This window comes from Homo sapiens, chromosome 14, assembly GCF_000001405.40.
Source record: "Homo sapiens chromosome 14, GRCh38.p14 Primary Assembly".
Classification (NCBI taxonomy): domain Eukaryota; kingdom Metazoa; phylum Chordata; class Mammalia; order Primates; family Hominidae; genus Homo; species Homo sapiens.
The window spans coordinates 82,380,027-82,452,115 of record NC_000014.9 but is presented as its reverse complement, the minus strand read 5'-3'; the positions used below and the strand labels follow the sequence as shown (position 1 = coordinate 82,452,115).

The following is a 72,089-nucleotide window of genomic DNA, read 5'->3' as shown; positions in this document are numbered from 1 at the left end:
GCTTAACTTTTTGCTCCTTATCACCAATTTTATGTAAATAATTTACTAAGAATCCCAATGTTAAATTCAATAAACAGGAAGTCATTGGCCTGAGGCTGTCTCCTTACTTTGTGTTCCTACCTAAGGAATTGCAATGTAAATTAATATGTAAACAAATTGAAAATCTAACCTAGAAGTGTAACAAACAGTGTAGCAGACAGCTCAGCCAATGACAAGTAGCCAAGTTTCAGCCAATCACTTGCTGCCAACTGATCAGACCATGTTTCAAGAAAGGAAATGCTGAGCTGTAACCAATCAAGCTAGAGTGGCCACCCCCATTAGCCTCAAAGGATACAATCTAAGATTCCCAGTAGATGCCTGAAACTTTGCATACTACTGAACCCTCATTTGGAACATGTTTCTGTTCATGTCTTGTGCTCAAAAATGTAATGCCTTTTCCATCTCACCTAAGCACTTTTAACATACCATGGTTGTAATTTTTATACTTTGAGGTGTGACAGCAAAACTAACACAGATTTCTTTTTCCTTCTTCACAATTTCATGGATGGAAAATCCATTCTTATCGTCGATCTTCGTAACCTCAGCATATAATTTTTTTCCTTCCTTATTAAGTCAAGAACTTTCATCTTTTCATTTAAAGTAGGCACTTCACCACTTCTTTGGCATATCTGAATTGCCCCATTATTGCACTTTGGGCCAATATAAAGTAAAATAAGGATGACTTGAACCCAAGCATTGCAATATCTGACACTGAAAAGGCTAATAGTGACTAGCCGGCAAGTAGTGTAGACAGCGTGGATATACTGGGCAGAGGGATGATTCACGTTCAGGTGAGATGGAGCAGTATAGCACAGGAGTTTGTCACACTACTCAGAATAATGGGAAATTTAAAAAATATGAGTTATTTATTTTTGTAGTAGTCTATTTAATATTTTCAAAAGTTGATTGACTGTGGATACATGAAACACTGGAAAGCAAAACTGCAGACAAGGGGACACTACTGTATTTTTGCAGTTGACTTCCATTTTCTGTCTATAAATACTTCCTGCCTGCATTGTGGCAGGGAGCTCACTGATACTCTCCTGTTTCTGAGTGCTGCCTAATTTGTGAATCATTCTTTGCTCAAATAAACTCTGCTAAATTTAAATAGTCAGATTTTTTCTTTTAACACCGGCATAAATCTCCTTTTCCAGTAGGAGAACAATAGTGATTTTTTAGCCACATAATTGATTATTTATTTACATTTATGTGATGCATTTCAGAACTTCTTATTGCTGGTCACATTGGAGCAATAATGTGGTGGGAGGGAATGGAATATAGAATGAAAGATTATGATACCAGCTGATGTGAATGCTATATACATTATGTCTTGATAAATTGAGTTTGAATCAAAAGGCAATTAAATATTTTTGGTACCTTTAGAAATTTTTGAAAAGGGGATTCTGCAATAAATTGGCTGCATTTACTCCAAACAAAAAGTATGACTACAACAACAAGAAAAATAGCAAAAATGAGAGATAACTTCCTCTTTAGCTTGCAGAACTGGAGCATGAGCAGTTTTAGTGATATTAGTGTTAGGCAAGCCTAGGTACGCTGGTATGTTTCTCTCCATGAATTAAATCCAGAAAATAAAATCAGTCCCTTTTCTCTATGTTAAAATTTGGTTTTACTTTACAATAGTGATTCATTCAAGCATTTGTGAGTTGGATCATCCAAAAATGATCACGCATCTCAGAAAAGCAAAGCAAAGGGGAGGGTGGGAGGTTTCCCTGTGCCAGAGCCCCTGCTATCCATCACTACCAGGGACAGAGAGGAGATGGCCCTTTAATAGAAACTGGCTAATTTCTTGAGAAATATCTCATTAAGCCCGCCCTTCCTGAGTGGCTTCTCCATTAAAATTTGATAAATGAATTCTGCCATTGCCAATTCCAGCCTGTCCTTCTTTCCCTTAATGAAATGAAGACGCGTCATGCTGGCAAGCACTCCAGACACAGATAATTATTCATGGAATGCTAGAAGTGCTGTAGTCACCCAGCCCATCACTGCTCCACAGACACTGGAGATGGGACCTTCAGAAGCCTGAATGATTTTTGAATAGAGATTTATTTATATTTTACTCAGGGGGAAACAAATCACATGGGTTTACATACTCTTCCTTTTAGCTTTTCGCCCATATTGTTTTTCCACCTCAGATCACAGTGTATGTGTGGGAGTGAGTATGCATATGATATATGTTTGGCACTTTTACTTACTGATTTAAAATATAACTCAGTTTGATTAAAATTAATATTATTTTCAAGTTGGAATTGTTTTTAATAATATGCCTTTAGGAGAGGCTATATTTCATGATGCTATTTTCTTTTCAAACATTAGTTTTAAGACCTATGTAGGCAAACTATGTAGTACCAAACTATATAATTTATTTCTTCAAAGCCTCTGTTACTGCTGGCTAGCCTTAACTATCTTTTAACTAGTGTTTTTCCATTGATTTGAACTTATGTTTTCTGTTACTGGGCATATCCTTGCTATTAGCCAAAGTTAAAAGGTTTGCTCTCATGTTTTAAAGTCTGTAGTCTTTTATGTCTTCTCTTTTCTCAAATTATGCATAACTGAACCTGCTATCATAAAAGGATCTGAAATTCACTCATACTAATATATAAATGGATATCATCTCAAAATACTACCTCTATAAAAGGTATTTGCTACTTGCCAAAAAGCCAGCCTTTATTTTAATTTCTTAGGGTAAAATTATACACACACACACAAACACACACATATATACACACACACAAACACACACACACACTTAAAGAAGGAACACCTATCTTGTTTGTTTATTTTAGTCTCTTTGCAGGGCTGCAGGCAGCCATCTTCTCTTTTTAAAACATACCTCTCACCAGTCTCACATGGTGCTTTTAGCCCATGTGTAACAGCATTAAAGTTTATAGATTCCAGAATAGCACTGGGAGAAATCAAACCTCCAATTTTTAAAAAAACTTATCACCAAGAGAAAGAAAATATTTACAAAACAATATTTGATTGCCTGTTATATGCAGTTATATGCTAATGGGATTACCATATTTGTAGATATTTTATGTGTTTTTATTCCTGAGAGTAAGATAAATCATTATTTATTTTTGATAAGAGAACTAACTAATTTTGAACTATGAAAATTTCAGATCCATTGTCATTTTGCATCTTTATACCAAATCTCAGGGGTACGCAGGGATTGTTATTTCTAAAATAAATATTCAGAAACTCAGGAACTGAGTGGCCAATTTCTCACACTGCTGAAAAGTGGCAGAGCGAGATGAGACTCCAAACCATGCTCTCAACTTCTTCAGAATTAGCAAGAAGCATATTGCCAGAATGCAGGGCTTAATATCTCTGTACTTTATTTAAAAATCTAAAATAACTTAATAGTGCTGAAGACAAACCAAGTTTGGATGGGAGATTAAGAGGCCAGATGAGGGTTGATAGCACTAGTAAGTAAACAAACCTTTTTACGAATGATATCTGGTACTTTATTTAGAAAATTAAATACATACTCAAAAATTTTTCCATATAGATTATTCATACACTGCGTGATGATCTCAAGCCAGCATTTTTCTTGTCACTTGGTACTTTAATAGCAGTAGTCATAAATAATATTTAGGACAATGTCAGAAAACTAAAATTTTTGAGCAATTATTATTGATCTGTCACTATACTAACAATTTTATGTGATGCATTTCAGAACTCTTATTGCTGGTCACATTGGAGAAATAATGCAGTGGGAGGGAATGGAATATAGCATGAAAGATTATGTTACCAGCTGATACAAATGCTATACACATTATGTCTTGATAAATTGAGTTTGACTCAAAAGGCAATTAAATATTTTTGGCATTATCTGCTTTCATTCTTGTAACACTATGAAGTAACTTGCCCAAATTTACACACAGCTCAACTCTGGAAAAGCCAGGTTCCTGGATCAGATCTCTCTGCCTTCTGCAACTGAGCTCTGAACCAGTTGACTGTATGTGCACCTGGAGTTTTTCTTCTGACTGATCATGCAGTGTTTCATTTATATTTCATCTGTTAACCTCCTGCCTGAGGATCCTGTGTTTCTCCAGTGACCCTCTAATAAACTAAGAAGATTGACTCTAAATATTTCTCAGCAATAGAGTGCCATATGAGTCAAAATATATCTGAGAATTTGAAAGACTCTTCTGGTAGCACTTTGCTCTTTAAAACCTCGAGTGTCAATGAGTGCATTTGCCATCCTCCCCAGCTGGCTTAGCTGGGAACTGATGATAACTCAAGCTACAGGACACCTCTGCTCAGTTTTGTGCAAGAGGGGAGCATCTGCTGGCTGATGAGCATGTCTGCACAAAAGAAAAAAAAAGAAAAAGAAAAATGCCTTTTAAAAAAAGATCAGTAACCTAGACAAAAGACAAATGAAAAGGCCCAAGAACAGAGGGCAGCTATCAAGATTAGAATGTGTACGGCCGACTGAAAAATTCCCATATATTGTGTGAAAAGTGCTTTGCATGGAAATAGTTATAATCCAGGCTCTTTGGAAAATGAGCACCATTGATTGCAGGCTAAGTGTTTGAGATTTAGTAGCAGCAAAGGAGCAGTGAATCAGGTCCACATGACTGTGTGTCCCTGTGATGCCCATATCTTTCGCATAATATAGAAAAGACATTTTTGTCTATGCCTAAAATGTTGGGGCCTACAGATTTCTGGCATTCTCCAATGAATCTGGTCCAATTAAAGGCAAAAGGGAACCTTCCGATCTGAAATCTTTTCTCTTTCCCTCTTGCCTCAGGTATCTTTGTGACAGGCCTGGGCCTTTCTGACCTTTAACCTAGCAAAGGTCTTTATTCTATTATTATTATTATTATTATTATTATTATTATCATCCCTGGCTAACTCTTTCTTTCAGTTGCTGTGTATATGTTGACTTGTTTGAGGTCTGTCTTCCCCACAAGAATGTACAGCTGTGACATTTTCAGTATTTTATTTTCCCGAGTGTTTCCAGCCCTGAGCATATTGCCTGGCACATGCCAAGCTCAGTAAATACCTGTAGAATCAGGCTTTAAATTATGTCTTCATTGACAATAAGTCAAAGACTCTATCCTTTCTGACCTGCACCTTCTTTATTGTAAAATGAGAATATTAGATCATAGGTTTTTGTGAGGAATAAGTATATGTTGGAAATTTTGCTTATCCCACAGCATAAAATAAACACTTGGTAAATAGTAGTTGTAAGAGCATTATTTTGGAAATAATTCTTAAACTTCCCTATACTGATCCTTGCCATTCTAGACTCTGGCTACTGGAAGGAACATTCTCAATATGGCACACAAAAGGAGGAAAAACTAGTATTAGATAACGATTAGATAACGATCAACATTTACAATCATTATATTATTTATTCTTTACAACTATGCTGTAAGGTAAATAGCTTCATATATGTTTAAAGACTTGAGATGAGGAAAACTGAAGTTCAGGGAAGTTATCTGACTTGTGGTAGATCACACAAATAAAAAACAGCAGATCTGGGTCTTAACTCGAGTTTAGACTCTGAGCCTCTGAAGTACCCATCCTCTCTGCTGCACTTTATTGCCTGTACTGGATCAGAGAAACAGATTTCTTTATTTATAAGCTATCAGAGATATTTTGGGGTGATACTCTGTCAGCTTGCAGGGGAGTGTTTCCTCCTACACTCGGGGCTAATTTATGCGCTGGCATTTGTGACCATATTGTTCTTGAGTAGGAATGGAAATTGGCTCAATCCATCAGCCAGAAGCAGGTCTCCCTTTAACAGCTGATTCCATGACTTGTCACATTTTCAAATTCCTCTGGGTGTCATGAAGGGGGTGGATGAGCATTTTATTTAAAAATATGAAGAAGAGGGCTGTTATTCCTGCAGCCTTACAAGATTATAGTTTACTGGAGGGTAATATTTACTTCTCCTAATTTTGTGCCAAACAGAATTGACTAAATTTATACATTTAGAGGAATGAAATATCTAAGACTGACACTTAAAAGGAATAATTTGGCATGTGAGTAGGAATGGCAGTGAATCATTTTGGACACACATTGCAGCTATTAGCCTCATGAGAAATGACTGTCACCACAATCACAAACACATTTACGCCATTAGTATGAGGGGGGAAATGGGACATTTTTCTTCACTAATGCTTTTAACTCTGATTCATAATGCCCATCCTTTTTCTTCTTCCAGATCACTCTCCAAAGAATGGCTGACTACACTGAATTTCCACTTCTAGCAAGTAACTTCGTTGTTGAAATTTATTTTTTTAGGGTTTGATTTATCTAAGAAAGTAAAATAAATGGCACTGAATTGTGTTAATATTTATCAGTGAAAAATAATATTGAACTTCTCCAAAGACAAAATAAAATTAAATAATAAAACACAACTTAGTTTCAGGTATTGAGTGGGAAGATAAAAATGGGAACCATGAAATAAACTCTTTGTTCTCTCAAATATCATGTACCTTAAAATATAAAAGTTACACAATAGTTTAGGATTAGTAATACATCCAGAAGTGAAGATTCTGTTTCTTCTTGAAGCCAGAAGACAATCTTAAATAACTTTAAGTTCTAAGACCAACTAATAATTCAGAAGACACAGCTCATTTGTTCCACTATAAGAATTTATAGAAATGATGTGGGAATTTCGTGTTATTTCTTATTTTTAAAAGAGCAGACTTTCTACCTCAGTGGTTTCAAGGTGACATGAATTAGCACACTGAACACTTGAATTCAAATCTTACTTCAATCTCTAAAACTTATGACTTTGGACAAATCATGTAATGTCTTGAAGAAGCAAAATGATCAAAGTCCCCTTCTATCCATCAAATGGTAAATTATTTTAAAGTCATTAATATAAATTTACTTTGTAGTCATTGAAGAGATGGAGAATTCATTTTAACAAATACATTGAATACTTTGCCAAGGTGTTTAATGTGTCTATCTTTTGGGAAAAGTGCAGAGATACAACAAGAAATATTTTTATATCATTAGCAATTTCCCATCCTGGTTCCCAAGCTAAGACCTTTCATTGTGGTATCTTAAACCCAAGATGTGGGAATATATAGGAAAAGTTTCTTTCATCATAATATTAATATTAGCTATTAAAGCTACCATGAAACCTATAGCTGAACACATTGATACTTTATTTTTTACTCTAAATTTTACTATATGTTCAGTTTTACTCATTTTATGTTATGAATTTATTGACGGTGGGAAGGGTTTTATATAAATACACTCAGGTTTTAGAAGACTTCTATAAATGAGAGAAAAGACTATTTCCTGGGATTCAGGATAACAAGCAAGTTGCAATGATACTGTTCCTACAAAAGGAATTGGGTATCTGTCATTATTCACCTAAACTGAATTTCCTTGAAAAATTCAAATACTTTTAAAAGGGAGAAAACATACTAACTGCCAATCTTCTGGATTTGCATTCATCAAATCAAATTACCTCATTTGAGATAACATCATAATAAAATATTATCAAAAGATTCATTTCTCTTGCTTGGAAAACAAATGGTTCCCTTGTGAGGTAGCAACAGGAAACATTCCCTGATGAAGCTCCAGTCCACTGACATTATATCTGGGGGTGAACTTGCTGGAGATTAATATGGGTCTTCATCATGTTAAGTTTTCTCTGGGATTGCTATAGGGAGTTTAGGTGTGTAATCTGCAATGTGCAGTGCCGAATCCCAAAGCACATGCAAATGACTTGCCCAAAACATTATACATATAGGATGAAGTATACATGGTCATAAAAATCCCATCCAAACCACAAACTCAGTCTATTGATAATAAAGGGAAGAATGAGATGTGTTGAGCTGTCTGCCAGGCCTTGGATACAATTCTTATGGAGGCAGTTGTATCTCTCCTACAAGAAATCAGATTTAACCCTATCACACAATACTTTTAGTTTTACTGAGAACTTCTATTGAATATTTCCTTTCCACTTGTCCCTAGGCTGAGACACAGCAACATGAGAAAATGTACGTTCTTCCCAGGTTTGAAAAATGCAGTTCATGTTTCAGCTCCTGTGCTTCCTAGGTTAGTGACATTTGACAGAGTCCCTTTACCAACCTTGAGATTGAGTTTCTTTATCTGTAAAATGGGGATAATCAGATAATCATGCCTTATCTACTTTACTTGTTTGTTAAAGAATAAACTAGTTATGAATGTGAAAGCTCTTTGTAAGTTGTAAAGCAATATTTAGACATTCATTGGTAAAAGGAAACAATCTCATTAAAAAGAATAAGCTTGGTGTAGTGGTGCACCTATAGTCTGAGCTATGTGAGAGCAGAGAATTCCTTGAGCCTGGAAGTTCAAATCCAGCCTGGGCAACATAGCGAGATCTCCATCTCAAAGAAGAAGAAGAAGAAGAAGGAGAAGGAGAAGGGGAAGGGGAAGGGGAAGGGGAAGGGGGAGAAGGAGAAGGAGAAGATGGAGAAGGGGAAGGGCAAGGTTTAAAAAGGTCAAGCAGAATACCTACTATGTAATCAATGCTTTCTCAATTAATAAATTTGTAGATGGCATCCAAAGATCAGAACTTGGGTATGGGAGTTGGAAATAGAAATATTTGAGTATCTGGATGATGCTAAATAGCCAGGTCAAAAAATACTAAAATTATGTTTCAATGTTTTCTATGTATCTAGATCATTGAACTTTGGGTGAATAGGCTCAATTGGAAAACTTGGGTTAAGGTGTTCCAAGATAGGAATGGAAGTTGAAGATTCTGTAGAGTTTGAGGGGCTTTATAAAATAGAGGATGACTATAAAGTAAGTGGAGATTTGAGAGATATAGGAGGCAGTGCTAGTACCTTCAAGTCTCTAGGTTGGAAATAAAAAATAAACAAATAAAAGAGTTATCTTGTTGGCTCTAGGTTGAGGAGAGTCAAGAACTCCAGATTCTATACCCAAAATAGTGGTAAAGCACAACTAAGCAGATGTGATGGAGCCTCTAATCTTTCACCAATCTCATATGTGGATCAATACTGAAGCAATTTTGCAAGGGGATTCTACAAAACCCACAGCATGGATGTGGATATCAATTTGCAAAAGACCTCACCCCCAACTCTGCTATGTGCATCTGGCTCTTATGAAAAACAGCCCACCTGAGATTCAACCTTAGCAGCAATGACAGTGACCAGAGTGAGGGAAACTCAGGACGGTGTTGGAGCTGGGCACAGCCTGAGACACTTTGGGTTAAGCGATATGATGGTAGCACAGGCTTCATTGTCTGAGGAAAGTTGAAATGTGTATTGGCATGCAGACATGGTAAGAATGAGAACATTTTGGAAAGTCTGAGTTTCCTATAATCAAGGTGATTGTAACTTGGTTATATGGCTATCTTTGAAGAACAGAGGCAGTTGCATAGTAGATATCTAAACATCTATGTGTACCATCTTCACACATTCTTCACTCTGATGAAAAAAAAGTGCTAGATTCCTAAAGCTTGCATCTAACTCAGTATATGCAGAACATAACTCATCATTTTCTTTTCTTCAAGTGCAATCAGGACCATTTTGCTTCACTCTTTCAGCCCCTCTGTCATATAGTAATCCAAGCTCCTTAGAAGGTGTTCTGTCTATCGCTATCCTTTATCAACATCAAGTTGTTTCTAATCTCTAATATACAACCCATTGGCCAATTTTCTCAGCATTGTTTCCACTACTGCAAATGCCCTCATTAGCCCTAACCTTCATTTAGTTACCCTATTCATCTCCATTTTACCACTTACTGATTTTATGACCATCAGAAAGTTACTTAACCTTCATAAGCCTCAGTTTTCCCATATTTAAATTGAAGATTCACTCTTGTATTTTTAATGAATATAAAATATTTATTGTGCTTATACAGCAGTGAGCAAAACAGATGAATAGCCCTGCCCTCATGAAGTTTTCATTTTAGTGGAAGATATGAACAATTAGCAACACAAAAAAATACAAAAAAAATAGGTCACATAGTGATAAGCACTTCAAAATAAAATTATTCAATACAGATGGCTAGGAGTATCAGGACGGAGAATCAAAGATCTTCACTTATACATTTGAATAAAGATCTGAAAGAGATGAGGGGTTGAGTGACATATCTAATATCTTGGAGTGAACATTTCTGGCTTGAACATGAACAGGTCTGCGAGCTCTGAAGGAGAAAATGAGTGTTTTAGGAGCAGAATGAGTAAGGCAGGAAAGGAATAGAAGGTCAAGGGAGTCAGTTTATGTAGAGCCTTATAGATCACAATGAGGACTTGAATTTTACTTTGAGTGAGGTGAGATTGTATTGAAAGGCTTTGATCCAACTTACATCTCAAAGGATCTTGACGACTGCTAAACTGAAGGAGCTTAAGGGGGGAAGGAGGATGACCACTTATGAGGACCATGCAACGATCAGGAGTGTGGTGATGGTGACTTAGACCAGGAACGTAGTAATTAAGGTGAAAGAAAATGGTCATTCAAATTGTGGCTACATATGGAAAGCCAAAATGGCCAGACTTATTAAAGGAGTAGATTTGGATATGAGAGAAAAGAAGAGTTGAGGACAACAACTTTGGTTCCGAGAAATGACAATAATGAAAGACAATTAAATGAGATAAAGAATATTGCAAGAACAGCACTTTTAGAAGGAGATATTTGGATTCCTATTAGGCGTCTAATTAATACATCAAGCAGTAGTTCCAATACATGAGTCTAAAGTTCATAGGAGAGGTCAGGGCTGCAGATATAATTTGGAGGATCATCAGTATTTTTAAAGCCATGAGATTGCAAGTGACCATTAAGAGAACAAGTATAGATCAAAAACTGAAAAGATGCAATGATTTATCTAAGGCCCCTCCAACATTTAGAAACAAGAAATTGTAACTTAGGTAAAAATCAAATATATGACAACAATAGAAAAAAGGGCAAAACCAGGGTTAAATGACATTACACTATGGTAAGACTTCTTTTTATTGGGCAAATTTCATTGAATTGATTCGAAGTAGGCCATGGTGAGCTAAGAATGCATATTATATTTTTAGAGCAAGCACAAACATAAAAATAATACAAAGATACATAGCTAAAAAAGCAATAGATTAGATAAAATTAAATACTAAACAGTACTCAATTCATTCAAACATATACAGAAAAGGAGAAAAAAAGAAACAAACAGATGGGATACTTAAACACACAGTGAAACGGTCACCTTAAAATGCCAACTAAATCACAAATAACCCTAAGTGTAAGTTGACTAAGTCTTCCAATTAAAAGACAATACCAGACTAGATAAAAATAAAGGGATAAAAATAAAATGCTGTTTATAGGAAACAAATTCTAAATGTGAGGACATAGAGAGCTTGATAGTAAAATAAAATAAAAGAAAGTTTGTATGACTATATTAATATCAGATAGAACAGACTTCATAACAAGGAACAATACCTTTCAAATTTGCTTGTTGGAGTTAACGTGGTACAACCATTTTGAAAAACTGGCAACTTTTTATGAAGTTAAACATACAACTATCCAATAGCCCAGAAAATCTACCCCTAGATATTTTATCTAAGAGAAATGAAAACAAATGTCCATATAAAAACTTCCACAAGAATACTTAGAGCTGCTGCAGTCATCGGAGTCAAAAGCAGAAAACAACTCAAAAGCCAGTGTATAAAGAACATATAACGTTCAATGAAATATTAAACAGTAAGAAAAAAATGACTCCTGTTACATGCACCAATGTAGATAGATCATAAATACATTATGTTGAGCAAAAGAAATCAGACATAAAAAATATACATCATATTTATATGAAGGTGAAAAACAGGCAAAACTATGTATAGTTACAGAAATCAGTATAGTTGTTATTTCAGTAGCATATGGGAAATAACCAGGGTGAAGGAAATAATATGTCTCTATTGGGTGAAGATTAAATAGAATATACATTTGTTGAAATTTATTCAGTTACATAATTATTTTTGTGTATAAAAGTTATATATTAATAAAGTAGAGTTATAGTTTAAAAAGTTACAAAAAAAGAAGAATTAGAAAAAAGACCTAGAGGAAGTAGTCAATGAGGTAGGATTAAAATCATATCCTGATGGCCTCTGAGCCAAGTGAATGAGGAAAGTGTTTCAAGTTAGTCAGTATTCAGTAGATGACACCATCTTCAGAATTGACCTACTATGACAAATGTTAGTGACTTTAAGCTAACCATTGAATGTCGTACAGTAGAAATTATTGATGACTGATAAGAACAATTTAGGTAGAGTGGGATGCCCCCAATCTTTAGCAGAAGTTCAAAAGAAGAATTGGCAAACAAGATAGATTCAGTAGTTGTTATAGAGCAAAACAGAGCCTTGAGTCAGTTACTAGAGAATAACGTTTGCCCAAAAAGAGATTTCTCTTCCAAGATGGGAAGAATAATAGCACGTAGCTCTGCTGATGGAAGTAATCTAATCAATAGGTAGAGAAAAACTGATAATAGAACATAGACTAAAGAGGCTTGCCATGTCTTTGAGTAAGTAAGTGGGGGTTAAATCTAGTACAACAATCAAAGGCTAATAATATTTAACTCTAAAGAATGTCTCTCTGTGTGTATGCATGTGAATGCCTGTATTAGTCCATTTCACACTGCTATAAAGAAATACCCAAGACCGGGTAATTTATAAAGGAAAGAGGTTTAATTGACTCACAGTTCCATGTTGTTTGGGAGGCCTCAGGAAACTTACAATTACAGCAGAAGGTGAAGGGGAAGAAAGGACCTTCTTCACATGGGCGGCAGAGAAGCACAAAGGAGGAACTTCCAAACACTTATAAGACCATCAGATCTTGTGAGAACTCACTACCATGAGAACGGCATTGGAGAACTGCCTTCATGATATCTTTAACTCCCTCTCTAGACACAGGGGGATTACACGTCCTCCCTTAACACTTTGGAATTACAATTTGAGATGAGATTTGGGTGGGGACACAGAGCCAAACTATATCAGGGTTAAATTAAATAAGACAATGAATTGTGCTTAGTATAGCATCTAAACACATATTTCTCTAAGCATTAGCTACTTTACTGACAGTTAATAATCAACTCATGGGCCATTCCTCCCTTGATATTTTGGGTAACTCCAACTTTGTCTTTGTAGACCATGATGTGCTCACTTCTAGCTATAAATATTTTATTTATATATTATATATGTAAATCATAATATAATTTCACATTATATTTTGTTGTTTGTGTTCCTTTTTCTCTGATTGGGATAATGACTTGTTATTTTATAACTATGATGTCCGACATAGAGCTTGGTCACATAAAGTCCCTAGCAAATGTTTGGAAAATGAATAAGCCACTGCCATTTCCCCAGGGATGTTTGTATTTACAACCTTACCTCTCATCATGCCCTGGAAGGCTCTAAATCCCACTAGAGTCATGCTAGTAGTCATCATGAAATATCTGGAGCAGTTTCAATACCCAAGTAGTTCTCAAAGTGTGGTTCCCAGAACAGCAACAGCAGCATCTCTTGGGAAATTGTTAGAACTATAAATTCCTGGCCTTGCCCCAAGCCCACTGAATCAGAAATTATAGTTGTGCAGCCCAGCAAGCTGTAACTTAACAATCCTTCCATGTCATGATGATGTACACTAAGGTTCAAGATCTACTTACGTAACATATTCTTGGTTTTTCATTCTTAGGACTGGAAAGATGTGAGGAAACATCTGATTATACTTTGATTACTAACCAGATATTTCAATAACCCTGATCGTACAGTTTTTCCATTAACACATTTTTTTCTATTATTAGAAACATAACATCATAATTTCTTTCTCTTGTGTTCTTTAAATGTGTTTTTCATTCAAAGACAAATGTGCATTAAAATGTTAGAAGTCTTTTGTTACTCTTGGGAGGTGGGAAGCAGGAAGTGATTTCTCTGCTTCCAAAGGCATAGAAGCATCTATTCTAAATAATCCCGAACTGCTTGACTTTGGGAAGACAAAACGAGTGATGCGGACACTAATGGCTTTATAAAAGCAACCCTTAGATGTACTCAATTCTAGGAAATCACCATTGCCTGGGAATTCAGAATGTGACACACTGACTCTAGAGTATCTGAGATACTTGGGAAAGACCAGTAATATGAAAGCATAATTTGAAAGAAACTCTCACCCTTAAAATTTGTTCTACTCCTATTGTTACAGTATAACATTGTGCAGGTTACTTAGCCTTCCTGGATTGGTTTTCATATCTGGAAAATAAAGAGCTTTGATTGTTTAGTGTTTATCCAAAGAGGACATGAATTATAAAATGTTATTTAAAATGCAAACATATCCTCTCACCTAATTCTTCCTAAGGTATAGATGTTCCATTTTAAGGGTTGTTCTCCTTTTCACCTAGACTGAGAAACCCTGAATCCTGCATCTTTAAGGTCCCTCCATCTCTAGGATCATATAGCTATTGCATAGCTGAGGAAACCTAGTAACAAAGGATGTAATGATGATTATGCTGATTGTATTAGCCTGCTATCACGATGCTAATAAAGACATACCTGAGACCGGGTAATTTGGAAAGGAAAGACATTTAATTGACTCACAGTTCCGCATGGCTGGGGAGGCCTCAGGAAACTTACAATCACGGCAGAAAGGGAAGCAAACAAGTCTTTCTTCACATGGTGGCAACAAAAAGAAATGACAAGCAAAAGGGGGAAAAGCCTCTTATAAAACCATCGGAACTCATAAGAACTCATTCACTATCATGAGAACAGCAACATGGGGGTAACTGCCTCCATGATTCAATTACCTCCCACTGGGTCCCTCCCACCCACAATACATGGGGATTCTGGGAACTATAGTTCAAGATGAGATTTGGGTTGTGAAAACAGCCAACCATATCACTGATATTTAATAATAATTTCAATATCAGCACGTTTTTCAATGCCCACCATGTCTATTAGTACAAACAAATACAGACATGGTCTTTGCAGAAAATAATTGTTTTATTTAAAAAAAAAAAACAGTTTTCTGGATAAGTGAAAAAAGAAAAGTTATTTGTAATCAAAACTAAATAGAACACAATTAAATTGCAAAACTTCATCAACAAGAAAATTATAGAATATGTAAGATCTTTCAACAGCTAAAGACCTGGTTCTGTGCATTGCAATATGAAGTGGCAAACATTTCTATGTGTGAAAGGGAAATTAGATTGCTATGTGTATTAATATAATAAATTGTCACAAATTTGGCAGCATAAAACAACATTCCATTTGTTGTCTCACAGTTCTGTAGGTCATGAGTCCAGGTGGGCTCAAGGGAATTCCCCGCTTAGGGCTTCACAGCCTGAAACCAAAGGGTTGACTAGACTCAAATCGTATCTGAAGGATTTTGGGAAGAATCTTCTTACAAGTTCAAGTTATTGGCAGAATTAAGTTTCTTGTAGTTACAGGAATGAGGACCCCATTTTCTTGCTGGTAGTCACTCCTGAGCCACTGTCTGCTTCAAGAGGACACCAGCATTTTTTTGGCATGTGACCCTCTCCATCTTGAAATCCAGCAAGGGTATATTAGATTCTTCTTCTACTTTGAATCTCTTCCTTCACCTTTTATCACAAGCTGGGGAAAACTCTCTGCTTCTAATGGGCTCCTGTGATTAGATTCATCTCACCCAGATAATTACCCTTTTATCATATAAGGTGATATAATCACGGGAATGGTATATCATCCTATTTGCAGGTTTCACCTACATTCAAATAGAAGCATCACTGGGGGTCATTCTTAGAATGCTGCCCATCACACCACCATTTTTGAGTGAAGAACAAGCCCAACTTTGAAGCCCTACTCCAAAACCCTACTCACTGTAAAAGACAGTTTGAGGAGAGGTGATGCGATGATCAAAGAACAAAGGGAAGAAGAAAAGTGAGAGAGAGATGAGCATGAACAGGGGTAGCTCTTAGAAGAAGTGTATACTAGCAGTTTTGTCTTTAGTGCAACAGCTTTCCCCTTTTATTCTATCAGACAGCCGGGGTCCTAATGTGCTTTCACTCTGATCCTATCGCAGATTACAGGGACAGATATATTACAATTACGTACGTTCAAGCATGAATGTAAGCTAAGGCACTACTTGTCTAGGGTTATTTACAACCTAATCATTAATCATGAAGAATTTTTCCATGTTGAATTTCTGGGATTTGGGAATAAACCAGAGGAGTTTTGGGGGGACAGGATGCTTTCAAGTGACACTGAAAGTCACCAGTCTGCTTAGATATAAGGCTGGTTCTAAATATGAGCAAGTATCAAAAGTCTTTCCAAACCAAGCAAACTACCTGGGCTTTCTGTTTCTGGTGAAATATATTAAGTTGGAACATTTGGATAAGTATTCACGTATATTCTTAATTGCTGCTAGGAGCTTTCAACCAATCAGACACGAATGTCAGGTTGTACTTGGAAAGGCACAGAGCTAAAGCCACAGGGCTGAAGTTTAGAAAAAATGGACTTCTTGCAGCTCCCAGACTCACTATTCTGGGCTATGAGCTCATTCCATTATTAGTGAGTCCTAGAATTCACCACCCTCCAAATGCTAAAATAAAATCGGGGAAATGTCATCAAGTTGTTAACCATTATTATCATCTATTAAAGTAGCCCTACCAAAGATGGGGAAATCACCTAATAAAGCCAATCTTTCTTTTTTATATCACCTAGAACTGTCAGGACTACAATAAATTATAATGGACCCAACTTAAAGCCAGCGACCTGCATATTAGACACTGAAAATCTCTCTTATCTCAGCAAGTAACCAACACCAGACTTGTCAATTAAGATTGGAGAATGTCAAGGTTAAATGTTTCTCAAAGCTTCTGATGTATACCTTTCAAGTTTGAACCACTTGAGGTGTTTGTTTATTGACTCTTGGCAAATGTGCTTTCCTGTTTCTTAAAAAAGATGAATTTTACAAAGAGTTCTTACAAAGAGCACAGCTATGCAATGATTTTAGGCTAAATGATTTATAAAGAAAAGCATTTTGGGGAAAAATAAATAACACCTTTAGAGAATCTCCAAAGTGGCCCCATTATAAACAGTGAAATCTCTGGCAAGCTTTCTCTCCAAGTCCCATTTTCTACACCTAAAAATATAGATAATAACAACTCTTACAAATGACTACATTAAAAATCAAATTAAAATGAGATGGTATATTTAAAGTACCTGAACATGATAAATGGTGAATAAATCAATATTACTGTGTGTATTACTTTACCAAATGTTCCTTTATTTATTCAACAAATATTTAATAAGCATCTATTTTATATAGGCATTTTATAATGCCTATATAAAATAAGGTAGACAACAGGTATTTCATAATAAATAGGACGAACATAATATCTACTTGCACGAAATTTGCTGTCCAGTGGTGGATAGAGACAGTTAAGCAATTGTAATACAGACTTATTTGATAGGAGAAATATGAAGTTTTATGGACGCATAAAGCAGAGACACCTGATATTTAATGGTCTGGACGGTCTGGAAATTCAGGAAAAGTTACCCAAAGAAAATAACATCAAAATTCCATCCTCAATAGTAAGAAGACATATTAGGCTAAGTAGTAGTGGAAAATACTCAAGGCAGAAGGCAGCAGGTATGCAAAATCTTGGAGAAGAGAAAGCACGGTGCATGCCGATGTGTGAGAACAATTTGTAGTGTATAGAACAAAGATTCAGTGACAATAGCCTTTCCTGCTCCTATCTCAATATATTCCTGGAAAGAATTGGTATGGCACAGTGAGGAGAAGCAGATCAAAATTCCAGCTTCTTTCATGTTCACATTATCTCCAGAAGATGGTAAGTCAGGGACAGCAAACATTTGTGGAAGCAGTGTGATGATGTCTTTGGCGATTTGGAACACGCAGGGGAACTAGGACAGTCTAACAAGTGATTAAAGAGAAAAGAAGAGCTTGTACTAAATAAAGAGTTAAAATATGGGCGATGAATAGTAGACACAAAATTGTACTAAGAATTTCAAACAGAAGACCCATCTGTAGTCTTTGCTCGTGCTCAGATATCTGTCCCTGTCTTCCTTCTGGTAGACTCCCACTAATATTTGAACACCTGACTTAACTGACTCCTCCTCTACTGAGCTTTCTTCAGCTCCACCCGGAAGAATGAATCCCTCTTTCAGTACAATCCTTCGCATAACAAACTGTATTTATCTTCACTGAGGTACTTTCCTTCTATTATTTTATCATTGTGTAATGACATTCATTTCTTCCCTGCAAAATGAACTCTCTGAGGGATGAGCTAAAATCCTTGTTCACATATATATCTCTGTTATGGTTACAAAACTAGTTTGGGGTAATATTTAACTAAAGAATACGTCCTTTCAACTTCCAAACTGTTTAAGTTTAGTGTACATACATGACACAGGTATGTGTATCATCAACGTAAGGACTGCAGAATTCTTATAAGCAGTCTACAGTCAATAATGAGGCTAAATTCCAAAAGGTGTTAGATAAGTTATTGCTTGATATTTGAAGCATTTACCCATGGAAATAATTGTATAAGGGACATTAGCTTACCACAAAGAGTTTATATGAGCCTCTATAATCCTATGTAAACAAAAGCAATTTCATTATGATTTCTGTAGCAAAATATAGCCCAGGTTCCAACAGGGGATGTCAGGAACAACTCTCATAAACCCTTATCTCCTGTTGTTAGCACTAACAAGAAAAGCTAAAATCTTTCCACTACAGAATATGAATATATTTCTCTCCTCATCCATGTTGACAGGATTCTAGAAATGGAGTAAACAGAGTTTCTGAATAAAAAATTAGGATACATGGCATTCCCCATGGCAGGATAAATAGAATATTTGAAATTCTATGGTTTCTATTTACAATGGAGCTTTAGAGGAGTTATGAAGTGATGCATTATATTAAGAAAAATAATAGCACTGTATCAGTGAGGTCTGGAGCAGTAGGGACTACTTGTTATGAAATGAGAAGGATTGGTTAGTGAGGCCGAAGCTCCTAACAAGTCTTAGGAGAATTTGGTGATGGTTGGTACCTAGTATGGAAATGATGGTTGTGGCTCCTGGCAGAAGAAGCAACATAGTAAGTATTGGTACCCAGGCTCAAAGTCATTGGCTTCCTTGGGCAGGCAACTTCACTTTAGTAGCTCTCTATGTCCCTTGGGGTAATACCAAAGGCTCCACTGAAGGACAGCTGGGGCCTTCTGTGTGAGCCATAGAAAATGACAGCAGTGGTTTGCTTATACAAGTTGAAAGCTCACAGATCAGGCACTATTAAAAGAGTGTCTAGCATTTCTTTTTATATCTTCCTAATTATTTTCTCTCTTAAATTTGCCTATTCCATTTTTTCTCTAATTGCCTAGAAAGTGCTTAATTAAGAGAATATTTTGGTGGAAAATTCATGTTACGGGCTTTGTAACAGTAAACTTTTGTTAAAGTGTTAATCTGCATGTAAAAGAAAACCACCACTGGCCAGTTTATGCTGGGTCTACTTAAAGGGACAAAAATAGACTGAAAAGAAATGCAAATAATGAGCATTTAGACCGGGGATAAATTTCCCAACTTTTACATTTCAGCTTTGATGAAAACCCAAAAGCCTAACACAATGAACATTAAATAGCCTAACATTGCTCTCCTTAGCTTGCACTGCCAAAGATTCCTGCGATGCACACTTGGTTGGCTAAGTGATTGCTACAATTGAATGAAAGATGAATGCAAATGCTATGCAAGCTTCACACAAACTTTTCTTTGAAAACAGAATTTATAGCCAAATAAAGCAGCTGTTCTAATTATAAAGGCAACACCTAGGCAGCTACTCCTAAGCACAGCTTAATAGGAGCCACTGTGAATAAATCAATTAATCAATTATTTCTTCCATGTAGTAGGCTTTATCTTACTAGGTATAGAGGCAGAAAGGTGTGATATCTTTCTTCACCCATCATGAAGGCTACAGCCTACCCTCCTATTGATGTGGACAGGAGACAGGGAAATACTGGGTAGAAGAGGGCGGTTCCCTGGCGAAGGCCCCACCCTCAAGCCTGGAGACCCACGATCCTAAATGGGGACAGGAATTCCTGTTCTTGTGCCCAAAAAGTTCTCTTTTGACCTGTCACACTCCCTATTCCGTACCCTATAAACCCCAAACCTCAGGGTCCAGAAGCAGACAAAAAGAGGAGAGACAAAGAGGCAAGCAGAGAAATTGCAGAACAGTGCAGCAGAGAAAGGAAGAGGAGAAGAGGCAACTGAAGGCCAAGAGGAGTTCAGCTGGGGGTGGCTGGAGAGGAGTTCAGCCACTGCATGACCAAATTCCAGGGAAAAATCACCTTTCCATTCCATCCCCCTTCTGCCTTCCCATCCATCCTGCTGAGATACACCTCCACTACTCAATAAAACCCCCACATTCATCCTTCAAGTCTGTGTGTGACCCAATTCTTCTGGGACGCTGGGCAAGAGCTCAGGATACAGAAAGCTGTCACACTGGCCCTCTGTTCTTGCAGAAAGGCAGAGGGGACACTAACCTGGTTAACACTTAAGCCATCTGTGGACAGCAAGGCTAAAAGAGCATTGTAACACTGGCATCACAGGCACCCACCCCTAGACACTACTGCGGGGCTGGAGCCCATAGCACTTGCCCTGGCTCCTGCACCTGCCCATCTGTGTGTTCTCTCTCCTGCAAGGGGTTTGAGCTCACAGCAGTCTAACAGAGAGCCACACCCCTGTCACACACACTGTGAGGGGGGCCAGGAAACTCTCTTGTCTCACTATAACAAAAGACATATTGGTTAATGAGAGAAAAGTATAATAAACATATTTGTTTTACATGACAAGAGATACTTCAGGGATAAAGACCCAAAGACTCAGGGAAGAGTGTCCATTTTTATGCTAGTATTTGATAAAGAATGGACAGCAGTGTAAAAATGCAATTAGACAAAGGGTGTATAATCTAATAGTAATAGACAGAAGAGGGAAAGCTAATAAGGCAAGGCCTGTCTGTTCAGATTCTTCTTATTCAACCTGTAGCATTCCTTCCTCCTGGGTATGGGCCAAGACTCTGCTGGAATGAGGGCCTTGAAGGGAAAAAGTAGAGAGACCTTTCTAGGTTTTATGGCTTGTTTTGAGAGACGGGTTCTAGTTTCTATGACCCATCTAGGGGAAGTGGAATTCTGATTTCTATGAACTGTTTCAGAGGAGAAAGAGGGATAGGAGACAGGAGGATTGGAGAACATGAGAGAGACCTTGCTCCTGAGGCTTTCCCATCTCCTTTAGTTCAAAGTACTCAACATGCCTAAGTGCCATACTTTGGAGTATCATGTTCTGAGCCCCAACACAGGCAGATGATCTATAGACTGCTTTAACCACTGTACTTTTTAACTCACCTGTGTCATCTGCTGCTCTATTTTTCCCACATTCACTTACCTACTAACAGTGAGGCTCTATCACTCTAGATATTTTTCAGAAATTATTGTTTCTGAATTTTTAGAAAGACACAGAATTCAGGAAAGCTTCTCAAGCTTCAGCCTCTTCTGTGGTGTGAGTATAGTCTTCTAAAATAGGGTGGCTTTTCTAACTGAGATGTCCTAAATCTGTTCTCCACCCTTATTGTGGTCTAAGACTTCACCTTCCTTAGTCTCTGATGGAGACTATACTGTTGGATTTTGATTTCGCTCCTACAGCAGTTTCTCCTCTGTATGAGACCCTGGCCTAGAAAGGAGCTCTAGAAAGGCAACTCAAAGACATTAGAATATTCTAGACTCTTCAGTCCTTAACACATGCCCTTGCACTCACCCAGCAGTGGAGAAGACAAACCCTTTCTTTCAGAGCTGCTGGTCTAAAATTCCCCCCATCTCATTACTTCCCTCTACTCCCTTAGCCCACACCTACCACTAGCATACCTGTTAATTATCTCCACTTTCTTCTTTTAGTTTCTTATTTATTTGTGTTTTTAAAGAGTCAGTACCTCACCGTGTTGTCCAGGATGGAGTGCACTGGCTATTCACCGGTGCAGTCCCTGTACTAATCAGCATGGTGGTTCTGACCTGCTCTGTTTTCTATGTAGGCCAATTCCCCACTCTTCAGGCAACCTGGGGCATCCTCACTCCCAGGAAGTCACCATATTGATGGCAATCTTAGTGGAGACACTTGATCTGCAGAGTGCACTACAGCCCAGATCTGTAAAGCTCAAGCCATCCTTCTGCCTCAGTCTTCTGAGCAGCTGTGACTACAGGGAAGTGGGGAGGGAGGGGACAGGGGGCCCCTCACCCAATTCCACTTTCTTGAATTTGTGAATTATCAGGGATGCTAACAAAAATTCTTTGCTTGACCAAACTTTAATCAGGCTCCTTGGCCCATCTGTGAACTCCCTTGTTGAATCCAGTTTTGTAGAATCCAGTTTTAAAGAATCCCATTAGGTGTGTTTAGCTAGAATCCTCCTAGCGAGTACTCCCCACCCTGGATATCCGATCAGGTTCCTCATGTTCCACCATCCCCCAGCTGATGTCTGATCACACAGGCCTGTCTTGTAACAGAAAGAATTCTGTTAGGTAGGCTTAGCTAAAATCCTCCTTCCTCGTGATGTTTCGTCTTCGTAATTTTTTTATCTGCTGATTCCCACTCCATTAATTGACTATAAATTCTCACTTGTCCATGCTGTATTTGGAACTGAACCCAGTCTGTCTTCACTACTGCAAAATTCATTTGTGGTGGTCCTTATGTCTATCATAGGGGTCCTGAATTAAGTCTGCCTTGCCATGCTTTAGCAAATATCATTGAATATTTTTTTCTCATAAGTAACTCATCACCATATTTTGTTCTAAATATTGTTGTTTTGACATCTATAGCTGTTCTGTTGGTTTTTATGTGGCAGCTCTTAAGTGACTGAAGAAACAGTTCTGGGACTGTTGTCATTGTCAAGGCTAAGGGACAACTTCTCATTTGCTCACTGAAAGTTCACTGAAAATCACTGACAAAGAGGCAGATTAACAGGAGAAAGCATATGTAAATGTGTGATCATAGTTTTATGTGACATGGGAGCCTTCAGAATGAATACTCCAAAATATAGGGAAAATTGTCCATTTTTACACTTAGGCCTAACAAACTATTGACAACAATATAGAAATACAACTGAACAAAAAGGGTATGATCTAATGCCAATAGACTGAGTGGGGAAATCCAGCAAGGCCCATTTGTATAGATGCTTTTTTAGCATCTCTGAGCCTGCATTTGTTCCTTCTGGGTATGGGACAGGATCCTCTCTGGAATGGGGGCTTATGACTCCCATTCAAACAAGGTAGGTCAGATAACTTCTTTATGGCCAGTTGTTTACACAGAAAGGTGAGGGGAAAATTAGAGTAACATTTTTAGTTTTCATGGCTGGCTTTGGGGAAAAGGAACTCAGTTTCTATGGCTAGCCTTGGAGGAGAATTGAACTGAGAGACGAGTGCAGGAAAAGATCAGAGAAAAACTATTGCTTCTGAGGCTTTTATTTTGGGGTGTTGTTTTCTGAGTCCTAACATCATCTTCCCAGAATCTTTGCCTTCCTTTCATTCTTTGTCTCTTGTCATTCATTCTTCTCAGAACAGCCAGTGTGATGTCTTAACAAATAAATAAAATAAGGTTTATGTTATTTTCTTGCTTAGCTTTTCCAGTAGTTTCTTCGCACTTTAGACCAAAATAAATAAATGAGCATATTTTTCAAAAACCCAATCATCATTCCATAAGCTATAAAACCATCCTTGATCTAGCCCTTATCTACTTTTCAAACCTCACTTATTTTACTTCTTTCTGTTTAAACATGCTAAGTTTGCTCCTGGCTCGGAAACTATGCAGTTATTTCTTTGGGCAAATGTTTTCCTGCTTTGAGAGAGGAAAAAAAAATTCTCTACCATCTTAGGTTTTGAAATTGTAGTCATGGATTAAATCGACAGAAGACAAATTAAGAGAAAAGTCATACACATTTAATTGCTTTTATTTTACACACATGGGGACTACACAGAAAGAAAGACAAAACCCAAAGAAGCAGTTGGACTGGGAGCTTATATACCATTCTAACAAAGGGATATAAATTGTGAACAAGTGACTAGACAAAGAAGGATGGGAACTGGACATCCAGGGATGGTAAACTGTGGGCAGATGACCAGGAAATATATGATAGAAAAAAGTTGCTTAATAAAGCTTATTATGCAGACTCACTTTGGTGTCATATCCTGTGATAAGAGTCCTCTTCAGTGATTAAGAATATCCTTCTCACAGCACTGGAGAGGGGAATACCTTTGCAAATGGAAATTTGTCACCTTTACAAAGGTAAATGTACGCTCTTTTAGACAGAAAGTGAGAGGGCAGAGCATTTTGTGCCCACTCTTTCTCAATTGCCCTTCACACAAAATAATCCTTATGCCAAAGTAGCATATTTTGGGGTGGCATATTCTGCTCCCCTTCAACTACCCCAGCATTTGCAGGTCTGACTCCTTTTTATTCAAAACTCATTTTAAATGTTGTCTCCTGATCCTCTGAAGGAGCATCCCGTGCCCCCCTCTTCATCATAGTAGACTCTGTTACTCTTTTTACAGTAATTTTCACTATCAGTAATTGTCTTACTTGTATTAAGTTGGTGCAAAAGTAACTGTGGGTTTTGCCATTGTTTCAAAGGAAAAACCACAATTACTTTTGCACTAACCTAATATTTTGGTTTCATTCTTTATTGTCTAGCTGCTCTGTGCAAGCAAGGAAATTGTGTGCATGATTTATAACCTCAACTTCAACGCCTAGAAAAATATATGGCACATAATAGGGGCTCAAAAATATCATTTAATTAATAACAAATATTGCTATAACAACACTGATTGCTTAATTATCCTGATCTCTCATTGAAATGCTTAGGGCCAAACACTGCTCTTCTTGCATTATAATAAAAAGTAATTCCTATTCTCATCCCTAGTCCTCCTTTTAGTTTTTTAAATCAACTTTTCTTAGACTATCACAAGGCTATAACAAAGAACAAAAGGAAGGCCAAAAGACACAATCTATGATGACTTTAGCTCCATAGGGGTAAAAATAAAAATGGGCTGTCTTCAGAATTGCTGAACAGATGTCAAACCCATTTGCTACTTCACAAATCATTGTAAAGGATAATTAGATTCCATTGCTCCTCCAACAAGGTGACACAAAGAAAGATGATACTAGTTTCCAAAGAGGGGGCTTTTTCATAACCAAATAACTGAGAATTGCTACTTGAGAGGTCACTATCAGATTAAGGATCATAATATCAAGGCTGAGTCTAGAAGATAATTTGGGACATCTCCATGGCCTGGCCAGAACAAAAAGGAATAGTGGGAAAAAGAAAATATGTATATATATAAATAAAACTATCTGCATCTGCTGAGTATTTTTTATCATACATATAAAGAAAATAAAAGCAGCTCTCCACTTTCTTACAAAACATGTACCTGAAAATGTACCTGAAAGTGGAATATCTGAAAGGCTAAATAGAAACGTAATTTTATAAGAAAATAGATGATGGAAATGGAGGCTTTTTTGCGAGATTGCCTAGCAGTGTGACAAAATACTTATTTACTCCTTTTAATGGTCCTTTCTAGCTCCTTGTTTTCTAGCAACTCCCAGCATAGAGAGAAGAAACTTTGCAAAGGCCAGGGGCCACACCCAGGTAAACATCTACATGCTCCCAAAGAGATAGTCATTCTGACAGCTGAGAGCATCCATCCAACCACAAACAGCTGCTACTTCAATGAAGACTTAACTTATGCAATTGTGAAATATCTCATAATCATCATTACTCTGCTAATGTATATATATATACACACACATATGTTATTATGTGAAAGGAATTTTAATTGTGAAAACGAATAAAGGGAAAAACATAAACCATGCAAAAGTTGAACACTTACAGTAAAACAAGTTAGTAAATCAGTAAACTGTAATAATTGTTCGTGTAAATAAAAAACATGTTGCACATATATATCAAAGAAGAATACAATGTTATTTCTGGAAAAAATATGATATCACCAGTGGGTCCTGCAAACTAAGCATGAGCCCTACCATGTTTTTTCTGTTAACTTTGGGAAGCCAGTTTCCTAGAAGCATTAATCACATGCTTTATTATGTTCAAGAAGTCACCATTTATAGAATAAATGCAACTATACCTGTTTCCTCATCTGGAAGCAATGTCTACAGCCATTTTAGCTTTTAGTTGTGGGTAGGAGGGTTCTAGCATCTAGTGGGTATTGGCCAGGGATACTGCTACATTGTATAGGACAGTACCACAACAAAGAATTTTCTTTTCCAAAAGGCTGAGCCCAAGTTAACAAACTTTGCTCGACACTTAAGAGAGATAGATGATAACAGATTGATTGATAGATTATATTCTTCTGTTAAATAATGAAAACAAAAACTCTCTTTAAAGCCTCAAACAGAATGCCAAGTAATATATTATTAGAATATTAACACTGTCAATTTGAAAAAAAAAGACCCAGAAATGCACAACTTGGCATTATTTTACTCTGGGGAAGTTCTCCACATTCATATGCCAAAAGCAATTACCATATTCCTGATTGCTAATTAGACTGGCACAGGTTTCAACTTATCTACAGATGGCAACTTAAATAATAGCTAATTTTTAAGCTACGTTTTGAATTTTGTAGGTTTCAATTTAAATATTTAAAGCTATGAGATCATCTGTTAATGTATTCACTATAACAATGAGCACAATTCTGTCATATACCAGGCTTGGACATATGGAAGAACAAGACTGGTTTCCCAAGCCACATGAAAAAATCATTCACATTTCTGGAAAGCCTACCCTACACTGAGACTCACATTGAGTTGAGAGAAGTATGCATCTGAGAAATATTTCACTCACCCACCCCCCAGAGAACCCCTGCCACATACGTGTTCCAGTAATAAGAACAAGAACCCCAGACTAGAAGTCAGATATCTTTCATTTTGGCCTTCTACTTTTTATTAGTTGGGTGATAATGATCAGTCCCAGAGTCACTGATGCCTCAGTTTATCCATCTGTAGAATGAATGGTTTAAAACCGTTTTGTACCTTTATTCACCAGGGCCCCCTCTGAGAATGTTATCAAAGCTTGTACTCGCCTCCCCCAAAATGAACATATTCATTGCATACATTTTCAAGATATTTCTTAAAGCCTGTTTATGAACTCACTAGGAATCAACTGATCACTAGTTAACAGCCTCAGTATTAGACTAGGTTCTTATGCTGTTAGCAATTTTGAAAAAAGTTTTAGCTAGAAAATATAGAGAAGTAGAAAGAAAGAGCCTTCTTACCTGTGGGCATCCTGGCTATGGATCATTGTTCTACACAAAGCCACATGGGAGTGTCAGCAAAGGATACTGTAAAAAGAATGGAGATAGGCTATCTCTACTTCAAATTTCAAAGAGCAATTAACAAAAACAACCTTTACAATTCTACTGTTTAAAACCTTTCTCATTAGAATTGAAAGCTTGTCCCTAGTCTCAGAATAAAGCATTTGGGAACTTTAGGGATTTGTATGTGATTTTTTAAAATACTACATTGGAAAGAATACAAAATGAAATAGATATCATAGATGAATATCTTCTAATTGTTTTAACAGGGTACATATACCTTTATTAGAGTAACAAGGGAAAAGTTACACCGGGCAGTTTTGTGTTATAATTATGAAAGAGTTACTCTTGAGTAATATAAGAAAGAGATAACAAAAAGATCTGATTCAATAAGAATTATTCTGATGTTAAGAATACAAAGCAGACTTCTCATGTGGCCGCAGTTGCAACAGAAAGTCAACTCAACAGGCTTCAATTTCTATGATTTCATTTCTCTCTACAGTCTGAGCTAAAAAAAAAAAAAAAAAGAAAGAAAAAAGAAAAGAAAAGCCTATTTCACAGACAATGTAGAGACAGGTAGAAACTTCCTTGATGTATCAAATTTTTAAACTTAAGCACAGGTGCGATCGCCAGGTGCATGCTCCAGGTGCACATACATCTTTGTTAATATCCACAGAATGTCAAGCCTTTCTTTCAGTCTGATTGGGCAAATTTAGAACACATGTTTTCTCTTCACTATGAATGGTTTATGGGTTCAGACTAATCATCTATAGCATATAGATATTGGGAGATCATTCACAATGTGTACTGAAAAACTGTTAGCCACATATGTGCAGAGGCTATGATTTGGTTATTATTAAATTAAAAGCAACTTAACAAAATTCTGTGCCAGTTCTGCTCCAAATACACTGCTTGCTTTTTTCTTCAGAATAATAAACAACATATTAACAATTAAAGGAATGGTGTGACAGTCATTCCTAAAACCTGCTTTCAATAATCTTAATAATCACTATGTTCTCCATGCATCTCATTAGCAAAATAGACTTCAGTTAAGAATCCCAAAACTTGGTGCATTACAAAGGAAGAAGTGTTTAATCCATGGATTAGCAAAATTTTTTGTAAAGGACCAGAGAGTGAATGTTTCACTTCACAGGCCACATCGTCTCTGTTTTATATTCATTTTATTTAAAATCAACTCATTAATAATGTAAAAAAACTTCTTAGGTCATAGGCTGTACTAAAACAGGTCTAAGGCTAAATGTGATTGATGGGCTATTGTTTATCTATCTGGTAGGAAACACAAGATTAAGTTCAATTGAAAGACTGAATGCAGCAAAGTATGATGTAACATTCATTTCATATTCCTCAGCTGATGAATCTGAAGTAGGGTGATCAACCATCTAGGCTTGTCCAGGACTGGGGTTTTTCCAGAATGTTGGCTTCTAGTAATAAATCCAAGAAAGTCCCTGACCGATCTGGATGATTGGTCATTGATATGGTTTGGCTGTTTACCCACCAAAATCTCATCTTGAATTGTAATCTCCATAATCTCCACGTGTTGTGGGAGGGAGTTGGTGGGAGGTAATTGAATCATGGGGGCAGTTTCCCCCATGCTGTTCTTGTGATAGTGAGCGAGTCTCAGGGGATCTGATGGTTTCCTAAGCATCTGGCATTTCCCCTGCTGGAACTCATTCTCTCTACTGCTGCCCTGTGAAGAGGTGACTTCCTCCATGACTGTAAGTTTCCTGAGGCCTTCTCAGCCATGAAGAATGTGAGTCAATTAAGCCTCTTTTCTTTATAAATTACCCAGTCTAGGTATCTCTTCATAGCAATGTGGGAACAGACTAATACAGTCATCCTAATAAATTATGCAAATGAGGGAAGTGAAATTCTTAAACAAGGAGGCCAAAAGAAAGCAGTCACTTCATGGCTTGACCATCTAACTGAAAAGTAGGAAGAAGACTGAGATGGGTGGGGTTAGAAGGCTAGTGAATTGAATCCTTATAACCAAATAAAGGTGAAATTAAACTCAACCGCTTGTTAACAACTCCCTAGTTGTTAACTTTTAACAACTCCCTGGTTGTTAAAAATCATTCATTTTTCTATGTTTAGCAAAACCTGGGAAAATAAGGGGTACAGAAGTCATACAAAGTAGTGAGAGTCAAAAGAAACCAAACAGGCCATGTTAAGACTGGAAAACAACAACACAAACATTTACTCAGAAGAGCAGCTTGAAATTTCCATTTAAACTAGTCAACAAACAAGAAAGGTTGTGCAATCCCATCAACACTATCCCCAGGTGCTGCTTATTCCATTTTGCTCTACAGTCTCTTTTGTTATTTTTTTTCTTCCTATTGAATGTCACTGGCAAGAAGTCAAAGAGTCCATTCCAGGTTTCGGTTGCTGAAGCAGTGAAGCAGATGGTGTCAGAAACCAATACAGGAGGGAAATACAGATCACACACAGCTTAGTTTATTTGAGACTTACAAAAGATCTCATTAGGTCTAAAGTGGTTAGAGCAGGGTGATAGAGAAGGAGTTGTTAGAAACCCCATGTCTTATTCTGAGGAGACCATTTCAAGACTTAGTTATGATAATTTCTTTTTTTTTTTTTCTTTTTGAGATGGAGTTTTGCTCTTGTCACCCAGGCTGGAGTGCAATGGCCTGATCTCAGCTCACTGCAACCTCTGCCGCCTGGGTTCAAGCAATTCTTCCTCACCCTCCTGAGTAGCTGGAATTACTTACAGGCATGCATCACCACACTTGGCTAAGTTTTGTACTATTAGTAGAGACAGGGTTTCACCATGTTGGCTAGGCTGGTCTTGAACTCCTGACCTCAGGTGATCCGCTCACCCCAGTCTCCCAAAGTGCTTGGATTGTAGGCATGAGCCACCACGTCTGGCCAGTTATGATAATTTCAGTACAATACTGAAACAAGGTCAATAGATTTGAAAAGATCAATGTTCAAAGCAACACTAAGTGGCAGAACAGTAATCTCAACTTGCATGAGAGCAGCAAATGGCTTAACATAGGAGTGGTCAAGAGAGGCAGCAAGATGCATTGGAATATCCAAGTAGAGAAGAAACTACGAGGGAAAAAAGAACTTTGCATAAATCTCGAAATGGCATTTTTGTATTTCCATGTATGCAATATATTATTCATGAAGTATAAAACATCTCACATGGTCTTACTTATTTGCACAATTTCCTCAAGAGGCCTTTTGGAAAGAAATCTTGACACCCATTTCACAGACAGCAGGATTTAATTATTTCCCCAAAGTCACATCTTGAAAAAGTGCTGACATTGGGACATAATCTGTTTCCCTGAACTCCAAAACAATCCTGGGAAATATATTAATAGACCCGACGTTAAACATTGGAATTATTATAGCTAACAGAATGAGAAAGAAAAAGATGCCAGGTGTCACTTAAGATAGAACTCTAAGGGTAGGATTAAAATGTGAATGTAGCTAAGTAAAATTCCTTAAGGAATTATAGTAGAGAAGCCACCAATCCAATAGCACATTGTTTAAAAACCTCCATCCAACTAGGGCACGAGGTGCATGCTGTCCAATACACCTAATATACGAAAATGCGTGAAAACCGTTCTGAGTTGAGGAAACAGCATCAGCAGGATAGTTATGCACCTTGTAGGCTTCTGGCCTACATTTAGCATGTGTGCTGCCAACTCGGTTCCCCAGATGTCAGCAGGGAGTGCTGAGCATGAAGCAGCAGGCAGTGTCCTAGGAAATCAGCCAGAGACCAGTCCAAGAGGGTCAACCCCTCTGGAAAAACTTTAAAGGGCCTACCTTCTCTTGGGAACTCTTAAAGAAACTGGTGCCTCAGTGCAAAGCAGAAAGTGTCTTTCCTTTCCACAAATTTATTTATCTATCTAGGCTAAACTCATGGCATCAAGCAGCACAAAAAAAGCATTATTTAAGAAGTATTTAGGGAGCAACCAATCCCTAACTACTGCTAAATAGTGGTTACTCCCTAAACACTACCTTAATATGGGTTACTTAATTTAAGTTACTTAATATAACCTAAATAGTGGTCACTCTCTAAATACTCCCTAAATACTGCTTTTTTGTGTGCTGCTTGATGTCATGATAAGTATTACAAGTGCTAAAGGAAAGAAGGAGAGACCCTTCCTGATGCTTAGAGTCTAATGATATGCTGGTAAAAGCTTAACTGCCTACCTGGAGGACAAGCTGTGAATTGTACCATTTGTTGATTAGCCATCTGTAAATAATCCTACCATGACCAATTTCAACCTGTCAACGTGATGCAAAACACCTTTAAAAATTTGTGAAACTATAGTAATTATGCACTAGTAGGAGCAGTATTCAGTGCACTACTGCTTAAAATTTATGCCTAAAGAGGTAAAAATGTAGGAAAAGTAGTTCTGATTCTCATGTATGTGTAAATGCAGGCATATATGGGTACGAGAGCCTGAGTGTGTGTGGGTGGGTGGGGGTAGCATACAACTACAAACTGGATAATCAAATTGAGCAATCCCACTCTAGCCTGTGCATAGATAGTGGTGGAAAAGCGCCCTTTTTGCTCTACACTCAGGCAGATCTCCAGGCATTCAAAGCACTTGCTTATCTGGTCCAGCAGCCTGAACTGCCCCACTCTTCCTGAGCAGAGATTGTGATGCAACAGAGCCCTCTCTGCTCCATGCCCAGGCAGATCTCCAGGCATTTAAAGCACTATTCTCCTAGATTAGCAGCCTTTGCCACCCTACCCTTCCTATGCAGATTGTGGTACAGTGGGCCCTCTGTAGTTCATCCCTATGTAGATCTCCAGGCATCTGGAGCACCCACCCCACTGAATTAGGAGTTTAGGCCACCCACTTCCCCCATGCAGAGAATTTGCAGTCAAGGAAGTTTCGCAGTTCCATGCCTAGGCACACCTCTGGACAACTGATTTCCCACTGGATTCTCCCTTAGTGGCTAGGGCTTTTGCCTGCCATCAAGGGACCTATAGGTTAGTCTCCTCAGGCTGGTCCTGTATAACTTTCCCTCTGACCCTCCCACCTGTCAGGGATGAGCAGGGAGCTCAGACCACTGTGCACTCCATGGTTCAGCCCATTACCTGAGACAATAAAGAGCTTCTCCCAGTAAACAAGGATCAAAGGTATACCCGGCCACATTGGCCACAGTCAGACCTTACCCATAAGTGTTATCTACTGGCTTGTAGGTCAAACTGCATAACCCAGCAGGTAGGTCAAACCAGCTAAAACATATCCACAGGGCTACAGAAACAAAGCTGAAAGACTCTATGCAACATTCCCCACATTCACACCCCCTGGGAATGGGGAGAAAGGGGAAGGGAAAGGAAAAAAACACACACAATGGTATTACAGAGAAAAAGAAAAAAAATTCTACCCACATTAAAATAATTACAAAAGTTAGTGTTGGCACCTTCATGTAAGAAGGAACTAGCACAAGAATTCCGGCATCATGAAAAATCTGAATGTAGTGACACCGCCAAAGGACTATACTCAATCTCCAGCAATGGTCTCTAACCAAAATCAAAACTCAGAAATGACAGACAAAATAATTCAAGGCATGGAATACAAGGAAGCTCAATGAGATCCAAGATAAGGCTAAAAATCAACACAAAGAAGCTTCTCAATCAATCGAGGAAATAAAGGAAAACATAAACATTCTAGAAACATATCAATCAGAGATTCTGAAATTGAAAAACTCACATAAGAAATTTCAAAATACAGTTGAAAGTTTTATCAATAGAATGGACCAAACAGAAGAAAAACATTCAGTGCTTGAAGCCAGTCTTTCAAACTAATCCAGTCAGACAAAAATAAAGAAAAACAATTTTTCAAAATGAACAAGGTCCTTGAGAAATAAAGGATTATGTAAAGCAACCAAATTTATAAATTATTGATACTCATGAGAGGGAAGGAAAAAAAGTAAGCAACCTGGAAAACATATTCAAAGAAATAAATCAAGAAAACTTCCTTAATCTTGCTAGAGAGGTAGACATCCAGATACAGGAAACCTAGAGGACACCTATGAGATACAAAACGAACATCATCAAGGTATATAGTCACCAGATGGTTCAAGGTCAATGCCAAAGAAAAAAGTCTTAAAGGCAGCTAGAAGAAAATATCAGATTACATACAAAGGAAACCCCATCAGGCTAACAACAGATTTCTCATCAGATACTTTATAAGCCAGAAGAGATTGGGGGTCTATTTTGAGCATTTTTAAAGAAAAGACATTCCAACCAAGAAATTTCATAGCCCACCAAACTAAGATTCGTAAGTGAAAAAGAAATAAATATTTTCTAGTCAAGCAAGTGCTAAGGGAATTTGTTACCACTAGATCAGCCTTACAAGAGATTCTTAAAGGAATTCTAAACATGAAAATGAAAGAACATATCAATATTAACGTAATATAACAGGTCTAAATTCCTCATCTAAAAGACATAGAATTGCAAGATGGATTTAAAAACTCCATCTGCTGTATTCAAGAGACCAATCTCGCACATAAGCCACGTAGGCTCAAAGAAAGGGGCTGAAGAAATATCTACCACCCATATGGAAAACAAAAAAGAGTAGGGGTCACTAGTCTTATATCATTAAAAAACACTTAAATCAACAACAATGAAAAAGGACAAAGAAAAGCATTCCATAATGATGAAGAATTTGATTTAACAAGAAAACTTAAGTCACCTACAAATAAATGCACCCAACATTGGAGCCCCCAGATTTGCAACATAACTACATCTAGACCTACAAAAAGAATTAATGACACAGTAATAGCTGAGGGCTTCAATACCTCACTGATAGTGTTAGACAGGTCATTGAGGCAGACAAGTAACAGACAAATTCTGGACTTAAATGTCACATTTGACCAATTGGATCTAATAGATATTTACAGGATACTGCACGCAACAAGCACAGAATATACCTTCTTCTTATCTGCACATGGAACATACTGTAATAATAACCACATACGCAACCATAAAGCAACTCTCAATGATTTTTTTAAAGAGCAAAATTATACCAACCATACTTTTAGAATAAAATAGAATAAAAGCAGAAATCAACACCAAGAATCTCTCCCAAAACCACACAATTACATGGAAATTAAACAACATGCTTCTAACTGACTTTTGGGTAAACAATAAAATTAAGGCAGAAATCAAAAATATCTGTGAAATAAATGAAAACAAAGACACAACATACCACAATCTCTGGGATGCAGCAAAAGCAGCATTAAGAGAAAAGCTTATGCATGAAATGGAGATGTCAAAAAGTTAGAAAAATCTCAAATTAATGATCTATCATAATACCTAGAAGAACGAGAAAAAAAAAAAAAAGAATGAACTAACTCCAAAGCTAGCAGAAGAAAATAAATAACAAAACTTAGAGCAGAACTGAGTGAAATTGAGACCCCAAAATTCATACAAAGAATAATGAAACCTGAAGTCAGTTTTTGGAAAAAATAAACAAGATCAGTAGCTAGATACCCAGATTAACAAAGAAAGAAAGAGAGAAGATCCAAATAACCACAATTAGAAACAACAAAGGTAACAATACTATCAATCCCACAGAAATGCAAAAGATCCTAAGAGAGGATTATGAAAACCTCTATGCACACAAACTGGAAAATCTAGAGAAAATGGATTAATTCCTGGAAATACACGACATCCCAAGAATGAATCAGAAAGAAATCAAAACTTTAAACAAACCAGTACCAAGTTCCGAAAATTGAATCAGTAATAAAAATCCTACCAACCAAAAAAAGCCCCAGTGGAGATTGATTCACAGCCAAATTTTACCAGACAAAAAAGAACTGGTACCAATTCTACTAAAATTATTCCAAAAAATTGAGGAGAACGGTTTCCTCCCAAACCCATTCTATGAAAGCAGCATTATCTTGACACCAAAACCTGGCAAAGATACATCTAAACAACAACAAAAACAAAAACTACAGGCCAATAACCTGATGAAAATGATGAAAATATCCTCAAAAAAGTATTAGCAAACTGAATCCAGCAGCACATCAAAATGTAATTCACCATGATAAAGTAGTCTCCAATCCTGTGATGCAGGTTTGGTCCAACATATGCAAATCAATAATGTGATTCACCACATAAACAGAATTAAAACCAACAATTATGTAATTATATCAATAGATGTGAAAAAATCCTGTGATAAAATTAACTATCCGTTCATGATAAAAACCATTTAGAAGCTAGGCATCAAAGGAAAATATGTAAAAATAAGAGCAACTACGACAAACCAAAGCCAACACCATAATGAATGGGCAAAAGCTGGAAGTATTTCCTTTTGAGAACTGGAACAAGACAGGGATGCCCACTCTTACCACTCCTATTCAACACAGTACTGGAAGTTCTAGCCAGAGCAATCAGGTAAGAGAAATAAATTAAAGGTATCCAAAACAGGTATAGAAGAAATAAGACTATCTCTCTTCACTGATCATTTGACGCTACACCTAAGACACCCTAAAGACTGCCAAAAAGCTCCTAGAACTGATAAGTGACTTCAGTAAACTTCCAGAATACAAAATCAACATACAAAACTTCGTAGCATTTCTATACACCAATAATGTTCAACGTGAAAACCAAATCAAGAAAACAGTCCCATTTACAATAGCCACACCCCCAAAAAATACCTAGGAATACATCTAACAAAGGAGATGAAAGATATCTACCAGGAGAATACAAAACACTGCTAAAAGAAATCATAGATGAGACAAACAAGTGGAAAAATATCCCATGTTCATAGACTGGAAGAATCAGTATTGTTAAGCTTGCCACACTGCCCAAAGCTATCTACAGAGTCAACGCAATTTCTATCAAACAATCAATATCATTGTTCACAAATTAGAAAAAAATAGACTAAAATTCACACAGAACTGAAAAATAACAAAAAAGAGCTTGAATCGCCAAAGCAGTCCTAAGTGGAAAAATAAAAATAAAAAGCTGGAGGCATCACCATCACATTACCTGACTTTAAACTATATCATAAGTCTACAATAACCCAAAACAGCATGGTACTAATACAAAAACAGACACATAGACCAATGAAACAGAACAGAGAACCCAGAAATAATGCTGCACACCTACAGCCATCTGATCTTTGGCAAAGTCAACATAAATAAGCAATGGGGAAATGACTCCCTGTTCAATAAATTGTGCTGCGTTAGCTGGCTAGCCAAATGCAGAAGAATAAAACTTGACCCCTTCCTTACACCATATACAAAATCAACTCAAGAGGGATTAAAGATTTAAATGTAAAACCTAAAATTATAAAAACCTTGGTAGATAACCCAGGAAAACCATTGTGGACATAGGCCTTGGGAAAGAATGTATGACTAAGTACTCAAAAGCAATTGAAACGAAAGCTAAAACAGATAAATTTAACCTAAGCTTCTGGACAGCAAAGGAAACTAACAACAGAGTAAGCAGGCAACCTACAGGAAGAGAGAAAATATTTGTAAACTATGCATCTGATAGAGGTCTACTATCCAGAACCTGTGAAGCACTTAAACAATTTAACAAGCAAAAAACAACCCTGTTAAAAGTGGGCAAAAACATGAAAAGACAATTCTCAAAAGAAAACATACAAGCTACCAACAAACACATGAAAAAAAATGCTCAAAATTACTAATCATCAGAGAAATGCAAATTAAAACCACAATGAGATAACCATCTCACAGCTGTCAGAATGGCTATTACTAAAAAGTAAAAAAAAAAAAAAGGACAGATGCTAGTGAGGCTGCAGAGTAAAAGGAATGCTTATACACTCTTGGTTGGACTGTAAATTAGTTCAGCCACTATGAAAAGCACTTTTGAGATTTCTCAGAGAACTTAAAACAGCCACCATTTGACCCAATAATCTCAACCTTGGGTATACACCCAAAATAAAATAAATCTTCTACCAAAAAAAAATATACTTATATGTTCATCCCAGCACTATTCACGGTAGCAAAGACAGGAAATCAACCTAGATGCCTATCAACAGTGGGTTGGATAAAGAAAATGTGGTACGTATACACCATGGAACACTACATAGCCATGAAAAAATAATAAAATCAAGTCCTTTGCAGCAATATGGATGCAGCTGGAGGCCAAGATCCTAAGCAAATTAAAGCAGAAACAGAAAACCAAATACTACATGTTCTCCCTTGTAACTAGGAGCTAAACATCTGGACATATTGTTCGCAACAATAGACACTGGAGACTATTAGAGAAGAGAGGAAGGGAGGCAGAAAAAGGTTGAAAAACTTACTTGAATATTATACTCACTACCTGGGTGAGGGGATCATTTGTTTCCCAAAGCTCAGCATGACACAACATATCCATCTAACAAACCTACACGTGTCCCCTGAATCTAAACTAAAAATTGAAATTAAAAAAAACCCCAAAGCATTATATTAATTTTATAGTGTCCACATTCTCACATTCACTTCTCCTTTTCCAGTGGCCATAAGTTCATAAAGATTCATAGGCACCTCCAGGGCTATAAATTTTCCTGGTCTAGAAACCCCATAAAACTTCACTTCTAAAGCTCAGGTTCTATGTCTGGTACACAGTAGGAACTCTATGCACATTTGCTTACTGATTGATTAATGATTGACTGATTCTACTTTCCTTTCTCCTTTTCAACATCCTTCAAGGTTCCTGGCAAACATAGTTAGGGTTCGATTAACAAACATAGTTAGGGTTTGGATCCTGTTTATTTCTCTGCAAACTAAGGTAGGGATGGCTGATGTGAATTCTTTTTTTCTTTTCTTTTTTTTTTTTTTTTTTTTTTTGTGGGCAAGCTACTATGTGGCAGTGACTTCACTTCCATGGTCTAAACAAAGGTTCCCTGATGTTGGATACTGTGCTTATTTTAAACTCAAATAGCCATATGAGAATGTGGAGGAAACATATGATTTTAGGGAATGAAGAAACTTCAAAGATCTTTGAGTATGAGGCCACTTAGCCAAATGCCTTAATTTTGTACTGCTAAAACAGAATTTCAGATACTTGGTAATTTATAAAGAAAATAATATATTTTTCACAGTTGTGGAGGCTGGGAGGTCTGATATCAAGGTGCAAGCATCTGGCACAAGTTTTCTATGTCTGTCATCCCATTTCAGAAGGTGAGAGAGAGAATGAGGGGAAATAGAAGGGGATAGGACTTGCCCTATGTTGCACACCCACTCTGGGGATAACAGCATTAATCTATTCATTTTCTCTGCTCTCATAGCTGAATCGCTTCCCATTAGGCCTCACCTCCCAACACTGTTGCATTGGGGATTAATTTTCTAACACATGCTTGAAGACACATGATCAAACCATAGTACCAAGTAAATCAAGAAAGCAAGTGGTTTACTCTCTGCATAAATGTTACACACACACACACACACACACACACACACTCTCCCTCTCTCTCTCTCTCTCTCCATTTCTCTCTCTCTCACACACACACACACACACAATCTCTCTCTCTCTCACACACACACACACACACACACACTCACTCAAAAGATATCCTCAGCTCACCATCCTGTCTATCTTCATGGAAAGTAGCACTAGACAAAATCACCTAGATATTTATTTATTTATTTATTTATTTATGTTTCATACTACTGAAACATAAGATTCAGGCAAATAGTAACTTCTCTGTCTTATTTACTTTTTCATCCCCAGCCCTTATCCACATGCCTGGCAAAACTAGGTTCTTGATAAATATAAATTGAGTAAGTGAATAAGTACAATGGTATAGTCATTCATAATCTCTTAATATACTGGTGTTTATTGGACTGTCTCTGGTGTTATTATCCCTACCTCTACTTTCTTCCCAATTGGACTGAAAATCAAGTTAACAAAAATTGACAACGGAAACTAAGAAATACAAGAATACCAATTTTTAAAGCAACACATTTATATGTAGAAAGATATTTCTCCTCTGATACATTAGTTGCCCAATTCAGACAAAGAAAGTTTGTTTTATGAAAATCAGAGTGACCACAGACTACTCTTACTTCCTCTTTATTTCCATAAGTGCTGAGAGTTTGTCACCAAGAGGTCATTAACAACATATTTTCTCTAAAATAATATAGAAATATAAACTGGACTTAAAAGCACTTTAGGGTTTTCATCAAGCTAAATAAGTAAAGCAGATTATTTCTACCAAATAAAAACATCTAACTACTGAACTTATTTATTGTGAATCTTATTCAGGATATCTTGGAGAAGGAAAACTTAGGTTTCATTTTAACTATAACCAATCAAGGTTTTACCTCATTTTTTGGTAAAATAGTCTTTCCAAATAGTCCAAACATGCTTAGATAATTAGAGGCATTGCTTATTGAGGTTCAAAAATTTTGTGGAAGTGAATTTTCTGATTTTGTTTGGTAATGATGTACACATCCTATTCTAGGTTTTTTTTTTTTTTTTTCCTATCAAGTAACTTAGAGTATGTCCAGCAGCTTTTTCTAGATCATTTTAGCAGTTTACTGGCTTCATCATGTTTATGGGCAGAAATTTTCAAAAGGATCAAATAACTGAATTCCTCTTCTGGTGACAAGAATTGTAAATTGTTTGTATTTAAATGTAATTTTCCGTAAGATTAAGTTTTGTTAAATAATTTGGCCTTTTTAAAAATAGATGTTACAGTGGCATTATTTAGAATTAATATGAACTCAAGTATAGTTTGTATAGATGTAGTATCTATACAGAGAAGAGGGTAACATAATTTTGCTTCTTTTAGCTTCCTAGATAATTTCAAAATTCTATTTTTTTTTTTTTTTACTTATTAAAGGAGCTATCAGGGTCTTTGAGAATAAATTTTTGGTAGTTTTTGCTTATAGAAACAGGGGATGAGAAATCCCAGGAGTCATTTAGGAAAGAGTGAATAGGCGCTACTTTATTTTTATACACAGAGAGCCTGGGCAGCTAATAGGCTTCAGGTGTGAAACCCTGAAGTAAGAAGATCTTTGCTAATTAATAAGATCCTTAGCCTAGTTACAGAAAGGCATTAGAATAACACAGATCCTGAGCTAAGTTGTTTTTAGTTTTATGTTTGAGAATCACCAAAGCCAAGCCAGAGGTGGGGAAGAGCTTAATGTTATCCAAACCACACTGTAATTCCCAGCAGTCCAATACACTCCCTCAGAGATACATTCATTTGTAAATGAAAGAGAAGTCCAGCAGTCTCTGGAAACTGGAAAGGGGGTTTGGCAGAAGAAGCCAGGGATCCAGAGAGAAACACTTATGACTTTGACAAATTAAACAAATTTTCTGACTCTCACATATGCAAAAATGTGGTGACAAGACTTGCCTACAGAGTTATTGTAAGAATTAAATAAGATGCAGGAAAACTCTGACACATAGCTGAAAGCCCATAGAGGACAGTCTCATCCCCCTTTCCTTTGCACAAGGTCTAACTTGGGAGAAAGCAGCAGTTTAGGGATGCAAAGCTTGTACCTCTTCCTCTGGTGCAAAGTCCAGGGCCACCCTAGGAAGCGTCTAGTCACAAGGCCAGCCTTCAGGGCAACAGTGCTTGATTTAATGCTCTACTGTCCCTATATTGAAATCTTTCATACGTTTGAACAAGGAATCCCTCATTTTCATTTTTCACTGGACTCCGCAAATTATGTAGCTGGTCCTGCTTCTCCAGTGCTGGAAGATAAGTGGCTACTGCTTCCTCTCCTGGTTGGGCAGTCCCCAGGCCCCACACACTGCTTTGGAGAGGGACCTTGAGCTGAGAGCTCAAAAATCAACTAGAATTTACCAGTCTTTTCCTGGTAAAACAGACATTATTATCTGAAAATGTTCACTGGTGTGAAACTTTAAGGAAGTAAGTAATAAAGGCAGTAAATGAAGAGTTAGATCTTTCCAGAAACATGACTCTGAAATCTTCAGAAGATTGGTGAATACACTCCTCTACTTAATTTTTTAAATCTTGGTCTGAAGGGTTGAGATAAGTTAGAGACAAATAACTTTTAGTAGAACACCGGTTTTTCAGGGGCTGAAGAATAAATACCCTATAGCAATTACTGTACCATATGCTTAAAATTTACTAAGAAAGTAGATCTTATGTTAAGTGTTCTTACCTTCAAAAATAAGAATATAAATAAAGGGGCTGGGAGGAAACTTTGGAAGATGATGAATATGTTTACGGCTTTGATGGTGGTGATGGTTTCACAGGCATGTACTTATCAAATTGTATACATTAAATAGGTACAGCTTTTTATATGTTAGTCATCTCAACAAAGTGGTTTTAAAAATAAATACTAAAATCAAATGAACAAATTCTCATATTACAATATTTACAGTTTAATGTCATTTATTTATTGGAAACCTAGCAATCTTGCAACCTCACTTATTCAAAATACAATCAGTAGCATAAAAATGGAGTAAAAAGGCCCCTTAACAAATAAAGTCAGTGTGGGAAAACAAAAGCATTAGAGTTTATTGACTTTACTTAAAGGACTTAGCCTCAAGTCAATACTGCTAAAGGACTTTCTGGTTTCCAAACTTTCCGTTGATTAAATATAATAAATTACACCAGGAGAGGCTACTTAAATGGTGCTAGAATCCAGAAGAAGGATAGTTACTAACAGCAAGTGTGGAAATATATACACTAACATGTACATAAACACATATTTACATACACACAGACATGTACATACACACAGACATGTACACACTCACACACATGTCCACTAACATGCCAGTTAAAGTTGCAAAATACTGTTAACATTTACTGCAAGGAAGAACAGTTTCATGCCTCGGTAGTTTTCAAATGTAACATCATTTTCATAGCTGGCATTTGCTATCATCGACACTGGGCCTGCTGTGATTTTATGCCTTTCCCCTGTATGATTTCTAATCCCTGCGTCAGTTGCTTGTAGTAATATTATTGTCTCCATTTTACAGAAAAGAAAATTGAGATTCAAACAAAGGTTAAGTCGTTTGTCCAATATTCCAAGGTAACTAGATGTAAAAGTGCCCAGTGCTGGCTATCTCCCCAAAAGGTCTATTTCTAACCATATTAAAATAAGAGAAACACATTTATCTTCATAATGATAACCCAAGTCATTAAGAGGATGAAAGTATATGCCCCTTATACTCCTTTTTTATTTTAATTTTAATTTTTTAATTATTATTATACTTTAAGTTTTAGGGTACATGTGCACAACGTGCAGGTTTGTTACATATGTATACATGTGCCATGTTGGTGTGCTGCACCCATTAACTCGTCATTTAGCATTAAGTATATCTCCTAAGGCTATCCCTCCCCCCTCCCCCCACCCCTTTAAAGAAAAGATGTTCCTATGGTTTGAATGTGCCCCCTTCCAAATTCAGGTGTTGAAACTCGTAGGCACATCTATGCAAACCTGCCCCCAAAATCCAGGGGGAGCTGAGAGGTCAAAGAAAGAGGCTGGTATATCCAGTTTCTGAGAAATAAGCATTTAACAGGGACATACAAACAAAACATACATTTATGTCTTGAGTGGCAGAGAGACAAGATAGTGGATTCCCATGCCATTATACCTGGGAATCACGTACACCCTTTCCCTGTGGTATAGAAGCCCAGCCGACCTACGGCTTCTATACCACAGGGAAGGGGTATAAGTGATTCAGAAGGGATAAGTAGGACAATTGCTTAAGGGCAAGACTTAGGGTAACATCAAGATCATTTGACCTGAGGACAGGATTTCTCATAAGTAAGTGCACTTACACAAGGAACAATAGATACACTGGAAGTCTTAGAGGCATTCCCAGAACAAGCGTTAATCAGAAGTTAACATAGCAGATTAGCATCAAAGATGGAGTTGCTTTAGCCTTCACAAAACTTAATGACCAATGTGATAGAGATGGGGGTCTTTAAGAATTGATTTGGTCATGAGGGCTCCTCCCCCATGAATGGGATTAAGGTCGTTATAAAAGGCTTCACACAACACTGGGCCCACTTAATCTTCTGCTCTTCTGCCATGTGAGGATACAGCATTCCTGCCCTCCAGAGAATGCAGCAACAAGGTACCACCTTGGAAGCAGAGAGCAGCCCTCAGCAGGCATTGAGTTTGCTAGCACTTTGATCTTGGACTTCCCAGCCTTCAGAACTGTGAGACAGTAAATTTCTGGTCTTTAGAAATTATGCAGTGTCAGATATTTTGTTAAACAGCACAAAATAAACTAAGAGATGAATAACAAATTTTAGAAAGATGATATACCAAATAAATTATCATTTTTTCCTTAATGATACTTGGAATTTTAGCTATTTGAATTAAATTCATAGAATTCACATCTAAAGAGTTTCAGATAAATAACTAATCTGTCATCCTTCTTTGCAGTCCTGTGGCAGAGATAAACCAATAAAAATAAATATGGAGCTAGGTAATATTATGGCACTCAAAATCATCATAAAAATATCCTAATAGTTCTTTCATAGGGAAATTTCTATTTACTTTTTTCTTAATTGTTAATATGAAATATGGGCCGAGATTTATGCACAAAACATTTATTTCAGTGTGATTTAAAATGTAAAAAAAATTTTTTTGAGACGGAGTCTCAATCTGTCACCCAGGCTGGAGTACAGTGGCATGATCTCGGCTCACTGTAACCTCCACCTCCCAGGTTCAAGCAATTCTCCTGTCTCAGCCTCCCAAGTAGCTGGGATTACAGGTGCATACCATCACGCCTGGCTAATTTTTTGTATTTTTAGTAGAGACAGGGTTTCACCATGTTAGCTCAATCTCCTGACCTTGTGATCTGCCCACCTCAGCCTCCCAAAGTGCTGAGATTACAGGCGTGAGCCACTGTGCCCGGCCTGAAGTGAAAAAATTTTTTAGCAAACAAATGCTAGGGAAATAATTGTTATATATATATATATATATATCCATATGACATGTGATATTACATTACATATATTATATGATACTGTGTTGCCATTGGAAAGGTATTGGAAAATGTTTAATATCTTCAAAAACTTACAGAAAATTAAGTATTTATATCCCAAAGTGTACATGCAGTAGAGTAGCTCTTCATGCTGTTTTCCAGGTATTATCAGTTGGCCCACTTTCCACAAAAATTATAGGATCGGTATTATTGGTCTCCTCGTGGTTGAGTTGAGCCATGCTATAGTTCTGGCATTTAACTGCCAATTAAAACTCCTCTAGAACTCTCTTTTTCTCACATAGTACAGCAACTGCCAAATTTGTAATGGTGGTTGCACTGTCAGCTCAGGTCTAAGAATAATTTTTATTAGTAGAATCTACTAAACACATTGTCTTAGTCAGTTCGGGTTTCTATAATGAAACACCATAGACTGAATGGCTTATGAACAACAGAAATGTATTTCTCACAGTACTGGAATTAGGAAATCTGAGATCACAGTGCAGAAGTTCTGGTAAACCTTCTCTTCTAGGTTGCAGAGGGCCAACTTTTTGTGCCCTCACATATTGAACAGAGCAACAGAGCTCTCTGGAGTCTGTTTTATAGGGACAGTAATCCATTCATGAGGGCTGTACCCTCATGATGCAATTGTCTACCAAAAGCCCCACCCCCTACCATTACATTGTGGGTTAGGACTTCAGCATATGAATTTTAGGGGAACAAAAACACTCGATCCATAACACACCTTTGAAATCCTTAATAGAGTTTTGTCTATTCATTAAAAAAAATTAAACAATTGCAATGCACAAAGCATTAAACAAATAGCAGTATATGGCAGTAATTAAATAGATTCCCAGGAAGCTTACATTCTAGTGAAGGAAAACAAAAAATAAATAAATAAATGTATAATATGTCGGATGACTATTAAAGGGTGGAGATGATACTTTCTACTGAAACAGATTGGTTATAATGAATTTACAAGTTATTTATCCTTCTAAATAGATATTATATGCCTAAATACCTGGGTCAATGTTCAATGTTCAACCGAGCCCATAATTGTATGGGCACTACATATCAAATCAAAATGGTGTTTTCATTAATGGAAGGTATCACTCTTATTTTATAATCCAATCTCCATATAGTTCATATGGTGTCAGGACTCAATATCCACTTGTATTTGGGTGCACTCAATTTTATATGCACTTTGCAAGTGTTTACAGCTGACCTGATTAAAATATTGAGAATGTGTATAATCTGTAGGTGATTCCTTTTATACTTGTTGCTGAATTATGTTTCAAAATGTGTGAAAAATTAGTTCTTTAAATTTAGATAACGTTTATATTGGTAGCTAGACATTAATGCTAAACTCTCAAGATAAATATTTTTGTATTACAAGTCTCCATGCCACAATGTGACCCAGTAGGTTAGCCACAAGGGATGCATGCTCCAGCAGCATCCAGGACACTTAACCAACCTCAGAATCATGGCTGCTGCTTCACATCCACATTTTCAATATCACACAAGATTCTCTTGTGGCCAAGCCTAACCTGAAACCATATAGGAAATAAAATTTTAGAAAATGTAGTTCCAACTTAGCTTGTTGATACAGTACTAATATACCACAGACTATTTAAAGCAAAAACAATAACTATGTCATATGATGGTCATACTATGAATAGAGAAAAATATATGATAATAACATGTATCATAAGAGACAGGTAAATAGTAATTACATGTTGCACTGAGAGTAATATAGCACTAATTTGATGTAGAATTTAATACATTTAGGTTGCATATTATAGTGTTTAGAGCAACCAAAAAGGCATACTGAAAAAAAAACCCTATGGTATAACTAAAACAAAAGCAGTAAAATAGACTGTAAACATATTTGATAATTTAACAGAAGGCAGTAAAGGATAGATAAATAAGGACAAGATGAGGTAAACCAAGTCTATCTGTCACTGTATTAAACAGAAATAGACTAAATAGTCTAGCTAAAAGAAAATATTGTCAGATTGTTAAAAAGAAAAAAAACAAGCCCACTTCTATAATTTTAAAAAAGATTCATTGTAAACAGAAAGACGCAGGTAGAAAGTAAACAACAGAAACATGCTAATCAAAAGAAAACCACCGTGGCTTTCTTAATATCAGGCAAAGAAGACACAAAGGGAAGAAATCTGATTAAAGATAGAGATGTTTCATTTTAGAAAGGAATAAATTAAAAAGGAAGACTACAATGTTGAAAATATGTATTGACTAATAATATTTCTTTAAAATGTAAAAATCAACATTTTACAGAAATAAAGACAATAGAAAAAGCTACAAGTGTAGTTGGATATTTTAATTAACTTCTCTTAATAAATGATGGAAGAAGCAGATACAAATCATCAAAGATATAGAAGATTTGAATAGTTGCATTAGCCCACTCAATTTCATTGCTTTTGAGAACGTTATACTCAATAACTACCGAATACACATTCTTCTGAAGTGCACACAAAATGTTTAATAAAACAGGTCATATGTTGGGTTAATATCAAGAAATATAAAAGGCAAATATCAACAAATATCAAAGGATTTTCAATATAAATTGTTTTTTAGTAAGTGGCAATAAAACAGAACTGGAGATCAATAACAGAAAGGTAAAGAGAAGATCCCCACATATTTGCAATTTAAGCTATCAATTTTTAAAAATGTAAACAACCAATAAAAAATGAACAGAGCACTTGAAAATTACCTTTACAAAAGAGCATCTCCAAATAGTAATCACATGAACAAAGTGCTCAACGGCATTACTTATCAGAAAAATACACATTAAAACCCCCACATGCACTAGAATTACTAAAATTAAAGACTGACAATTCCAAGTGTTGTCAAGGTTATGGACCTCTGCTGCATTGCTGGTAGCAGTATAAGATAGTAAAATAGCTATGGAAAACTGGTAGTATTTATAAGAGTAATTTTACTCCTAAATAAGCACCCAAGAGAAGGTCATGTATTTGCTTATAAAAAGACATATACCAGAATGTACCTAGAAGCTTTACTTAAATAACCTAAATTTGAAGCAGTGCAAGTATTCACAAATAACAGAATGTATAAATAAATTTCAGTGTATATAAATGTTCTATTATGCAATTTTAAGAAGAAAATAAAATAAGGCAACATGCAGATAGATGTAATAACTGCATCTTAAAGGCACTATATTGAACAAAAGAAGCCAGATGCAAAAAATTCTATACAATATGCTTTTATATGTACACATTTCAAGAATGAGCATAATGAATGTATGGCAATAGAAGTTAAAATACTGGTTCCTTTAGGGAGGTATTGATATGGAAAGAAGTATAAGGGATCCCTCCTAGGTACTGAAAATATCATATATCTTCATCTTGGGTAGTAAAATGGGTATGTATATACTTAAGTATCTATCCCTTGAGTCAAAAGCTTAAAATTGCTGCACTCTTTCCTGATGTAAATTTTACTTATTACATAAGGAAGAAGTGAAGTAAATATATAAAATATCTGACCATTTGCAACTAGATTTTTTATACATTTCTAATGTCAACTATTTTACAGATGATTGGTTTGCTAACAGAACCCCTTCTGTCCCATCCTATGTGGTTAAGTATCTGTGACTCTCCAAGCACAATAGCATTAGAACAAATGTAACACTTGAGTTGTCTAGCAACCACTTCACCACTATCAACTAAGTGGAAAATGTCCCTGGCAACCAGCACAGTTGTTTTCTTAATGTTACCTTGCTGTGTCTTTAAGGGTAGATTATCATGAGGTAGCCACCTGTTTATATGTAGGAATTCTGTAGCAGAAAATTCACCTTTTGTACTCAGAGCAAGTTACCCATTTAATCAGTCTTCTACTACAGTGTAAGCATACATATATAACAATGTCTATGATAGGAAACCATTTATCAATTTCTGTATTTTATTTCTCATCTCAAATACTTTTGGAAAACCCAAGGTTTACTATCTTAAGGTAAGGGGAGAAGTTTGCCTTTAAAATATTTGTATGTGTTTTTGATAATTATTGAAATAATTGTCAAAAGTAAATCTATTCTAAATTGTTTGCATTGTGCTCTAGTGTGCATAAAAATTGAATAACGTGTATTAATCCTAACTTTTTATTTTTAATCTATTTGCATCCATTAATAGTCTCATTTTTTTAACCACGGGGAGTATAGAACATAATATAGGTACTCTAACCTGAGAGTAACAAATGAATTTTAAAAATTATTAAAACGATTAGTTATTTCAGCTATTTTCTTTCTAAATACGTTAAATCATTTATTTTCTGAGATTTTAAAAAATGTATCAGGCCCATTATACTCTTCTACATAATAACATATTTTTTATTATTTCTAAATCTACATACAAATTTTATACAATTGGATAAAAAAACAAGAAACAAAAAAAGGTTTGAAAAGGAAATATAGGCGTTTCATTTCGCTTAAAACATTTCAAATTAAATTTTCTAATTTTCCACTATATATTGTGGCATTTACAACTACAACATAAAATGACATGCTGATTAGTTTATCTGGGTTTCAGCAAGTGATTGATTTATTAAAATAAAATATAAAATAAAAAGTGAAAGAGGCTTTCTATCAATCCTAAAAAGAAGGTCATTTATTTGGAGGCAGAATTCAACAGGAATTTTGGGAATTATTAGGCCTATAACATGGCTGAGACAGAGTAATATAATCAGGGTTTCAAATCAGGAAAATTCTAGATTTCATTTTCTTCCACTTGGAAAACAGCGCTCAAATCATTGAGAAAGAGAGAGGCAGCAAATATATGAGCAGTCGTAAAGAAAGTTTTTCTGTTCCAACAATACCTAGGGTGGCTTGGCCACCAAGTTTATATAAGGTGTTATTTCCAGAAAAACAGAAGACATACCTGGACAAAGAGAGTAGAAAGCCCAACAGAAATCCAATTCATCTGACTGTTTTTGCTAAATATTCTGCACATTCATTTTCTCTAGTGCAGGTAGAACTAATGTATATCATCTGATGTACCTTTTCACAATTTCATATTTAAATTTATACTAAAAGCATAATATTCACTTGACTATAACAAAATAAAAATGTAACTGAAGTGAAACTAAAGTGATTGAAAATTTTATAATTCTTGGTAAATGATAGTCTTTCTAAAATATTCTTCTGAAACAGGGTCAGTGAAGGAACAGATAGTAATTATTTTTAGCTTTGCAGGCCCCTGACAGTCTCTGTTATAATTATTCAAGTGCTTTATGCATTGTAGTGCCACAGACACAAAGGAATCGGTGTAAATCTGTTTTAACAAAACTTTATTTATGGCCGGGCGTGGTGGCTCACGCCTGTAATCCCAGCACTTTGGCAGGCCGAGGCGGGCAGATCACGAGATCAGGAGATCAAGACCATCCTGGCTAGCACAGTGAAACCTCATCTCTACTAAAAATACAAGAAAAAAAATTAACCGGGCGTGGTAGCGGGCGCCTGTAGTCCTCGGGAGGCTGAGGCAGGAGAATGGCATGAACCCGGGAGGCAGAGCTTGCAGTGAGCCGAGATTGCACCACTGCACTCCAGCCTGGGCGACAGAGCGAGACTCCGTTTCAAAAAAAAAACTTTGTTTATTATAAAAACCTGGTGGTAGAACAGATTTGGTTCATAGGCTGTACTTTTCAACTAACTGCTCTAAAATGAAATATATATATAACACATTATGGGGATTATTGCTTTTGTTTGGTATGTGTTTGCATATGAGTTTTCATATATTTCAATATGAGTCAGTAGCTGTAGACCTCCTATGATAAAAATGGGAAAATTAGTACATTTACACTATTGCCTTTCACTGAAGTCTGATATTTGTCATTTATAATGTTCTACACATCAGCAACATTACAACCTAGACTTATCTTCTTTTTTACTGTCTTTCAGCTTTCCAACCATAAGTCAAGATGCCTTATTTTTGAATTGAAACGGTAAATATCCCCTAAAATACTATTAAAAAACAAATTTGTAAATAAATAAACAAATACAAAGATTGTACTAAACAACTAGCAAGAAAAGTACACACGGCGGGTTTGATTATTTTATAAAGTGATTGGAGGAAAAGAATTTTGGTTTGATTCTTTTTGGGGTTTTTTTGACCTATGAGTTTATATTATATTGGAATCAACTGCCTTATATAAAAACTCTATAATTACTGTCTTTTACTCTCTCCTCCACTGGGAGGAAGACTTTACTACTTCACTAGAAAAATAAAAACACAGATGTTATAAGTGAGATGTTCTTTAGAATTGGACAAATATTTATAATAAATTTGCAAAGAGATTATGAATAAATTGTATGCTATGACTTATCACATATGGGTTTGGCATGTTGAAGAGAGGAATGAATACTCTATGTGGCTGGTGTTTCCCACCCAATTTCCCCTGTTAGCATCAGTGTTCCTTGTCCAGTTTATAGCATCTATCACCTCATAGTGATATCTAATTGATCATTCTCTCTTACAAGTTGCTTTTCTTTCTCAGTCATTTTTTAAACTTTTATTTCAAGTTTAGGGGTACATGTGCAGGTTTGTTACATAGGTAAACTTCTATCATGGGAGTTTATTGTTCAGATATTTCATTACCGAGGTATTAAGCCCAGTACCTGTTAGTTATTTTTCCTGATCCTCTCCCTCCTCCTACCCTCCACCCTCCGATAGACCTCAGTATGTGTTGTTCCCCTCTGTGTGTCCATATGTTCTCATCATTTAATTCTCACTTACAATGGTCTCCACTTCCATCCATGTACCTGCAAAAGACACGATCTCATTCTTTTTGTGGCTGCATTGTACTCCATGGTGTATATGTACCATGTCTTCTTTATCCAGTCTATCATTGATGTGCATTTAGGCTGATTCTATGTCTTTACTATTGTGAATACTGCTGAAATAAAAATATGTGTGCATGTGTCTTTATAATAGAATGATTGATATTCCTCTGGGTATAACCCAGTAAGGGGATTGCTGGGTTAAATGGTATTTCTGTCTTTAGGACTTAGAGGAATTACCACACTGTCTCTCACAATGGTTGAACTAATTTCACTCTCACCAACAGTGTATAAGTGTTCCTTTTTTCTCTGCAACCTCACCGCATCTGTTATTTTTTGACTTTTTAATAACAGCAATTCTGATGAAGATGCCGAAAGCAATTGCAACAAAAGCAAAAATTGACAAATGGGATCTAATTAAACTAAAGAACTTCTGTACAGCAAGAGAAACTATAAACAGACAACCTACAGAAGGGGAGAAAATTTTTGCACACTGTGCATGATAAAAGTCTAATATACAGCATCTATAAGGAACTTAAATAAATGTATAAGAAAAAAACTCCATTTAAAAGTGGACAAAGGATGTGAACAGACATTTTCAAAAGAAAACATACATGTGACCAACGATTCTATGAAAAAAAGCTCAACATCACTGATCTTTCCCGTTCTTGTCTCACTTCCTTGCTCCCCACCAGGCTCGTTTACCTCCTATATCCTGAGGCCAACATTATGCTATTAATTAAAAATTAATTACTTTTAATTGCAAAGCCACAATTACTTTTCGCCAAGCTAATAGTAAGCCCATTTTGCGGGGCAGGAAAACGAAGGTTCGCCATTATAAGCAATAACTGCCTATGAACACAGATATTCCTCTCTGTGGAACCCTTGCTATTGGACATTTTATCTTTCAAAATCTTTTTGTGAAGTTTACTCTTAAGAAGCAACAAAACATGGAGGCCAGCAATATTAAAAATGAATTTTTATTGTGCTAATCCTATGCCAGGTAATTTTCAAGTGTCACCTCGTTTAGCCTTCCCAATAATTCTATGAAGTAAGTGCTATTATTAAACATGTTTAACTAAAAAACTAAGACCCAAAGAAGTTAAATAATTTGGAGTGGTGGTATCAGCACTTGAACCAGCTTGAATTGAAAAGGGCAAGCCTTTAAACCCTTCACTGTGCTACCTCCACTTCCCCAGAAGAGCAGTGCTTTAGAATTAGCTTTTCAAACAAAGTAACTGCTTATTATTTTTGCTGTGCCTCCAATTGAAAGCACCCAACAGAAGCATTGCTAAGAGTTGGTGGATATTTTCTGATGAGTTTTTGGTCTGATAATGATGATGTCAACAATAGTTAAACTAGATCTATGTGTTCCTGTAGTCATGACTTGGCTTCTATCACAACAAATCTTCTTATGATCTAGATAGTATATCTATTACAAAGCTAAGAAAACTGAGGCTTAGATAGTTTAACAGGTTCAAGGTCACACAAATAGTAAGTGGTAGCACACAGACTTAAATCTAGGTTTGCCTGAGTCTGGAGTCAGCAGAATTTTCATGATACTCCATTGCTTCAGCTGTTTACCTATTGCAAGATGTCAGAAAAGGTGTTTTCAAGGGTTGGCTTTAGGGAAGGTTCATTTTTTAGTGAGCTAGATTTCCTTTCCCGACATTCATCCCCATCCTCTTTTCTCCAGCTGTAAGGACCTCACTTAGCTCATCTTTTTTGTAAAATTTTTTGACTAATTTATTATCAACACTCCCTAAAAAGTGAGTGTCTTGTAGGCCTCCTAAGTAGGTGGGATAGTGATGCTGACATGGAAGGGTATACACACTGCCAACAGCCTCATTTTTCTATAAAATCTCCTTCTCTCCAAGACACCCCATGACTAAGTAGTATATTTGTGTGAGAATCTATATATATATATTCTGTGGTGTGTGTGTGTCTGTGTGTATCTATATAGATATATGGATCTATTTAATGTTACCTCATCTAAATTCCAGATGGTCTCTATTCAACCATTCTGCCTATGTAAAAATCATGGTGGCAACTCAGAGGAGGCCTTTTTTACTTTTCACCTTCTACTGTTGCAACTTGGCCACTCTCCTCTCTCTCTTCCCCCACTTCATCCCTTTATTTCTCCTTTCTTTTTTTCTTTTATACACACAGAAACACAACAGCATCTTCAATTCCTACATGCATTTTAAAAATGCTCTTAAAAGATAACATTTCATTCAGTTCACTTATGGGAAAGTATGAAAACCAACAGCTTCATCTCCATAGGGCTATTTGCATTTTGAGCCTCAGCTGCGGCTTGCCGAATGAAAAGTTTATCTCACTAAAAGGAATTTCATACACCAGTAACCAGCTATTACAGGGAATAGGGTATATTTCTTCAAATCCTGTATAAACACAGCCTGATCTGGGCTAATGGGCAAAGCAAGTTTGAGGGGCATCGCTAGGCATATCTTAATAGGCATTGGCCACAGTAATGATCACCTGATGGTTTGTGTTTTAAATATGCAGCACTTGAGACTCACTCTGTAATTCAGACGGGTAACACTAACATTGCAAAAAGCAGAAGCCACACAATAACCATATCCCTTTCACTTTCTAAACACACTTATCAAAACCTGGCAAGACATCGCCCCCAACTGAATAAACAAAACTAAGATCCGTGTCTTTTTCTCAGGGGTGTTCTGTCTGTACCAGCAGGAAAATGTTAAGCTGACACCATTTATTCACAACACTGATAACCCAGCAACTTTGCTCAGCATCTCTGCTGCTCAGGGGAAAGATTCTTTTACATGGAATCTTGCTTCCATCTCTCTCTCTCTCTGTCTCTTTCTCTTCCTCCAGCTTCATCAAGGAATAAACAGGCCTCTTGGGACAGTCTATCTCTGTTATCCCTCCCTTCTCCTCTTTACAGGTTTTTCTATCTGTAGGCTTGGCTGCTGCTGGTTTTATGATGGTGCGGCCAAGTTTCAAAACAACACGTTGATTCTTTTTTTCTGCAGGAAAATTTGCTTCTATAATTGCCTCAGGGAGGAGAAAAGTTCCAGGAGGAAAAGAGGTAGCACTTTCATTCACAATAATTCAACTGGGATGTTTAAACATAATTTCCTCACTGAGAATTTCATTAGATCTTACCTGGGTCATTCCCATGGAAACTTTAATCCTCAGCTGAGATGTCATCTCTCCTGGGAAGACTTCCTGACCCCAGAATTTTTGTAAGGTTATTCTTCTCCAGGGTTCTGAACTCTTTTTCATCGTTGCTGTTATCTTCCTGGATTTTAATTTTCTGATTGTCTGCCCTATTTGATTGTCAAGTCTTGAGAGCACGATCTATGCCTGTGTAATATATCCCTGTAGCCCTAGTATCTAACTCTGTTCAGCTGAGGCAGACATTTTATTCAATGGGAAAAAAAATCACATCTCTATAACTCAGTAGAATTCTGGTGAGAGTCAACTGTGGTTTGGCGAGATCAGTTCATCCTCATCTTTATCCTAAAGCCTTCAAAGTCATGTTGTGGATCAGCTTGGAAATCTCTATGATGCCACAGAAAATTTAATTGCAGTAAGTTTATTTAACTCGATGCTGATTGAGGATTTCTTATTCTACCCCAAAGCTCTAGTGACTGGCAAATAATACATTACTTCTTAGGGTAACCATGAATCAGAGATTCAGAAAAACAGAAATAATATTTAGCACCTATACTGTTTTTGTTTTTATTTGTGGTTTTAATTAGCATCCCAGTGTTATTTTAGAACTCAGATGTAGATTGAAGATAGGAAGAAATGTAGGTTGAAGAGAAAAGAGAAGAAATGCAACAATTCTGGAATTTTTTCTTTCTTGTGATTAGCATTAGGGAACATGAGCCGATCACTTCTACCATGCTGAGTCAGGTGCCAACAGAGGAAGATATAAATATTCACAAGTATGAAAACAAAAGCCACCCTTTCCCCTTGAAGTCCATGGGCACCGTTTTTAACTGCAACACCCAACTGTCTCCTGTGTGAAGTTATCAGAGCTCTGAAGCCTCTTGTGAAAGATATTTTGAGAAAAACTGTGCAGCTAGTGTTGGGTGAGAATGCCTTATGGGAGGAGACTCCAAATGAAATGTGATAATGAACCAAAAAACTTGGAACTGTCTGGGGATTAATAATCAACAAATGGGAGTGAGGGAAGCTTCAAACACAGCCAGAAATAGAGCCCTGGAGTACTAGGAGTTGACATGATTGACAAGACAAGATTTTGTTGATTTGGAAGTCAGGTAAAGAGTGGATCCTAGTATCCATGGTCACCTGACTCTGCCTTTGCCCTGCTGTGGCTGCCTGGGGTTGATTCTCTTGCTGAGCCTTGGAGAGGCAGACCTCCTACAACATGAAAAGCCCACTCTCATGAGCCTGGAGCCTCAAAACAGTCTACCGATACCACTTTTTTGGTATCCGGTCTCCACACTGGAAATAAAGTCTTTTAAATAAATGTACTGCATATTAAACTATGCATGTTTACTATACAAATTATACAAGCATACAAAATTGTCTAAGAAAGTGGAAAAATGTACGCCAGTGACAATAACTTATAAATCTTTTAAATGTTTACAGTTGAAGAACATCATTTCAGATGTGTTTCCATGTAAAAAAAAAAGGCAGATAGAAATATAAATTATTGAAAATATTACATAAAATTGTGGTTAAACATCTTAAGGCATTATATTAAAATTATCAAATTCAGTTTCACTTCTTTAAGAAAAAGCTATGGAGAAGCTGAAGAAAATGTTGGCCTCCTTATAAATATTTCTGGTGACAAGTAGATGTTAATTGGTGATCATTGAAATACAAAATTATAAAAAAATTAAAAACATGTTTGCTTAATACATTATATAAACTCACATTTTATATTTAGTATTTAGAGATTCCCTGATGTAAAAAATTAGGCAATGTAGTCTTTCTTCTACCTTCAATCTCTTTTAATCACCCAGTTTTTCTTATTATATTGTTATTATTACATATTCAATGTTTCTAATTACATAAAGTAATGCCAATCTAAGAGGCTGAACCAAGGCACAAACTTAAGATTCCAAATAGTGATTTCTAATACCTAGTTGATTTTTTTTACAGAATTTTTAGCATATTTTATTTAGGAACTGTATAGCATAGATTTTTTTTTAATTCTCTTTAAGAATCCTTGGTTTGTATGTCAATCAAATTGCCTAAGTTCAGAGATGAGTCCACCACTTCAAAGTTGTGCGAACTTGAGCACATTGCTCCATCTTAATAAGTAGTTTTCCCTTGTTTAAGATGGAGATAATAAAATACCTATTTCATTGGGTGGTTGTAAAGACTGAATGAAATGGCTGGACGCGGTGGCTCACACCTGTAATTCCAGCACTTTGGGAGACCGAGGTAGGCGGATCACCTGAGGTCAGGAGTTCAGGACCAGCCTGGCCAAGATGGAGAAACCCCATCTCACTAAAAATACAAAAATTAGCCAGGCATGGTGGCAGGCATCTATAATCCCAGCAGAGGCAGGAGAATCGCCTGAACCCAGAAGACGGAGGTTGCAGTGAGCTGAGAATACGCCACTACACTCCAGCCTCGGTGACAGAGCCAGACTCTGTCTCAAAAAAAAAAAAAAAACTGAATGAAATAATTTATGCATATATAGTATTAGTACATAGTATAGCGCATAAAAATAGTAAGTAATCAGTCATTGGCAGCTATGAGCTTGTTATTATTGTCATTGTTATTTTTGCTAGTAGCATTATATATGGTTCCCTATCTACTTTGATCTAATTTCATAGAAATCTCTTTCTCAAAATATGTTCCAGGGCTACTGAATTTTTTGGACCTCAGAATGTCCTCCCGGGCCTTCATACTTGGCATCTGCAGTCCTTTCTGGTTGAATGCATTTGCTCCACTTTACAAGAACTAACATTCTGTCCACCTGCCAAATTGCTAATCTCTTTAAGGATCTTCTTAATGTATTCCCAACTGAGAGGTATTTACTGATTCTTTTAGGTAACCACAGGTATTCTTCTCCCAGGCTTCCATTTTATTATTCAGTCTTGTTTCATAGTTTATCACATTGTGTCATGTTTTGTGATTTCCGTTTCAGTTTTACTCTCATTTATTTTTAAAAGGGAAAATTTTGTCTATATGTGCTCAGTCCCTGACATCAGCATCACTGTCACCATCATTTTCATCACTATTATGATCACAGAGGAGACAATATTTACTGTGTTTATCATGTAAGAGGTATTTGTTTTGTGAACCCTATATATATTACATACATAATGTAATTTCCCTGCTGTTTCTTGGGAGAATTAAATTATTTCTACTTTAGAGCATGTAAATGTCAGACAGAAATTTTTGGAAAGTTGACCAATGTTCTACAGCTAAGAATAACAGATCCATGCATGGTCTTCAGTTCCACAGCCCAACTCCTTAATGCCATGCTGTATACAATGAGCACTCAAATGTTTTGTGAATAGTGAATATGTAATTTCTAAGGTAACTTGTAACCCAAGCACAGTATATTTTCAAGGAGTTGTTAAGCAGTTCATAAGTCGTGCACTAGGCTAAGCCATGTGAAGGATGGAAAAGAATTATGTAAGTCAAAGGTCCTGCCTTCAATTATCTTACAAGTTGGTTGAGGGGAAAAGAAATTTCAGGCATATATAAAGAAACAAATAGAAGGTATTTGTATAGTCAAATGGATTGCACTAAAATTTAGACATATTAAAATTCAGTGAAGGCCAGTGAATCTGGAGAAAAATGTTATTATGAGCTGACTTTAAAGAGTCACCCATGCGGCTCTTGATAAACAATGGATTGAAACAGTTGTAAAATCACTATTATCTCATAGAATAGAATGTCAGGAGATATTTTGTGTATGTTTGAGCTTTAAGGATGTACAGGAAAAGTGAACATACTGCCACTATCTTTAAAATATTATCCTAAAAACAGAAATATAAAGTTTCAAATGACTTACAGTTGAAATGTGAACACTTGCCTTAATTTGTCATCTCTTTTGTGGTTTATCATACGTTCTTTCAATGTCATATGAAGAAACTATGTATTGTAATCATTAGCATTTCACTGCATAACTAAGCCATCTGTATCCTAGTTCTTTCCCTCATCAATCAATACAATGATTAACATAGAAAAGCAAGTTAGTGATCTAGATAAACTCTATCTAGAAACAGATTTCTTTCAGAAATGCCCATAGGCCTAAAATTAACTTGATGTCAATTAATTGATATATATTACAGGTATACTGTATACAAGTCACTGTGCTGCAGCACATTAAGATGATAAGAAATCTCATTGTTCAACTCCCACTTATGAACGAGAACACGTGGTGTTTGGTTTTCTGTTCCTGTGTTAGGTAGTTGAGTTGTCTTCTTAGGTAGCTGAATCCCTGCACCCTGGGCTCATCCCCTACTCAGTTTTCACAGTGAGCCCTCCATTAGGTGTTGTGGACACTATGGGAACCTCTCAGAGGAAGAGAGACAGGACTTCATTAAGGCAATTGGTAACAACACATGAATGTCATCAAACTCTCCATTAGGCATTTCAATTTGAACATATTACCTAGCATATCTTGTCCTGTGACATTATAGCTCCAGGTACTATACTTCTGCAATTAAATATGCTCACACGTGAAAAAATTTTAAAATAAATAAAAAATAAAAAATCTCTACCCCTGTATCAAGGAGATTCTACTTAAAACGTTCAATTGTAAATGATAGGCTAGAAATACTGAGAGAAGTTAGAAAAAAATATTTCTAAGAATTTGCATCACATTCTCTGATTAGAACTGGGGATGTAAATAGTGAATCACACATCCAAAAGAAAATCTGCTTTTGTTAAATTTAAATCAGAATCAAATCACTTTTTTTCCTACACTAAAAACTGAATAATTTAAAAGCTCACAACTATATCCTGGTGAAATAATTTATTTGTGATTTTATTATGTATTTTATAAAATTACTAATCCACCAAATTCTACATTCAACTTGAACTAACTTAATATTTTATTCAGGTTAAGATTTTAAATAATAAGATAGGCCTCTGATTTAATCTTACTACATTTAGAAAGCTCACTGTACTTTGTGTGTGTGTGTGTGTGTGTGTGTGTGTGTGTGTGTGTGTGTGTGTGTTTGAATTTCTTTATCATCTAGCTGATATCTTTACTTTTTCAATTCTAAGTAAAAATTCATAGTTATATTTGATTAGATATAAATAGCTTGAAATTCTTATTGATGAATTAAACACTTTCTTTAAGTCTATATAGGCGTCCCTCTGTATCTACAGGGAATTTATGTCATGATCTCTGTGGATAACAAAATCCATGAAATCCCCAAGTCTCTTATAGGAAATGGTGTAGTATTTTCAAATAACCTATGCACATCCTCCTGTATAAATCATATCTAGATTATTTATAATACCTCATACAATGTAAATACTATGTAAATAGTATTATACTGTGTTGTTTAGGAAATAATGATAAAAAAGAAAAGTCTATAGACATTTAGTATAGTTACAACCATCTATGTTGTTTTCAAATATTTTCAATCATTGGTTGGTTGGATTCATTGATGTGGAAACTACAGACAGATACAGAGGACTAAATGAATGTGAATACTTATCTTTTTGCATTATTCTTTCATGGATAAAAGTAGCAACAGATGTGTTTATGGGTCTTCCAAACTGAAGAAAGAATTCTCATTTTGAGACAATGACAGATTTCAGCTATTCCTCCTATAAGTTATAGGAATAAATCAATGGTGAATCAAGGATGGAACATGAAAATAGAAAAACGTCTATTTTTTGGCATTTCTTTTTTTTAGTATTTTCATAAATGCATTTTTTATTTAAGATTGAATTCATCATTGTTCTTTTTACAGAAATTGGTGAATAGAAAAATAATAAAGATTTTTTAAAGCACTGAAAAAGCAATAAAAACCATAATAAAAATATCAAAAATACAAGTAATCTGAGGAGAATGTGTGCAATTAGAAGAAACATGGCTTGTAGAGATAGATGAGATAATAGAGTCTGGAGACCAAATTCTATTATTGGTTCTGCAGCCAATAATAGATAAAACATGATCTTGAGTTAGTCACAAATCACTCTGGACCAGTTTCCTAAGCTTTCCAATATAATGGTAGACCAGATAGAATGACACTCCCAGACCTCAAAAATGATTATTATTTTATTCTAAGAGCATAGAATGTAAAAGAAAGAAAAATGTACAACAATAAAGCAAAGAAGAAGTAAAACAAGCAAATGAAATGACAATTTAGTAAAATAATTCAATCATAGGAAAGACTACTTATGATTAATGAATGAACTGGGAGATTATTTTTACCTGGCTATTCTAATATTTCCTTTCTTATGCTTATTGTTAGTCAGTTCAACATTATTGATCTTTGTTTACTGTATAATTATTATTTTTTAGTAAGATGGTAGCCACTCTAGGAAAATAGCAAAGTCAGAAACATGAAATAAACATAGGAAGTATATGTCAGTTGAAGAGTGACCAGGATGAAAATTGGTTCAAGTTTTCCCACCTTAAGTTATTAGCTCTTCAAATAAACCATTTAAGCATACTCTGAGAAAAAATTAGGGAATTTAAAAAAATAATAATGTGATCCATAGCAATTTTACTGTCATCACAAAAATTGTTCCTTTTCATCAGGTCTCTTGAAATCAATATACTGGTTCTTCATTTTTTTAATTGACCCAAAAACCTGGGGCTTTGTGCCCACATGTGCATCTCAGCCTTATCATTCAGAGTAAAGCTACTCCACTAAGTCATTTCTTTCCATTTAGAAAGTAATTTGAAAATGCTTCAAATGTTTTAAATTGACTAGTTGTATCACTTAGTTTAAATGTAGCATGACAGTGACTTTATCTTCATTCCCAAAGTGTTATTAAAATGATGGATCCATCCTTAATAAAGATAAAGGTTGCATAACTTAAGAGCAAACACTTATATACCAGGCATTTTTCTAAGCCTTTTTCCTATGCCCAGTCATTTAATCTTCCCAACCATATAAGCTGCATACTAAATTATCCTGATTTGTAGATGAGGAAACTGATGCACAGGGATTTTCACAACTTGCTTATTGACAAAGGAAGTATTAATGGAGGAGCCAAAATTAAAATCCATATGGTTTGGCTCCAAATGTCTTGTTGTTAAAATATTAACAATAGTGATATTAAATTATTAGTTAAATTCTAATTTAATTAGAATTAAATTAATTTAAATTAAATTCTAAATTAAATTAAATTAAAAATTCTAAAACTTTAAAAAAAAATGTGTTAGAAACAATGGAAGCTAAAAAGGAAGCGTGCCCAGCCTGGCCAAATGCAATATGCAAATGAATAGTCAAAATGAATTTAAGAGAAAAATAGAAGGACCAATACTATTAGATACAATTTTTATAGTCTTTTTATTAAATAACTTTAAACATTTTAAGATTAAATTATCTAAAAGGACTTTACAAGCACCAAGAGGTTAAATACAGAAGACTGCAGAAACAGATTAGTGAAGCCGCTAATGCAAATATGCTGTTTGGCCCTGGGACACAGATTCCTCATTTCATGTATTGATGTATTTCATCATGTAATCCTCATGAGAACCCAGAAAGTCTTATCTGCCCCATTACAATCTTATCCCCATGACTGTTTTACATATTAAAAATCAAAGCAGCTGGGCACGGTGGCTTACGCCTATAATCCCAGCACTTTGGGAGGCCGAGGCGTGCGGATCACGAGGTTAGGAGATCGAGACCATCCTGGCTAACATGGTGAAACCCCACCTCTACTAAAAACACAAAAAATTAGCCGGGCATGGTGGCATGCACCTGTAATCCCAGCTACTCGGGAGGCTGAGGCAGGAGAATCACCTGGACCCTGGAGGCGGAGGTTGCAGTGAGCCGAGATTGCCCCACTGCACTCCAGCCTGGGCAACAGAGCAAGACTCTGCCTCAAGAAGAAAAAAAATTCCAAGCAAAACAATAGCAAAAAGTGAATTACAAAAGATGGGGTAACTTGCCCAGAGTCACATGGTAATAGTAATAAGGTGATTAGGAAAGTAGGTAATTAATCCACGCCTTCAAGCTCCAGACTCAAGACACCTCACTATCCTGCTGAGCTCTCTCAGATTAAAGCATAGTCAGACCAGTTATCTGTAGTAATGCTGATCTGACATGCAGATGTTCCGATGACATAGGTACAACTGCTGACCCAAGGGAGGTTGGGGCAGAGACTGGTGTCGATGCCCATACATTATTGGCCCATCACGTTTGCACCCAGTCTGCCTCTAATGGTCAACAGTAACCTGGCACTGATTTATGAGAGACCCTTGGTTCTTTCAATCTGAGCATTACTTGGAACTTTTCTGTAAATATAAAACATCTTCTCAAGTAGAAAGAAAAGTGGGTGGGAACTTAAAAACATCAAGAAAAACATTTATGTAACATTAGCAAGCAACATCTTATCATTTAAATAAGCATTATTTTGAATTAATCCAATCACGATCACTGTAACACATTCAAACAGGGAGGCAGGAGAAGTAGAAATAATAAGAAGAAACCTCATCTTTCTAAGACACATATAGGCTTTCACTTCTCTATTTATTGATTAAATACTTAAAGAAGAATTTCTTTATTTCCCAAGTCACTCTGGAAGGAATCCCCTTTACTTAGTCATTTCTGATCCTATAAAACCAGGCCTTTGTTCTAGCATAGCATCCAGAACCCGATACTTAACACTATTTTAATCGGCAAAGGTTAATTTTTGCAACAATTATGGAAAAGAAAGTAGATGCCTGGCAGCAACTAGAGAAATATTCTTCTCTTTGAAAAGGGTTGAATTAAGTCCCCAGATTCCATTTGAAAGTTGGCTTTCAAATTTTGCAAAGGCTGCCTATTGTTTTTAGATCTTCAGAGAAGCCTTGAAATTCCCAGTGTCAAGGGCACAACCGAATCTGTGATCTGCAAACAACTCAGCTCATCAGCATTAATTATTGCTCTGCCAGGCTTGTAAACAAATTTAATCAGAAGTCTAATGCAGAGGCCCCAGTGAGGATGCCACCTATTTCTCTGCCGGCTCATTCCCAGTCCCCTTCTGGTTCTCCACTTCTCTCCCATTAACCGATGGCTTTCCAGGCTTTTGAGCAGTTCTAATTTCTCTTCTTATGTGTTTTGCTTTCTCCCTGGGTTGGCACATCTGCCTTCCTGGCTTCAGCTAAAACCTCTATTACGATGACTTCTGATGATACGTTTTCAGTATCAGCCTTTTTCAGAAGTTTCGCACCTGTCTTTCTTACTGCCTACTAAATACAACTCAAACCACCGTTTCCAAAACTGGCTCATGCTGTTCCTCTACCCTCATATTGATAAGTGTTTCTCCCCAAAGCTCTCACTTTGAGCCAGTGTCTCCACATTGCATAACCAATGTGCATAAAAAGAAAACCTCAGATTCATCCATGACTCATCTCTCTCCTTTATTCCTACATTACCCTGCCATATAAAGTCATTGGATTACCACAGTCCTACCACAGGACCCTCCAGAGTTGTTCCTATTTGATAACTATTGCCTGATGTCAGTTTCTCCTCATTTCCAGCTGACTGATTCCCAGTCTTCATCAGTCTGACTCTCACCACGCTTATATCTCTCCCATGCTCCCATACAACTGTGTGATCTTTGTAAATATCAAATATTTTACTCTTCTCTTTTTAAATTTTCAGCAAATTTTTTACGAAGAAAATTTGATGAAATAGATAAAAGTTTTAGCTTTTTATTTTGAATCTCATCAAGTTACTTTCTTAAGAGTTTGCTTCACGTTGTTCTCAAAATAAATCAAAGCTCTTTAGCCTGATATTCATGATCAATGGTCATCACTTATACTTTAGACATCCTGTCTTACCATATTCTCCATAACCATTGCAATATGGACACACTGAAATATGTGCATTGCTCACTACTGGTGCCGTAACAGTTCCTGAGGTAGTAAACACTGAATAAATGCTTGTTAAATAGATGAATGAACAAGTTGTTCACTGCAGCCAATCCTTGTAGAGCTTTTTATACACTCCCTGTTTGCCTTTGTACATTCTGTACTCTCTACTTGTCATTCTTGTACTGCTCTTCCAGGCCTGGCCAATAACTGCTACCCTTTCTTTAAAAATCTAGCTGGTGTTTGACCTTTTAATTCACTTTCCATTAACTAACTCAACAAATATGTATTGAGCACATGCCAAGAGCTTGGCACCTAGAATACAAGAACCACACAGTCTAATGCAAAAAGCAATTGCGTAGTTCCTCACATTCTGTCCTACATACTCACATAGCCTCTTCTCTCTATCCCGACAGAACTTGGTACATAAATAACATTTTTATATCACTCAGAATCATTGTATTAATTTATTTAAAAATCGCTCCCCAAATTAGAATCTGTTGTGCTTCAGGACTACATCCCACTACACTATACTTTCTTTTTCATCCTCCCAAAGTCAGCACACTTTCTGGCAAAGAGTGAGCTATCAATAAATGGTAGTTATTTATATAATTATTATGAGGGTACAATATACTAGAATAAGCCTATGCTGTCTGATCAGATTGCCAACTTGCAATACAGGCAATCTAACTTATTCAAGGAGGACCAGGTTGTGTTGATTTATCTCCCTGGTCTCACTAGCATCTTTATAAGTCAGATGGGACAGTACCTACCTCATGGAATTGTTGTAAGTATGAGGAGATGAAATATGATGAACTGTGAAATGGGGACATATTGAATGCTTGTCAGCTGTTTTCCTGATTTAGAAATTTAAAAATACATTATTGATAGTATAAGCTTGATAGATTTGATAAATGGAAGGATGTAGACAAGAATGAACTGTGGAGTACGTAGGTCGGTTCTTCCTACATTAAAAAACTCTTACAGGAAAGTAGCAGAAAATAACATACAGAATAGATGATGCTATGTTACAGTAAAACTGGAAAAAGACATTTAATAGACACTTATTTAAAAGGAGCAAGGAGGTGATATCAAAATATACTGCATATATTATTTTAATGCTAACTTTTCATGATAAATTATATGAAATTATTTCAGAATATGAATCTAGTTATTTTAAACACATTTATTTGTTGTTTTAATTCCTGATTTAAAAAACACTGAAAGGTATAGACATGCGGGCTGCAGGGAACACAAAATCAGAATTCTGGAGCTCTGAAAGGGCAAAACCAGGTGAAGAGATTCCACCTCTATCTCTCTACTCAGGGTCGGTTACAATATTGCTCATTTCTGTTTTTACACTCCCTCTTCTATGGGGCTTTTGTTTCCATTTGTATTTCTTTGACAGGTATTTAACTAATGAGTGATGAAGTATACAGGAAGAACCCTCACCAGGTCCAGACCCTAGGATATGGTGAAGCTGATTTGCCATAAACGTTACAATGGCATTTTTATGGACTACTCAGACCACTCAGTTCAAAGAACATCCCTCTCCTGGATTGTCTTTTGTGTTTCCTTTAATACAAGATGAAGTCTCCACATATGAACTCTGAGTAGGGCACTGAATGGCATTGAACTGTTAAATCCCCCCCAAAGCATATATTTTAATGACAGAGTATGTTTAGAAGTCACAGCTCAGCTTCAGTCGATTGCCTGTAATTCTCAAGAGTTTTTATTTGCAATGCCTATGTTTTCTTGTCATTCTTCTGAAGGAAGCTATCATTTTGATGTGAAGAAGCTAGGAATGATGAGCATATTTCCAAAAGCAAGCTGTGTACTGAAGCAAACAGCAATATTGTAAACTTCCCTACGTAATTTCAATGTAAAAATCACGATGAGAAACCAGAAGAAAAAAAATGTTAAGACCACTACCCAAAAGTAAGTAAATGAAATGGGAAGACAATTGGAAATTTTTGAATGTTTAGTGTATTAGTCCATTTTCATATTGCTGATAAAGACATACCTGAGACTGGGAAGAAAAAGAGGTTTAATTTGCCTTATACAGACATACCTGAGACTGAGAAGAAAAAGAGGTTTAATTTGACTTATGCATGGCTGGGGAAGTCTCACAATCATGGCAGAGTGTGAAAGGCAGTTCTTATATGGTGGCGGTGAGAGAAAATGAGAAAGAAGCAGAAGTGGAAACCCCGATAAACCCATCAGATCTCGTGAGACTTATTCACAAGAATACCAAGGGTAAGACTGGCCCCTATGATTCAATTACCTCCCACTGGATCTCTCTCACAACACGTGGGGATTATGGGAGATACAATTCAAGTTGAGATTTTGGTGGGGGCACAGGCAAACCACATAAGTTAGTAGATATAAGGTCTCATATTTGATACTGTATATTTGTGTCCTTATTTAATTCTTCTACACAGCACCTTGGGAAAATTATAAGAAAGTTTAGTAAGCTAAAATAATTTTTGTGACCAAATATGCTAAGATGCAGATACAATAGTTGAATCAATGTCTATCTAAATCCAAAATATATACTCTTGCCCCACTATCTTGCTACCTATAGGGTATACTACTGAACTCTAGGACTGCCTTGAATTTATGACAAAAAATAAGCTGAAGTTTTATTTTTAAAGAGAGTGTTAAAAGTATTTGAAGACTTTTTACTCTCTTTTAAAAATTAAATCATGCACTAGTGAGTCAATTTATAATCTTCCTTGGTTTATGATTTTGTAAATAAACATGGCATTGCTTTTGGCAGTGTGTCAATCTGACTTGTTTTCACAGTATAAACTGAATGAAGTCATGGAACAGCTTTTCTGGCCAGGTCATAACAATATAATTTACACCATATTACCCTTTTCATATCATATTGATTTTTTCATGCTGAATGTCTTCCAAAACCACAATAGAAGCTAATTCTGTGTTAAAGAACAACAGTATCAAATTCATTGTTAAGGTGTGTGCCAATTCAAATATTGAGTTGATAATACAAAATAAACATTCACTTCTTCTTAAAAGCATTGGATTCACCCATAACTGAAGTCATATGTGATGAAAGAATCTAAAAAAAAAAGTTGAAAACCAAAAGTAATTATATGCTAGGACCATGAGTAAGAGTTTTCACCAAATATTGAACATGAAGGCTATCAGTATTAGAAAAAAGAATCAATTGAAATAGTTCAACAAGAAATTTGTTATATGAAATATTATAAGAAAAATATACAAGCTAAGGTTCAGGAAATATTTACAAATCATTTGTTTTTTAGACTGTGCAGAACTTTCTTCACAGAATGTTTTCAATGCTGATTCCTATATAAGCATCCTTGTTCATCACTTTAAATACTGTTTGAGAAGTTCTCAATCTCTTATTAGATTAGATTTTGGAGTAGAAATCTCTTGGTATCCATCCCTAAATCCCTCGATCGAGACTCTTACTTTTTTAATCAAATAGTGCTTAGAGGCCAAAACAAACTAAAAAGCTTTTAATCTGCTTTGTTCCTTTGTTTTTGTTCCTTGAACCTGTTGAATTTTAGATTTGTAAGTTTGGGTCGAGACCAAGTAACTAACCTTTGAAACAATACATAATTTATAAAAACATTATTTTTAGACAATTTCAAACATAAAATATTGTTACAGCAGTAAAAAGAACTCCTGTGTGCTTTCAACCACATCCCACAGTTGTTAAAGTTTTACATTATTTGCTCCATTCACAGAAAATATTCCAGATTCCCTCAGAAAACAAACAAACAAACAAACAAACAAAAACATTACATTTTGCTTCCATCCAACCCCCAAATGAGGAACTCAACACTGTTTCAACGCTATAATCCAATCCACAGACCCTCTTCCAATTAGGCCAAATGTCTTAATGGTCTGGACAATAGCTCTTCTTTCCATTCTGGTCCAGTTTCCTTTAATTGGGAGTTATCTCTCAGTCTTGCCTTTACTTTCACATCCTTGACACCTTCAAAGAGTATAGATGACCCCCAGTCAATGTCTGTCCAATGTTTCCCCTCTTGAGCAGACTCAGGTTTGGCATTCCTAGCAGAAACATCCCAGGTATGATACTGTGCAGTGTAGCACATCAGAAAAGACACAAGTTCAATCCCCCACTATCATCACTGGTGTTGTAAACATGACAAGTGGGTGACATTTCCGCTAGCTTTCTCCATACACAATAATATGTTTCACCCTTTGTAATAAGTAAAATTTTATGAAAAGATTTTCTTAGATTGTGTCAATATCCTGTTTGCATTAGACTCCACTGACCAGTCTTTGGCATCCTTTGATGATTCTTACCTAAAGCACCCACCAATATGATTGCCAAATGGTGATTTTTCATTTCTGTCACTGTTTCTACATTTAACAGTTGGCATTTTATCACAAGGAATGACAATACACTCATTGATACATTTACTTATATCATTATTGGCACATGTAATTTTATTTTTTTCTATGTTTGTAATCTGTTATCATTATTTTGATACTCATATTGTTCTATATTTGTCCAATGGGTTCTCCTTCTAGTTGGCTGCTGTGTCCTTTTGATAAGTTTCTCTCATTTTTCTAATGTTTGTTTTGAGATATACTTTATATGCCATACAAATCACTCATTTAAAATATATAATTTGATAAGTATAGTATAATCACAGAGTAATCAAAAATCAACCCAATCTAAGTTTAGAAATATTTTTATCACTCCTCAGAAAGAGAATCCCCACTAAGCAATAGCAGTAATTGCTTTTACTAAGCCCTCAGTAATTACCTTCTGTCTCTATAGATTTCCCCACTCCAGATATTTCATATAAATAGAATCACAAAATCATACAATATGTGTTCTTTTGTGACTAGACTCCTTCATTTAGTGCAATGTTTTCATGGTGTGAACATGAAGTGGCATAAATCGTACTTCTATCTTTCTATTGCCAAATAATATTCCCTTATGTAGATTTTTTTTGTTTTTTTTTAACCCATCAATTAACAGATGTATTATTCAGGGTTCAATCAGAACAACTGAACTCAGTAGGAGATATCCATTAAAATATTTACTCCCATGAACTGGCTTATGTGATTATAAGGACTCGTGAGGCAAATCCAAAGTCTACAAGGAAGGCAATGAGAAAAGATGAACTACAATTTTTAGGCATGGCTGAAGCTGTTGTTCACCAAAGCAGAGTGTCTTCATCAGGGAAGCCTCAGCTCTGCTCTTAACGACTTTCAGCTAATTAAATAAGGCCAAACTCAGATTATCTGAATAATCCCTCTTAATTAAAGTTAACTGATTATTGACTTTAATTACATATACCAAATACCTTCACGACAACACCTATCATAGTGTTTGATTACATAATTGGGGACTGTAACCTAGCCAAGTTGACATATCAAGAAAAAAAATCAAAATAGATTATTTGGGGTTTTCTATTTTGTAATATAATACGAATAATGTTCCTATAAACATCCTTAAGTTTTTTTTGAGTATGTGTTTTCATTTCTCTTGGATATACAATTAGAAATGGAATTGCTGAGTCATATGGGAACTCTGTGTATACATTTTAAGGAACTGCCAAACTGTCTTTCAAAATGGCTGCAACATTTTTAATTGCTACCTCTATGTGAGGATGTTTGTGAAAGTTCCCATTGTTCTACTTCTGTGTCATCTCATATAATCTTTCATTTTGTTTACAGACATTAGGAGGATGTGAAGGTATATCTTATAGTAGTTTTACTTTGCATTTACCTAATGGATAATGGTATTAAGCATATTTTTCTATGCTCATTTGTATAACTTCTTTGGAGAAATATCTCCTCAAAGCTTTGTCCAGTTTTTAATTGGGCCATTTGAATGTTTTAATTATTTAGTTCTAAGAATTCTTTATATAATCTGGATATTAAACCCTTATCAAATATAAGGTTTGTAAAACTTTCTCATAAACTATGAGTTACTTTTTAACTGTCTTGATAGTATTATTTACAGTGCAATTTTTTATTTTGATTTAGTTTAATTTACTGCTTCATTTGCCTCTTTTGCTTTTAGTATTACATTTAAGAAACCATTGCTTAGTTGAAGGTCACAACAATTTATTACTATGTTTTCTTCTAAGAATTTTATATTTCTAGAACCTAGATTTAGGTTTTGATATATTGAGCTAATTTTTGTGTAAAAGGTATACTTTTACTTTGGCTATTAAATTTGTGTGAAAGTAATACATTATGAAGAGGTCCCACTTCATTCTTTTGCATGTGGATATCCAGTTGTCCCACTGTTACTTATTGAAAAGTCATTTTTCTCCATTGACTTGTAAGTTGAAATTAAATTGATAGTACATAGCAGGCTTTATTTCAGGACTCTCAATTCCATTCATGTGACATAAAAGAATAACCATATATCAGTACCACATTATCTTTACTATGGTAGTTGTACATAAAGTATGAAATAAGGAAGTGAGTCCTCCAAATTTGATTTTCTTTTTAAAGATTATTTTGAGACCAAGATAGACAAACCAGCATTGAAAAAGAAATATGTTTATTACTCTATACATTTTAAGTATTCTGTGTTTTATATTGGTTTACAATTTATATTTTTATTAAAGTATATCAATACATGTAATTATAACTGATAATACATTTATAAAATATTACATATTTTTATTAATATATGCTAATATAAATATATATTTATTTCATATTATATACATTTTAGAAGCAGTTTGCCAATTTTTTTTTCAAAAAAGCAAGCTGGAAATTTAAGACAGATCACCTTGAATTTATAAACCAATTTGAGGAATAGTGTCATCTTAATAATAGTCTTCCAATCCATGAACATGGGATGTCTTTTAATTTATTTAATGTTTTGTATTTTTCAGTGTATAAGTCCTGCACTTCTTATGTTTTAGTCCTAAATGTTTTGTTTGTTTCAATTCAATGTATATAGAATTATTTTTAAAAAATAGTTTTTGATTGTTAATTATTAATGTATACAAATACAATTGACTTTGGATGTTGATCTTGCATTTTGCAACCTTACTGAAATTGTTTATTAAGTCTAATAGTTTTGTTGTGTATGTGGATTCCTGTAAGATCACATCATTTTTAAATATAGATGAGTTTAATTATTTCTTTCCAATCTGGATGCCTTTTATTACTTTTTCTTGCCTATTTGACTAAGCTAGAATTTTGAGTACAATATTAAATAGAATTTGAGAGTGGGCATTCTTGTTTTATAATTTTAGGTGGAAATGTTACTGTCCTTTACCAATAAGTATAATGTTAGATTTTATTTTTGTGCAGGTGTTCTTTATCAGGTTGAGAAAGAAATATTGAATATGTAGATTTTATTTTATTTTGTTTTTTCTAGTGATGTCTTTGCCTGCTTTTGGTATTAGGAAAATAATAACCCCTATAGAATGGGTCAAGAAGTGTTTTTTCCTTTTTCTTTTTTTTGGCTGGGAAGCAGAAAGTTAATAGGGGTTGTTGGAAAAGCTTGTATAAAATTGAGGCTAATTCTTCTTTAAACACTTGGTAGAATTAACCAGTGAAGTGGTTTGGTCTGGGCCTTGAGTTTTCTTTGCAGTAAGTTTTTAAATCATTACTGCAATCTCTTTACATGTTATAGGTTCACTGAGGGGTTTTTTAATCGATTTTAATAGTTCATGTCTTGCTATGAATTTGTCCATTTCATCTAAGTTATTTAACTTAACATACAGTTTTCATAGTATTCCCTTATAATATTTTCATTTCCCTAGGGTTAGTAGCAATGCGTCATCTTTTATTCCTGATTTTAGTAATTTAGGACTTCTCCCATTTTATCTTGGTCAGTCTAGTTAAAAGTTTGTTGATTTTGTTGATCTTTCCAAGGAGCCACATTTTGGTTTTATGTATTTTATTTTTCTATTAGGTATTTTATTTATTCTTGCTCCAATATTTATTATTTATTTTCTTTAATTGGTTTGGATTTAATTGCTTTTCTGTTTTCATTGTTTTGAGATAAAACTTTTTATTTATATTTGATGTTCTTTTTTAATATCGGTGTGTACAGGCTATAA

The 72,089-nt window shown here is 35.8% G+C and overlaps 1 long non-coding RNA gene across 1 annotated transcript; it reads right to left on the bottom strand.

Annotated features, from left to right (window-relative positions):
- Positions 1-23,477: 23,477 nt before the first annotated feature.
- LOC105370599 (uncharacterized) lies at positions 23,478-31,932 on the bottom strand. Its single transcript, XR_944087.4, has 3 exons — positions 31,552-31,932; positions 27,316-27,381; positions 23,478-23,604 (listed from the first exon to the last, which is right to left on the bottom strand). It is a non-coding gene; the product is annotated as an uncharacterized LOC105370599 (long non-coding RNA).
- Positions 31,933-72,089: the final 40,157 nt, after the last annotated feature.